The sequence below is a fragment of the Cololabis saira genome, chromosome 1 (assembly GCF_033807715.1).
Source record: "Cololabis saira isolate AMF1-May2022 chromosome 1, fColSai1.1, whole genome shotgun sequence".
Classification (NCBI taxonomy): domain Eukaryota; kingdom Metazoa; phylum Chordata; class Actinopteri; order Beloniformes; family Belonidae; genus Cololabis; species Cololabis saira.
Window position 1 is genome coordinate 33,737,365 of NC_084587.1, and position 72,089 is coordinate 33,809,453.

General features: G+C 42.8%; 2 protein-coding genes across 4 annotated transcripts in view; both read left to right on the top strand.

The window, feature by feature from the left end:
* dennd1c (DENN domain containing 1C) overlaps positions 1–2,959 on the top strand; it is an 11,454-nt gene extending 8,495 nt beyond the window's left edge. For 2 of the 3 annotated variants that reach the window (XM_061720805.1, XM_061720823.1), the window contains 4 exons: positions 1–72; positions 252–325; positions 1,122–1,335; positions 1,408–2,959. The exon at positions 1–72 is cut by the window's left edge and continues 36 nt beyond it. In XM_061720805.1, the coding sequence (XP_061576789.1) occupies positions 1–72; positions 252–325; positions 1,122–1,335; positions 1,408–2,337 (1,290 nt within the window). In that variant the 3' untranslated portion in view covers positions 2,338–2,959. The remainder of the gene's footprint in view (positions 73–251; positions 326–1,121; positions 1,336–1,407) is intronic. The other variant, XM_061720814.1, reaches the window with a different exon arrangement.
* A 17,430-nt stretch (positions 2,960–20,389) lies between these two features.
* On the top strand, positions 20,390–48,641 carry LOC133443746 (complement C3-like). The gene is made up of 43 exons (XM_061720942.1): positions 20,390–20,496; positions 27,912–28,107; positions 28,225–28,387; positions 28,575–28,669; positions 29,001–29,089; positions 29,961–30,043; positions 30,145–30,232; positions 30,355–30,457; positions 30,559–30,679; positions 33,807–33,922; positions 34,083–34,229; positions 34,554–34,653; positions 34,775–34,869; positions 34,976–35,167; positions 35,254–35,409; positions 36,308–36,437; positions 36,713–36,784; positions 36,946–37,143; positions 37,235–37,352; positions 37,464–37,552; positions 37,693–37,832; positions 39,400–39,612; positions 40,873–40,936; positions 41,021–41,110; positions 41,311–41,517; positions 41,717–41,792; positions 41,917–42,076; positions 42,222–42,317; positions 42,660–42,810; positions 43,144–43,229; positions 44,347–44,424; positions 44,554–44,709; positions 44,800–44,862; positions 45,193–45,274; positions 45,388–45,436; positions 45,577–45,667; positions 45,781–45,870; positions 45,965–46,067; positions 46,319–46,408; positions 46,511–46,603; positions 46,688–46,771; positions 48,091–48,235; positions 48,365–48,641. Exons 1-43 carry the CDS (start codon positions 20,426–20,428, stop codon positions 48,504–48,506), a joined length of 4,971 nt encoding a protein of 1,656 aa, XP_061576926.1. The 5' UTR covers positions 20,390–20,425; the 3' UTR covers positions 48,507–48,641.
* The last annotated feature ends 23,448 nt before the right edge of the window (positions 48,642–72,089 follow it).

A 72,089-nucleotide genomic window follows, 5' to 3' on the forward strand; every position in this document is an offset into this window, starting at 1 on the left:
TCGGTATCACACCGCCGCGCCCGGTCTGACTGCCTGCAGAACCGTCTGCCAATCACACAACACTTTGGAGTAGTGAGACTTTGATCTTCATGCCTAAAATGCAAATCCCATTCATATCAAAAGTCTTATCTGAACATACAGTGTACTTTACATTGCACAGTGCTCTAACTTTCTATTTGAAGATGTATTTCTTTGTTCAAATTTTCACTTTTTTTTTCTCAACCTATTTTGCGGTTTCTTCCCCTCGTCAGTCACGACCCCGTCGGCCAGTTCAGAATCTCGGAGACCAGGAAAACGCGAGGGACACTGCAGATGGATGGGACAGGTGAGATGATACACATACCTCATAACTTAACTCGAATACTACCGTAGTACTCCCTGAGATGCTTCAACATTGCTTCAGTATTTTAGTGTCTCCGTGTACCTTTCCACCACCAGAGGCAAATAAAGAGCTCAGTAATTTACAAACATGACATGAAAATGTGTCTCCTGCATACATTTTATGTTTAAGTATTAATCCTTAAAATGCCTTTCTTAAAAAAAAAAAAAAAAAAAAAAAAAGATTTTACACATTTTAAACCTGTAATATCAAAGAATAACCGTGTAAAAGCTTGTGTTAATGCTTTGCACCTCAGTTTATTTCTTGATTAGGAATCCACTTCTGGCATATTAAATGGATTTGGCATAGTTTCAAGAGGTACTGTGTGGAGAGGAAGGACAGAGAGATGACAAAGAAAGTGACAATGAGAAGCTTCCGAAGGGCGTTGCGTTGTTGAGAGAACCCGTCTGACAAGCCGCTATCTGAGCAGCTCTAAAGGAATGCCACTATGAAATTCACTAGAGCCTATTGAGTTTGACAGGAAAGCATTTCGTTACGACATCCCGACCACCTGTACCACATCAATTAATGATCTGACGTCTGTAGAGATGGGGGTTTCTTTTCATAATTTAGGTTCTTTGTTTTTTTGTATTTTCAGTATTTGTCAATAAGTACCCTGACACTTTTATTAAAAATACAGGAATTTAACATAACTGTTATCACCTCAGTAATATGACTTAGTGTTCCACTATTGCATGTGAAAACGATGTTATTTAACCTGTCATCTCTCGTTTGGCATCAGAGCTGTGTCCGAGTCTGTGGCGAAGCCTGATTCTGAGCTACAGAAGGATGAAGAGGAAGGGGACGACTCGCCACTGTGCGACCCGGAGGAGATGGATCTCCTTGGGGAGATCTTTGACACGCTCAGCTCACGCAGCTCCCATGAACGTGGCCTTTTGTACGCCACTCGCAGCCTGGATCTGTTTGGAGCGGACAGCCATGACTATATCATGAAGGTTAGACAGTAAGGAAGTGTTGCAGACTCCCAAATTAAGTGCAGATTTTGAATTATGTCTGTTGCTTTGCAGCGTGGACCTGAAAACCCCAGCCAGGAGAGCCTATTTATGTCCATCAGCGGCAGCGGCAGCCTGCACAGCTGGAATCTGGAAACCACAGAGGAGCTGTCACACCTGACAGAGGACTCTGATCCGCTGGACACCAGCCTGCCAGAGGAGCAGGGGACAGACAGCCTGGAAGCAGCATGTGACGTAAAGGACCAAGAAAAACAACACGAGGACATTGAGAAACACAAGGAAATAAATATGGCAATAAACGGGGAGCAGGAAGAAGAAGAAAAATATATCAAGAATAGCGTTAACGAAGTGAAGTTGGAAGGAGAGAGAATGAAAGATCAGGAAAATAACACGGTTTTAGATGAAGACCCTTCAAAACAAATATGTGAGACGAGAGAGGATGACAAGTTGACAGACAAAAGTGGAGATGACAGAAGTGAATGTGAGGAGGTAGCTCTAGGACAAGAAACTGAAGGAAAAACAAATGAAATGGAGGACAGTGTGACAAGAGAAGAGATCCAAGATGAGAAAAAAGAAATGGTTAAAACAGATTTAAACAAATGTATAAAACTGAATTCCCATCACCCCAACTCTGTAGAGGAACAGCAAAGTCAAGGAGAGACTCCATCCAACCCTGGGCCTCAGGATCCTGCTGAAGACCTGAAATATCCAGCAGAAAAGGATGAAATAAGTGAAAAAGCAGCAGAGAACAAAGAGCAAGAGAAACGACAGGCCTTCTCTCCTCCAAAAGTGCAGTCTGCTGCAGCACGCTTCCAGCCGAGACCCACGCCCAAGCTTTCGGTTGATTCTGTACTTCTACAAAAGGGGAACGCACAAACTCACTCACCAAGTGTCTCAGACATAAACGAGAGTTCAGACACTCCTGAAGAACAAGACTGCACTCCAGTTAAAGTGTCTGAACTCAAGAAAAGGTTTGAAACTTAGATGACGCTGGTCAGATTCCTGATCACGTTACCCCGAACAAATGCTCTCTTAGTCATTTTCTATGGCCACCTCTGGTTCCTGACCTCGAAGCCATTCGTTGCTCTTGAAGATTTGATCAAACTGGTGACAAATTGTTACGATTTTAAAGACAGTTCAGTTTCTCCCAAAGACTTATTGTAGAGTTTTATAAAAATGTAACTCAAATACCAGCAAAACAGTACATCTCTTGCCAAATAGTTTGAGTTTCAGGTTTGGGTTACAGCTTCACGGCAGCAGGATGAGGCGTCGGTCGTGACTGAAATGGAGCAACGGATCATAGCAACGCTCACAGTGGGCTTTTAATAATTCATTTTGAACAAAAAGGTTGGTGTGAAATGTGTGGACTAGATGAAATGGCAAATTGCACTTTTAGATAAAACCAGTGAGTATCATGTCTAAAATAACTTGTAGAATGAAGATTGCATTTGTGAAAAGCCTATTAAGAATCCAAAAACATCTACAGTTTATTTGTGGGTGATATACTGTGCTCCAGTTTCTTCCCTTCAAAAACTGACATACTGAAGGATAAATACACTTCTGTAATTTGCTCTCACAAATCTGAATAAAGAACTTCAATATTAAACTATATTTGTCCACCTCCAAGAGGTCTTAGATGGGAGAAAGAAGGTGCAGCAGCACTTAGTGTGCACATTAGTTTAATAATCACATTGTGTATCAAATATACACTTACGTTTTCTGAGAAATGCCCCTCAGAATTTGATTTATATAAAGTGCACAAGTGTTTAGGCAGTGTTTATATGAAAAGTTTGAAAAATATTTAATATATATAAATATACAATACGAAAAAAAAAAAAATACAATTCCACTGTTGTTCCTCCTGTGATAAAGGGAGTGACTTGTTACAGCTAGATGGGCCAAACTTCCTCAGTGAAGGGCTGCTTTCTTCTCACAGTAAAACAATTGATACAAATTAATCTGATCACTCTACAGCAGCACAAACAGCATGTAAAGTGTCTGAGGTTTTAGTCCACGATCACAGTGAACGCCAGTACAGAAACATGAGATAAGTTAGCGATGCACAGCTTTACAAAGTGAGAAAGCCCACGTTGATCATATGAGTCGTTCTTCTTTGGGCAACGGCAGAGGCAGCCCTGGCTTATCAGGTCTTGCCCTTCCCGTCTGCTTCCTCTCCTCTGCGCTGGGCCTGTAAGTTCCTTCCATCTTTCTTTTCTTTCGAAAGACACAGAGCAGCAGCAGCAGCACCAACGTGAGCAGGGACACTGCGGTCGAGACAAACGCTGACACCGTAGGTGGGATTGACACCCAGATCAACATGGTGACAGACAGCTGGGGAGAGAAATCCCACATAAATCATAGGGGCTGATAAATATGACTTAATGAGTTAACCATTCAGTTTTATCATTACGGATCTCCGAACCACATTTTCACAGAGCGCTTTCTACCTTGTTGAATAGTGAACCCCCATTCAACCACTTAGACAACATCCTTTTGTCCATTTTAACTTTTGAGCACATTTAATTTCTGTTACACACGTGCTGCTTACCCACCCGAGAACTGCTGGGTATAAGGACTGAAATCAGAAATTAAATTATTCTAGTCCAGAACATAAATCATTTATTGAAAAACACAATATGGAATTTAAGCGTCACAACAGCAAGTTTCCTCTTAGGTTTGCGTTATTTGTCTAACAAGTACTATAATTAAATACTTACATCATAAAAAGTAAAAATTATTTTTTGCTAAAGGCAGTGTTGTCTCTTACTGGGACTCAAAACTGAGTAGATAAATTTGTCTCTGGCAAAGCCAACTGTACATCTAATGATTGAACATAGTTTTGAAATGGTGCTTTATTTTGAAGAAGTTCAAATGTTTGTTAATTTATGTTTTAAATGCATCATTCATCATTTGTGGAAATGAAAACTTTCTGAAATTACTTTTTAAATAAATAAATAAATAAATAAATCACTTATGTGATGAGGGCGAGCCTACCTCTGGAGAGCAGGCAGTACAGCACTATGTTCTTACATTTGGACCAAAACAGGTTCAGGAAAAACAAAAACAGCGGTGCATCTGAAAAACAAAAAAACAATTATCAATTCAGTCATCATTTCTGAAGAACCTAGGCTTCGTGTGACTACCGACATTCATCAGAGGTAAAACAGGATGATTCTCCCCAATAACTCACTGGTCACACCAGTCATTGGCACAAACTGGGATACAATTTACCAAAAACAATGTGTTAGTGAAGCCTATGAATATTTCAGCCAATATGATAAAAAATTAAGAATTAAGGAATTGAGAATAAAAAGTAGTTATACCCCATCCCCCTGGACCACAAGGAGGCTACAAAATGCCTCTAAGAAAAATACTATTTACAAGTACTTCTTAAAAACAGACAACTAAGGAGAACAAAAAAAACAAACAGAATAAGTTAACCCATATTTTAAGTACATGCAAGAGAGAATATTATCATAAACTATTGGATAAAAATAAATGCAGTGTCAAAAAAAATATGGAGCATAATAAATACTATTATAAGACAAGGTGCTAGGAATAGTCATCCTAAATACTTCATTAATAATGAAAGGAAAATTATCAAATGGAGGGATGTGCCTGAAAGCTTTCATCAGATCTTTCAACAGATGTTGGACCTGAATTAGCAAAAAAAAAACCTGATCCAGGACCAACTGAAAACCATTTATGGCACTTTTCCACTAGTACCTACTCAGCCCGGCTCTGCTCCACTCGGTTTGGCGCTTTCCCACTAGGGGTCTAACGTGCCGAGTAGATACTTTTTCTGTAACTACTCTGCCGAGGTTCTAAGAGGGCTGGGTCGGGCTGAATCTGACGTCATCACACTACATGCCACCGATTAGTCAGGGGATTGGGAGTCAGACTTCTGAGTCAGGATCAGAAGCTATTTGAGTAGCAGGAAGCAAATGGGAGTTGTTTGTTCAGTGTTTTGACATTGCTTGTGGTGTTCCCCAGGGGTCAGTGTTTGCCCCTAAATTATTTATCTTGTATATAAATAATATATGTAAAGTATCAGATGTACTTAAACTAGTTCTATCTGCAAACAATACAAATATTATCTGTGATGGCGAGGACTTAAAAGCTGTTGGAAGATGAAACTAAAGTAGTAAATTAAAAATATGGTTTGATATAAATAATCATTGAATTCCAGTAAAACCAAAAAATGTTTGGCAACTTTAAAAGAAATATGTACATGTACAAATTGATGGGGTAAAACTTGAAAGAATACATCAAAACAAAGTCCCTGATGTTGTAATTGATGACTAAATTAATTTGGAAATAAAAATATGTACAATGTAAACTGTCTTTATCAGTAATAAAAGGAGCAAAATGCATTCTAAATCACAAATCACTTCACCTTCAATACTGTTCCCTGGTTTTCCCACATTTAAAATTATTGTGTGGAGGTTTGGGGAAATAATTATAAAACTTCAACACTGCAAAAGAGAGAAATACAACTCAAAATTGAAGTAGGTTACCTGATCATACACGTGCATTATTCCTACAGTCAAAAGGACTCAAACGTGCGGATCTGGTAGAGTTTCACACCCCACAAATAATGTTTAAAGCCAGAAATAACATGTTACCAGCAAACGTATACAAATTATTAAAAGAAAGAGGGGGTACAATTTGAGAGGAAAACATTTTTTACATAAACAAAAGCACACAGATAGAAAATGTTTGTGTTTCCATATGTGGAGGAACAGTAGCTGAATTTAAGCACTATCCAAACATAAAACCGCTGCCACCCTGCTGTAGTCTGAGTGGACGTACATTTCTCCCAAAGATCTTGAACATTGATACATCTGACCAAAGTAAACAGTCCTTAGACATAAACAAATGTTTTTAAGTGAATATCACTTAAGAAAAATACAATATGGCTGTGCAGAGATAAGGATGTGCAATTAGTCAGATGTGCACTTTTTTTAAGTGAGTCAGTAATTTAAACAAGTATAAACAACAGAACAGTATCCGCATTTGCAGTGCTGTTTTCTTTTTTAGCTGCGTTCTTGTAACGCAATCATTCTTTGGGCATGGAGGGTAGCATCAGTGTCTGTTTTCACAAGGCCTACAGCTGATGAGACCAAGGACGTCCACTTCGGAACTAGGAGAGAAAATTGCAAAATCTCTTTCCATTTGTCTTTGTATTGTTCCCAAACTTCAACGATTTTTCTCAATGCCTTTGTGTACAGACAGCAGAGGGTCTACCCAATCCTTCCTTCTCAAAGACTCAACTTTTCATGAATGCTGCTTAACTAAATCATTAGGATTGCATGCTGATGTCACCTGCTTAAAATAAACATTGTTTTGTGTGTGTGTTTTGCCCTTAACAAATAAATTATATCATTACATTCAGATACTCAAATGTGAGAATTCGTGAAAGATTACAAAATGAATGAATGAAGTTTATTCAGTCATTGCAACACAAAAAACAACACCAAAAAAAACATTGTACACAGCATTAACATTTCATACCAAAACCAAAAAAATGTGTTGAACAATAACTGAAAAGGCATAGGCTCAAGCAAAATGCTTATAAAAGCCTATCCTATAGTACCAACTTTCTATTTTTGGCTACCGACCTCCAGAAAACCAAAAAGAGAATAGAAAAGCAAAGAAACAACAAAAGGCAAAGAAACAATAGAAAAGCAAATAAACATTTACAGATGGTCAATTACACTTATAAGCTTCAAAAATAGCTTTACAAACCGTTTTCTTAAATACAACAAAAGAATTACATGTTTTTAAATTTATGTTGGCATCATTCCAGAATTTAACTACTTGGATTTAACTAAAATCAAACGATAATAACTCCCCAGTAAAAAGAAGCAGTAAAAATACAATTTTGTCTCCATCACTCTACACAGAATCAGTATTCTTGTGACCTTAAAACTTGAAATTTGTTGTTTTGTCCGTAACTTTTAAAGCTGCCATTTCTGGCCAGGTCTCCCTTAAAAAAGAGATCCTCGATCTCAATGGGACTAACTAAAGAACTAAAGAAAGTGCTCCAAGTATGTTGAACCAGATACTCTGAACCAAGTAATTAAGGCTCTAGTGTTGTCCCATCTGGACTATTGCCCAATTATTTGGTCATCTGCAGGCACAAAAGATATTAATAAACTTCAAATTGCACAGAACAAAGCAGCTAGGATTGCTTTAAATTGTTCACTGCATGCAAATATCTTAAAAATGCATCAGCATTTATCATGGCTGTTGGTTGTAGACAGATTAAAATTAAGTCTCCTTACTTTCATGAAGAAGTTGATTAATAGTAAAAAACCACAATATTTCGCAGATCAGATAGTGCTCACTAGAAACGTCAATAAATATCCAACCAGACAATCATGTTATGATCATTTACTGGCACCTAAGCCAAGAACAAACTTTTTAAAACACACTGTTTTATACAGAGCTATCACAGGATGGAACACATTACCTTATAACATCAAAAATATTACATCAAAATACAGTTTTAAAAAGGTAGCTAAAGACTTTTTACATAAAATTCAATGAGTAACAAATATATCACATGCTATAATTTATTACAAAAATGTATTTGTGGGTTATACTTCGTGGTATTGGAATGACTGTATGATTCCTTTTTTTTTTTTTTTTCACCACTAATGTATTTTAGACTTAAAGTTTGCTGTTAGTGTGTATTATGACTCGGTGTTACGGTGATCCGTAACTGCGATATATGTGTGTATGTATGGACTATGTATGTTCTTTTAAAATTGCATTCGGGACCCCAGGAAGAAAAGCTGATGTTGCTACATCAGCTTATGGGGATCCTATAAATAAACAAATAAACAAATAACCTAGTAAAATAAAAGGTAAAATAAAAAAACTGTATGTGGTAGCTAATCTTCTTAAACAAGAGATGATGAAAAACAATGCCTGGTCAAAGCAAAAAAAAGGGAAAGAGATGCATACAAGGAAGCCAAGAGTAAAAAAAATGTGATATAAAGACGACTGGAAAGAAAATGTCATGAACTCACCATAAATATATCGACATGGTACAAATGTCTCCCTTGTCTCAAGAAACTCTTTACGTCAACTCAGAATTGAAAACGAAATCCCGAACTTTTGAGTTGAATCCAATCCAATCAACTAATTCCACGGCCGATCATATTCCCGGACCTGCTTGATTTTTCCACAGGCGGATGTGTCTCCACACACAGGCTGGAATGTCACATCCTGCTCCACCTGTCTAACAGGAGTGTTTTCCGCTCGGGTGGGTTTCACCTGACAGGTGAAACCGCTCACCGACAAACACGAGGTCACGAAGGTCGTCTCGAACCCACGGCCACGCTCGGGAACAGGTTAAGCCTGATTTATGGTCCGCGTTAAGGGTACGCGACGACGCGCACCCTACGCCGTAGGCTCTGCGTTGGTGTAACGCGGGACCATAAATCCGCCTTTAGATATCAACTGTGTTGCGTATGTCCGTACTCACCTGTCGGTCGGTGAACATCCAGGTGAGATGGCTGCCGTCGTGGTGAAGCTTGCTTTAAAGTCAAACCGAAAACCAACAGGACTCATAATAATAATCCAGGAGCTGAGTGGCACATGTTTGTTCTGCATTCCTAGAAACTGTTTTCCTCCCACGCTCACCTGGCCGTCATTTGGATATGAGCGTGGTCACGTGTCCAGCCCGGGCCAATCAGAGGCTTCCTTATTTATTATTTTTAACCTTCTCATCAAAATGTAGAAAAATGCCGCCACCCCCCCCCCCCCCCCCCGAATTTAGTTACATTTTTCTTCTTTTAGCACAAGTCGCCGATCTCACAAAACCTCAACCCCCACTCCCACCCCATCCCGATAACACTAGGCTAAGGTTTAATAATTAGAGCGAAAACACTGCCTTCTTTATCCTGCTCAGGGCAGCCTGCCCTCTGACATACTTTCACTATTACTGTGTAAACAAACGTTGTTCTTATTCAAATAATGGGGAACTTATTATTCAACACAAAGACTGGGACTAAAAAAAAAAAATGTTAAAGGCAAATACACATTTTGTCACGATGTAATAAATATAAATTATCTATCTTCTCAGAAGTTTGTTATTTAGCATTTTCCTGTGACCATAAATATAAAAAAGACAAAAATTATAAGGGATTGTTTCTTTTTCACAGTTTAGAAAATAATTTGCCATTTTTCACATCACGTTCCACATGGATACCTTGCAAGTGAAACAACACACTCAAGACAAGGTCACTTAAAGGGGACCTATTATGAAAAACACGTTTTTTCTTGCTTTAACATTTATAAAGTGGTCTCTCCTCACCCTGCCAACTCAGAGAAGGAGGAAAGCAACAAAATTCTGCAGTGTCTGTACAGCCGCCCGGAGGATCCTTCCAGTGTCATGTGTACGAGCCGTTCAGATTCTGCTCCCGTCGTGAGTCACGACGGGAGCGATTTCCATAGGTCGGCCTCCGCTGCTGAAACCACGCCCACAACTAACTCCGCCGGCCAGAGCTTCCGCCATTGTTTCGAAGCGTGTAAAGGCTGAAATATGTTTCTGCGTCACACCAACGCAGAGCACACGCCGCAGCCGTGACGCCGTCGTGAATCCTTCGGACTTCTCCGTCTCTCCATTTGGTCGCGGTGCAGTACCCCCCGCGGCCACTAGTTAGCGATCTTTTTCTGAATGGTTTATCCGACTTTTTCCGGTCACAGTAAATCAAAGAAATAAGGACAACTAATGTGCAAAAAACAAAAACAAAAAAAATCACACATAAACGAAGAAAAGAGCCCTGGAAGTTCACTACTGATTCAAACCGTAAACCGGAAATGCGTTGCTCCCAAGCGAACCAATCACAGCCCTCTCTGTCTGCGTGTGGTCTGCGTCTCCTCGACGCGTAGTTACAATTTTCGGGAGGTGCACGTCAGTGACGGCGTCAGTGACGGCGTCAGTGCGTCAGTGACGGCGTCAGTGACGGCGTGTCTTCTGCATCGATCCAAACCACACGCCGTAGGCACGGCGCCATTTTGACGCAGAAGCATAATTCAGCCTTTAGTGCATCGTGTGGCTGTTTCAACATTGAGGGACAGTAAAAATTAGGTTTTGCATCGACACTTACCCTCATAAAACGATCAGTACCAACAGTACGGACCCGTCAACTGCACATGAGTCAGCGGTAAGTGACGTTAATTTTTTATGTTATTTATATTTGTCTATGGGTAACACCGGAGCTCCGGTGAGTAGCTCCGGTGGCTCCAGTGCAGTGGCGCCGGAAGTGGGGGGGCCAGGGGGCGTATGGTGTATATAAACAGTCTGTGGTGTATATAATGTGTACAAATGTTATTTTATTTTTTTTAACAATAAAGTTGCCATTTGTGAACATTCAGTGTTGTGATTTCTTTACAGTTAACATGATTCATTTGTCTTGTAACATAAGAAATTAAATGATGAGGACTCGGAGTAAAGAACTGGTGTACCTGTTTAGAATTCAATTAAAGCTTCCTGTGTGAATTAGTGTGAAGACGATGTGACACGTTCCCCCCTTCAGGTAACTAAAGGCTGATTTATGGTTCTGCGTGAAGCCTGAATTATGGTTCTGCGTTAAATCGACGCAGAGCCTACACCGTAGGGTACGGCGTAGCCTGCGGTGTACGGTGCGTGTCGCCGCGTACCCTAAGCTGTAGGCTCTGCGTTGGTGTAACGCGGAACCATAAATCAGCCTTTACACCAACGCAGAGTCTACAGCGTAGGGTACGCGTTGATTTAACGCAGAACCGTAATTCAGGCTTTAAGATCCCAGGGAGTCGTTTATACCGTGTCATAACTGCATGCGAGCAGAGCCGGATTAAATAAATGGACTACACTAGGCAAACTGTGATTTTTGGGCCCCCCTCCATCAATGTTATTTATGAATTGAAATCTTAAACTTACCAAAGTTACTAATAAAAGTTAATTCACATTTTACATAGTCATAGTCAAGTTGGTTCTTTGTATTCCAAAATAAGTCATGTGTTGTATATTAAACAGTCTATCAGACTATTTTTTGATTTTTATTTTGCCCCTCGGGGACAAATAAAGTGTTTTGAATTGAATTGAATTATTATTTATACATTATTACACCGCTCTATTAAATGCTATTAAATTATCCTTATCGATTGCGAGTGTCATTGTTAAGGTATTAGTACCAGTAAATCACCAATAGGTGTCAGCATTGCTATGTAAACAGAGCAAATCAGATAAATGTTTTAAGCTATTGCATTTTGCAGAAAATCTTAATTAAATGTGTTGATTAAATTGAATAGTTAAATAAGAAGTCAAATATACAAAGACCAATAAAATTGGCAGTAAGACAAAGTGTGCTGTAGTGGTAAAGATGTTTATTTTCATGGACAAGGACTATCAGCTTCTGGACTGTTCAGCAGTTCTCTCCACTGGTCTGGATGTTTCTCTGGACGGTGTTCTTTACTAGACTGCATTCTAAAAGCAGATTTAATCACAGAAACATCGTAGAAAAATTAGCAATCATTAAATAACTTGATCCATACCTTATGTTTGAACCAAGAACATGAACAAGAAGACAAACATGAACCCTTCACATTTATCAAGACCATTTAGAAACTGTCCAACAATAAATAATAATAAATAAAACCAGCAGCACTTACTGAGGAAACCATTTAGCATATTCCACTCAGGGATAATCTTCAGCCTTTCAGCATCGCAGGCATGATGGGATCATCACGATCTTGTGGAGAAATAATAAAATGTATACATAAGATGAAAGACAGCTGTTTGAGATTTGAATATACTTGGTTTGTTCCTCATATTTCATTTAATTATAGTAGAAAGTATAGCCCTATATTATACATTTAATGTATATGCATTTTACATTTGATTTTAATATTTACTTATTCAGATTTAGATTTTTTAATGGAAAACTTACATTTACAGATGCTTTCTCCTGAGTTTTGATGAGGCGAAGTCCTCGATAATATCTTCAAAATCCAGGGAGGTTGTAAATCCATTCTCAATTGCCAACAGGGCAAAGGCATTCAGTTTTGTTTCTGTTACTGTTGCTCTCTGGTATGTTTTTACTCGTTTCAACAACGAAAATTATCTTTCTCCTGAACAGTTTGCAATCGGTAATGTCAGATACATGCGAAGGCAAATGTCCACATTAGAGAAAGCATCCCTCAAGCCTAGATCCAGGAGCTTCTTGTACATGGCCATGACTGATTTTTCATCTTTTACCATTGAGATGAACTGGCAAAACTCTGCTGTAAAGTCCTCCTCAAGATCCTGAGGGTATATTTTCTTCAGCTTTTCTGTGGCTGCATGGATTTGTTCAGTGTCCATTGATTTTGTTTTAGTAAGGAAACCAAATTTATCCTCCACATTTTTGTATGCATCTTTGCGTCGATTCAATTCTTGTGACAGGCAGTCACAGATGACATAATGTGCGTCAATCAGAAATGCTTCACGGCCTGAGCGCCGCACCTCTGGACCTGCAGACTCACCGAACATAACTTTCTTCACTCGTCTTCTTTGGCTATCTGCTTTGTATCCCTCTGTTGCTGTGAGAGTTTTGGCCTCTGCTTCATAGACATCCAAATAATTTCTGGCCTGTCCTATGAACTCAATGAGTGAACTGTACAGAATATGAACAGTACATACATCAATTTGTACCTGCTGCAATGCTTTGCTGGTTACATTGATTCTGAAACTACAGTTTCAAGGGTGTCCATCACTGTTATTAATTGACATGCCTCATATTGAGCAGCTCTGGGGATTCCATTGCACCAACCAAATTAGGAGAATGTGCAGAACATGGTATGAAGTCAGCATTAGGATTTTTTATCTTTTATTCTTGCCTGCAGTCCAGAATATTTCCCTGCCATATTACTTGCATTGTCGTAGCTCTGTCCACGACAGTCCATCAAATCAATGCCCAGTTTTTTTTAACTCAGATGTGAGTGTTTCCTCCATGTGTTCTGCAGTATGACCATGTAGTGGTATGAACTCCAAAAATCTCTCGACAGGCTCCCCACTTTTCTTCAGGACATAGCGAATTATCAGAGTGAGCTGATCAACATGTGTGACGTCAGGCGTTGAGTCCACAATAATGGAGAAATTCTTGCCATCTTTAACTTCTTTTACAATGGCACGCAGAACCTTCTCAGCCATCAACTGAATAAACTCATCACAAACTGTAGAGGACAAGTAACTGGTATTTCCCCTGCCCTTGTTTCCGTATCTGGTTAGATGTTCTGACAGTAGTGGATCAAAGCGACTAATTAACTCCAAGCAGCCCAAACAGTTCCCATTGTGGGGTGATCCTAATAATTCATCGTCCCCACGGAAGGGCAGTCCTCGTGAAGAAAGAAACTGAATAGTTGCCACTATACGCTTCAAAATGTTGAGCCAGTATGCTCTCTCAGACTCCTGTTGCTGTACTATGTTTGAATCTATGCGTGCATTTTTATTTCCGAGTGATGATAGACTCAGCACAGCAGTGCAATGATCCATAGCATTCTCATGTTCATGCAAGCGTTTAGCACAGTTTTTCCAGTCATTAAATCCAGTGACAAATTGATTGTCTCTTATACTGAACAACTTGCAGCAGTAACAGAATACAGTGCCAGTAGACGGTGAGTACACTAACCATTTTCTTGACAGGGTTTCTCCATTTAGCTTTTTTCTAAAGAAATGTTCCTTAGTTAAGCTTCGGTTAATGTCTCCATATTTCCTCTGTGATGCAGAGAAATCTCCAATATTTTGACAGGGATGGTTTAGTGCAAAGTACTCACGCATCCTGTCATCAATTTGGAGCCACGTTGCAGGATCAGATGGATAGCTTGACAATACCCTTTCTGGGTCTAGAGGCTCGGTCAAAACTATATTGGGCTGGCTTATGTTCGGTTGCTGTTCTTCCATCATTTTGTCCTGTGAGTCACTGGCAACTGGCTGTGGCGCCGATGTTGACGGTGCCACAGCGTCTTCCGCCGCATCTTCGGGCCGCGTCTCGGGGCCTGGCTCGGCCTCCGGCTCGGCCTCCGGCTCTGCTGACACGAGCAGGTTCACAGTCGGACGGCTGCCCGACAGAAACTTCTGTAGAGCCCCCGCCTGTCTCTTCTTTTGTTCCTCTTCATTTTTTTTCTTTTTACATTTTGCCGCACCTGAAAGCATCTTCAATGTATTTTACTCCAAAAACGACCTAGCTGCCTGCTACCTTAATTGTTCCGCTTGACCGCCGACCTCCCCTCGGACTGGCTGAGGGCGGACTGGCTTTAATGTAACGTAACGTTAAAGTAAACAACGTCATTATCTTTAGTTAATTAATAAATATTGATATATTAACACTGAAATAAATTGTAGATAGGACATTTGAATATTTTAATTTAATTTTATTTATTTATTTATTTATTTATTTTATTTATTTATTTATTTTTTTGGCCCTCTGTCTGGGCCCCTCCCCTGTCAATCGGGCCCTAGGCACATGCCTAGTTTGCCTTTGCGTTAATCCGGCTCTGCATGCGAGCGTCCAACTATCGCATCAATCTGCGTGACATCGGACGCTCTCTGTCCACACTGAAACCGTTAAACTCGCGGCCAGTTAGGACAATCCAATACAAAAAAAAAAAAAGCAATGTAATTGATTTTGTCGCTGATGCTTGCTCGCATGGGACACGCTTTAATAGTGTAAGGAGCCGCTGCTCTTCTAGCCCAGAGCGAGGCTTTGTGTCCTCCCCTGCTCCACGTCATTCAGGCAGCCAATCAGCACAGAGCCTCATTATCATAGCCTCCCCTCCCCTCAGAATCCCTCATAGAAAAGGAGGTTAGAAGCGGTAAAAATAACGACATGGCCCAGAGGCTGAATTTCTCATTTATGTAGAAAAAACAAGCTTTTGATTGTTTTTAAGACATTCAAGGCCTGTTTAAAGTATACATTAAATGCCATAATAGGTCCCCTGTAAGGAAACAGAATAGCACCTTGAACTTTGCAACAGCAGGCCAAAGAGCCGAGTACAGTGGTCTTCATTCCCAGTCCTCAAGAGCCACTGTCCTGCACGTTTTAGATGTTTTCAACACACCTGATTCAAATTAGTGGTCGTCACCAACTTGTCATCAAGTTCTACACAACTCTATTGGTGATGGTCGTTTGTATCAGGGTTGTGTTAAGGAAAAATCTAAAACATGCAGGACAGTGGCTCTCGAGGAACTGGACTGAAGACCACTGGCCTAGGGCTTATGTTTCAGTATTGACAGTAGTCACGTGTTACTACCAATAGTTTGGATCGGCAGAATAGTCCATACCAATATTTAAGCAAACTTACTTGCACAACTTCTGAGTGAATGTACATTTTTCCATATGTGCTATCATGCCCTCAAAAACATGAGTTTAGGGCTCACCAGGATTTGAAGCCATCCACACAGGATATGATTGGTGTTGTGTTCTGGTCTGTCTTTGTTTCTATGCAGCAGAAAGTTTAGCGGGATGAAGATGCACATGCTTTTCCTCTACTGTTGCAACTATTATACAGGACTGTCTCAGAAAATTAGAATATTGTGATAAAGTTCTTTATTTTCTCTAATGCAATTAAAAAAACAAGAATGTCATTCTGGATTCATTACAAATCAACGGAAATATTGCAAGCCTTTTATTATTTTAATGTTGCTGATTATGGCTTACAGCTTAAGAAAACTCAAATATCCTATCTCAAAATATTAGAATATTTACTCAGACCAATTAAAAAAAAAGATTTATAACAGCAAAACAAAATCAAACATTTGAAAATGTTATTGCACAATTAATGCACTCAGTACTTGGTTGGGAATCCTTTTGCACGGATTACTGCATCAATGCAGCGTGGCATGGAGGCAATCAGCCTGTGGCATTGCTGAGGTGTTATGGATACGCAGGATGCTTCAATAGCGGCCTTTAGCTCATTTGTATTGTTGGGTGTGGTGTCTTTCAGCTTCTTCTTCACAATACCCCACAAATTCTCTATGGGGTTCAGGTCAGGGGAATTGGCAGGCCAATCGAGGACAGTAATGCCATGGTCAGTACACCATTTACTGGTGGTTTTGGCACTGTGGGCAGGTGCCAGATCATGCTGGAAAATGAAATCATCATCTCCATAGAGCTTTTCAGCAGACGGAAGCATGTAGTGCTCTAAAATCTCTTGGTACACAGCTGCATTTACTCTGGACTTGATGAAACACAGTGGACCAACACCAGCAGCTGACATGGCTCCCCAAACCATCGCTGACTGTGGGAACTTCACATTGGATTTCAAGCAACTTGGATTTTGCTCTCCTCCAGCCTTTCTCCAGACTCTGGCGCCTTGACTTCCAAATGAAATACAAAACTTGCATTCGTCTGAAAAGAGGACTTTGGACCACTCTGCAACTGTCCAGTGCTTATTTTCCATGGCCCAAGTCAGACGCTTCTTCCGTTGTCTTGAGTTCAGAAGTGGCTTGACCATGGGAATACGGCTATTGTAGCCCATTTCCCAGACATGTCTGTGAACAGTGGCTTTTTTTACCTGGACTCCAGCTTCAGTCCACTGTCTTTGAAGCTCCCCCAAATTCTGGAAGCGACTCTTCTTCACAATACTGTTAAGGCTGTGGTCATCTCTCTTGGTTGTGCAGCGTTTCCTGCCACATTTCCCCCTTCCAACAGACTTTTTGTGGATGTGCTATTAAATTGCACTCTGTGAACAGCTTGCTCTTTGAGAAATGTCTTTTTGTGTCTTACCCTCCTGATGGAGGGTGTCAGTGATGGTCCTCTGGACAGCAGTCACATCAGCAGTTGTCCCAATACTTGTGATTTAGTTTACTGAACCAAGCTGAGTGTTTTTCAAGGCTGAGGAGTTAATTAGACGATTCAAGTGATTAGTTGAATACCCTACTAGTATACTTTTTCCTGATATTCTAATATTTTGAGATAGGATATTTGAGTTTTCTTAAGCTGCAAGCCATAATCAGCAATATTAACATAATAAAAGGCTTGCAATATTTCAGTTGATTTGTAATGAATCCAGAATGAGATTTTAGTTTTTTTAATTGCATTACAGAAAATAAAGAACTTCACAATCACAATATTCAAATTTTCTGAGACAGTCCTGTATACACTGGTTTATTCATATACAGGGCCACAGGGATCTGCTGGTGCCAGCCTCAGAGCTATTTGCAGAGGTACATGCTGGACATGTTAGCAGTCCATCACAGAACCACATGTAGACAAGCTACAAAGCACACTCCTGTGGCCAATTTAAAATCACACCAGATTTTATTAATGGTCCTAATTAGCTTGTCATCAAGGTCTGCACAATTCTGTTGATGACACAGCCACTTGTATCACGGTGTGCTGAAGCAGGGTAACATCTAAAACATGCAGGACAGTGTGCCTCCAGGACCAGGGTTGGGAAACACTGGTCTATTTATTGCACAAGTCCTCCATCTCAGTGTTTCCCAACCCTGGTCCTCAAGCCCCCCCTGTCCTGCATGTTTTAGATGTTTCCCTGCACCAACACACCTGATTATAATTAATGGTCCTCATTAGCATGTCATCCAGGTCTGCACAACTCTGTTGATGACACAGATACTTGTATCACGGTGTGCCGAAGCAGGGTAGCATCTAAAACATGCAGGACAGGGGGTGCTCGAGGACCAGGGTTGGGAAACACTGCTCCATCTCATATACTCAAATAGTACGATCCACCGGTTGCAGCAGGCTTGATCTGACTTTCCTCCCCACATACTGTAAATACTACTGAGGACTTGTGGGTCATGATTAAACATGTGATTTACAGTAAAGAAAGGCATGCTATCAGGGCTCGGTTGAGTAGGACTAAGATGCAGGAGACAGAGATGGCAGGCGTTCAAAAAAAAAAAAAATTCCAACAATAGGCACTGCTGAGCAGGATTCAAGACAAAAGCCTAAACTTGACCAAAAAACATGGTGATAACAGTACGGATCAGCGGGGAACTATGGAAAGAAAGGACAAGATATACACAAAGGACTTGACTAGACACAGGTGCACACGATCAGAGCAGATGGAAACAAAGGAAGTCAACACAGAACTTAAACACAAGGACATGGGGTTTCAAAATTAAATAGGAACATAAATCCAAAAACTGTGAAGAGGGTGATTGTCAGTTCCGATGACATCTCCTTTTTTTGCTGGTACCTAGCTTTTGGGTCTGCCACAAGCAAGGCCATTCCCCAGAAGCGAGACTCCTCCTTCATCCAATGCAGAATTGTCTTTGACACCTCACGGAGAAGTACTCAAACAGAGTAATGGTGTTTCATGCTGGGTCTATGCTGGCTGATCCGTTCTGTCAGGCTTCGGGTGAGTTCTTATCGTCATGTTGCCCGTCATGTTTTTTTTTTGGTCAAGTTAAGGCTCTCGGTTTGAATCCTGCTCAGCAGTGTCTTTTACAGGACACACAACCCAGACGGCCGACCATCGGCAAAAAAGCAGTCAGACTGAAAGTCGGCTCCCGTCTGCCCGAGTCGATCAAAGAAAATACACCCGAACACACCAAACTGACGTCGACTGGAGCGTACGTTCTGTGCGTGCGCATGGCGTAATATGTTCCCTATAACTGCAGGCAGTGCTAATCTGTGATGTCACCCAGAAAGAAAAGGAAAGAACAACCGGAAATGACGGATCATTCTAATCTACAGTTGGCCGATTGTGTGCCCTGGCATTAAGACCCAGATGCAGGAGACAGAGGCAGCAGGAGTTAAAAAAAAAGAAAAAGAGGTTTATTACAACAAAAGGCCTTGCTGAGCAAGATTCAAACTGACAGCCTTAACTTGACCAAAAAAATACATGACGGGCAACATGATGATAAGAACAGTATGGAGCAGGGGAAAGACAACAAAAAGATATACACAGAGAACTCGACGTGACACAGGTGCACACGATCAGGGCAGACGGGAACAAGGGAAGTAAAGACAAAACTTAAACACAAGGACATGGGGTTTCAAAATAAAATAGGAACATAATTCCGAAAACTGTGAGCAAACCAGAAAAACCGTGACACATGCAACCTCTATCAAGCGTTAACACAGTGGTTGCTGCTGAACGGAAAGATTATCAGGATGAACAGATCAATAAATTGACAGACTTCATTATAGAGGCCTCGTGTCTCTAACTGGAAAAAACTGGTGCTCATAATGATCACTTCAGTACATGCTTTATAAAGGACAAGCATTACTCAAAAACTGATGAACATTTTGGGAAAAATGACAAAAATTGGTGATTGAGGTCTCTATATTGTATCTAAAGAAGTAAATAAAGGACATAGTGTAAAAAAGGTATACTATATGGTCTTTCAATTCTGGCTTCATATGTTTGTTTTGAAAATAGTATATTTAAATCATAGATAAATAAATCTAATGTCCAAATTTTATTTTGCTCTTACAAATTATTTTTACTTTCATTTGGACTGGGGATGTAAAAGAAAAAAAAGATGTATTCATATAAATGTGATCTTGGGGATTTAAACTCTTTCTATTCAAAATTCACTTCTGTCGTAATTTCAAACTTTCCCAACTAGGACCTCACTTACAGATGACTCAATCTGACTTTTGCCACATTGGAGGTTTGTATGTGCATGTTCAACATGTCTGATTAAACATATGATTACAGATTCAGGAAAGGCTGACCAATCATTTGAAGTCATTTTTATACGTATACATATATTTATATATCTGTGTATATTAAGTTTTTGTAGTCACTAATTACTTAGCAAAACATGCAAACAAGTTATTGATTTTTCTGCTGTTTGATCTTTCCCTGTGATGACAGATAACATGTATCTAGGGTGCACAATTTCCCAAGCGCTGCTGGGAAATGTTGAGCAAGTGTGTTTTTGTTTACATATCTGTATCAATACAGTTTGAGGGCAAATGAGATGGCAGTGAAGTGAAGTTGGACTCGGGGGGCGGGACGGGGGTGGGTGGGTGCTGGGGGTTAGATAAAGAGAGAGGTTCATGTATAAAAGAAGGATACTGAAGAGTCTTGGTACACTGACAGCAGTTTGGAATCGGGTCTGAGGATGAGGAGGACTCTCCTGCTGCTGCTGGCCTCTCTGGCCTCCCTGATTGTTCTTGCTGATGCTGATGACCTGTAAGTACTGAATCTCTACACAGCTACTCTACACACAACTCCCACCTTCCCTCGCCCATTCCTCTGTGGTCAGTTGCCCTTCTTCAAGCTCAGGTCCTCTATTAGAGGCCTGGGTGTTTGAATTCTTCGCAGTATTTTTTGCTGTTCCTAGGACTTTGCTCTTCTGGAGCGAGATCTCTGATGTATTTTCTGGGACCTGCTGGAACTCAGAGGACACAGACAGCTCCAAGTGCTCCACATAATATCTGCAATAGTATAGTTAGTACGTTAGGTTTTTTTTTTTTATATATATTTTTATCCCAGATTTTTTCCCATTTTTACCACCCCGTGCTCCTACCTAAGTCAGTCCTGGACATTGCCATCCTCTACCAACCCCGGGAGGGCCCCGCACTGAGCTCAGGTCTCCTCCTTAACCTGAGGAGTGAGCAAGCCGCATCTTTTCACCAGACAGGGTGGGGCTTCTCCGGCCGGACGTAGCGCGTGGAAGGATCACGTTATTCCGACCAGATCCTCCCCTACCCATCTGGCGCCCCGGCTAGCCAGAGGGGGCAGTGTAAAGTCCAGGACTGTGTGCATGTTTTTGTGAGCTCACATTAGCTACCCAAGGGAACACGGGGAGAACACACAGAAAGGCCCTTTATAACCCCACCAGGGTGTGGGTACTGAAGTCATTGGGAAATTGAACATGCATTCAGCACCAACAGAGCCGTCTGGGAGATTTGCGAGGCCCTGTGCGAAATGGCCGGGGGGGCGCGCAAAATTTTTTGGTTTTTCGGGTCGGATCGGGTGTCTATATGCACAATTTTAACTCTCCAATTAGCAAAATACTGGACACCTTCCCCTGCCTCATCATCATTTGGCTTGCCTCGACGCGGGGCCCCACGGCTGCTTGAGACCCGGTCGGATCGGTGATTTTTGTAACAAATTTATCAAAAGAGCCTTTCAGAGAGGAATTAAACTCTTCCATTTTCTTTTGTTTTTTTCTTTTTTCAACCCGTGATGGAAATTTCCTGAATCTGTCTCGTTCTCTCGACATTATGTGACAGTTTGTTCCAACTCCACCCGTCTGGATAAGAGCAGCTTGTGTCTGCGCTTGGTCTGACGCAGTTGTGTTGAACAACAGACACGCGCATCATTGCACATATATTTATTGATATGCACAGACTAGTACACATTTAGGTCTGTAATGGAACGTGACTGTTGATATTTATAAGGGAAAAAACGGAGAAAAAAAAACGGCCCATAGCGCGAGGCCCCTTGGGGCGCGAGGCCCCGTGCGGTCATATGGTTCGCGGCGGCCCTGCACACAGCGTCCCGGCGGGAATTGAACCCAGGACCTTCTTGCTGTGAGATGGCTGCACTACCAGCTGTGCCACCGTGCAGAGTAGCTCTCATTAGCTACCAAGGGAACACGGGAAGAATGTGCAAACTCCACACAGAAAGGCCCTTTCGCCAACCCCACCCAGGGTGTGGGCGCCACCATGCCCCAGTACGTTAGGTTTTAAATGCTGTCACTGTTTGTATCTGGGTCAGAACAAGCAACAGTCACATAGCTTGGCTAAAGAATCCCATGAACCCCAGAATGCCATGCCAGCCTGAACGTTGCACGGATTAGAGAAAATTGCAGAGAAAATGATCGGCTCCCCGGTGCCACCACTGGTGGAAACTGCTTCTGCACGTTACCTCAAAAGAGCCAGAAACATCACTAAAGACTCTTCCCGCCCTGGCCATCACTTGTTTGATCTGTTGCCCTCTGGCAGGCGCTACAGATCAGTGAAAACACGCACCACCAGATTCAGAGACACCTTCTTTCCCAGGGCTATCTGTGCTCTTAATACTGTAATGCACTAATTAAGCTGATGCTGCTATGTTGCCACTCTTGCACTTTAACAATGCACTTTAACCTGGTACAAGCCAGCTGTTTATTATTTATTATTAGGGCCCGAGCACTGAAAGTGCGAGGACCCTATTGTATCTGTGATGTTTATTATTATTATTATTATTATTATTATTATTATTATTATTATTATTCTCGCCGTAAATAAATTGCCTTTTTGGAGGCCTTAAAATGCTCCAAAACTCACCAAATTTTGCACACGCTTCCAGAGTCGCGTAAAATTACGTATTTTATGGGCGACAGGCATGGGTCAAAAAGGATTAGGCTCTATAGCGCCACCTATTTTATGTTTTTGAAGAGCCCCATAATATGGTTTGACTTACAGCAATGTCCTTTATGTGTCTATTATATCAGACAAAGCCCTACAAAAAAGTCTCTTGGACCCATGCTCTAAGTTACACAGGAAGTCCGTCATTTTGAACAGAAAATGTCATTTTTCATGAATTATGGTCATTTCTAGGCCTCGTACTTTAACGAACTCCTCCTAGAGATTTTATCAGATTGGTTCACAACTTGGTTTGTACAATCTAGACACATGGCCGACGCTAAATTGCGAAGCTTTTAAGTTTCTGCCAGAGGGCTTGACCGTAGTGATCCACCGAAGTTTGAGGTCATTTTTAAGCCTCGCCATCAAACATCAATTGGCTGTAATTCAGCAATACATGATTTGATGTTGTTGAAAACGTATGTGCATGATTGTAGACTGAGCCTGAAGACATCTGTGGTGGAATATTCAGGATCGGTTGTAGCGCCACCTGTTGGCACCAGGAATTGTCATGTCTTGTAGTATGCATCTGTGCTCCAAGCGAGATGAGTGTATTGATCTCAAAGTTGGTCAGATAATAGGTAAGACATTGACGATGACTGACAGAGAAAACTGTACGTTCTTATCGAAGGGCGTCGCTGTCAGAGGTTGTCAAATTTCGGTGTCTCACCATGAACATAAAAGTTGTTTTAACTTTCAAATATTTGGTCCAAATTGACCCAAAATCCGTACATTTAATCAGGCTTCCATTCTGAACAAGTGGATATGACAATCTTGGATGAACTCACTCACTTTTTTCAAAATATGAACTAATCTCCAAATAAATTATAATTTTGTCATGCAATGTCCAGTCAACTTCCAACTTTGCAAATATGTTATTTATTGTGATATAAAAACAATGTCGATTTGAGCAGTTTAGATCAAACAGGCGATTTTTACTGATTTTTTCTGGTTTGAATTGAAAGCTGAGTTTTCATCCCTGTGAGAAGTGCAGCTCTCACACTGGAGAGGGAGGCGGGGCTGAGTTTTCCCTGCAGTCGGCTCTGACTTTTTTTCTAAATTAGAGAGTCGGGCCAGGCCAATCAGAGGCCACTTAGGCCAGCAGCTTGTGAGTAGGGCAAGATGATTGGTTTGTTCCGATTAACACCCGCCCCAACAGCCCGTATCAACCAGCGTGGAGGAAGGTGTGTACGTCTGTGCGTGTGTGCGTGTGTGTATGTGTTTAGCAGAGAGGAGACGCGCTCGACATGAAGCTGAGCTCGTTCCAAAGATAAAGTAAGTTAGCTTGAAATTAAAATAAGGATTTAGATTTTAAAGTGACTGATTTACAAGACACTTCATTATAATTATTATTTACTGATTTTGAAAGTTATTCTTGCAACAAATGGGATATATAATCAGTAGGACTACTCGAGTTGAGGGGGGGTGAGGGGGGATGGCCTCCCCCCTGAAATAAAAACGGTCCAAATCATCCCCCCAGTAAAACTGTCATCCCCTCTTTCCATCCCTTATGTCATTTCATCAATGAATGTGGTTTTACTGCTATTTCAACAGTCCGGACGCCGTCCTCCGCGGACCCAGGCACTTCTATTTTAACCAGCGCAGCGTTACTTTATGGCATTTGTTCAGCAGACCTTACAGACCAATTGCATACGAGTTAAGCCATCCCACGTGATGCTGCTCAGCCAATCAGATCTGTGTAAACAGCGTGACTGGGTCAATGACGTGACGCCTATATTTTCTGAAAAAAACTTTTTTTTTTCGATTCAAAAAAGGTTTAAATGGATATAAAAATATCATATATATGAACTACCTGTCCCACATATGGACTCACTTGAATTTTACAAAATATACTAGTTACTTGGGATTTTGTTGTTGTTTTAAGCGTCAAAATGTCATGTGGTGCGACCGTCCGACCAGGACTCTGGTTTTGAAAACTTTTTTTGAGATCACTAATGTATTTAAATCAATCTTCTGCTCAATCTGGCATGGCATCTGGCGCGACCATTAAAAAAACAACAATTTTTGTAAAATACTGAAAACTTGTACAAAAAAAAGATGTCAAGATGTTAAGGAAATTAATTTATTTTAATATGAATCATGGTTGTACCACATTACCCTTTTTAAGGCTAGTGCCAATTCATCTTGACAAAAAACTCAATTAGAACTTTTTTATATGAATTTATGTGTACACAATATTCTTAATGTTTGAACTACTGCAATAGATTTTTTATTTATTTATTATGATGTATTATGATGTTCTGGACCTCCGCTTAAGTACATTTTCTCTGACTGGACCTAAAGTTTTAGTTGAATAGCCCTGATTTAGAGTCATCACCAGAAAAATAACACCAGAAAAATAACTTATTTGACAATTTTCACCTGTTTCAAGTAAATTTTAACTTGAAATAAGTAAAAAAAAATCTGCCAGTGGGACAAGATTTATCTTCTCATTATTAGCAAAAAAAATGTTGTGGGATAATACCAGATTCAAGTGACAAAGAAAAAGTACACATTAAAGGAACAATAATTGATCAATAATTGATCAACTTTTTTGATCAGATAGGCTGTAATATCATCATGGCCAGCAGAAGAAGTTTTAAGGTTCTTAATATCAAGTACCTCCAAAGGCTTTATTGGTTCAAAATGATTTAAAGAGGGATAACCTTGATTTATAGAGCTTGTTTTTCCTTATAGCGAATTTCCTAAGTTCTATATGGTTTGTTAAGGTTTTCAGAGCTTCTTTTATCTTTATAAATAAGATAAAGGTTGTGTTTAGAATTGCACTGTGTGGCACGGAGCTTTCATCCATCCAGTGTGCTGTTAAACTTAAAAGTAAAAACGTTTTACTACCTCCTCGAAACACTGACTTTGCAAGTATTGCAAGTTGCAGTCGCATGTGCTGGCTGAGGTAATGTGACAAAATTCTATATCGCAGATCCTTTAGCTCGCTCCATTTTGAAAAGTGTAGACTTCCGCACGGCGTGCTGACATTACGTGACTAGCGTGTGACAACACTCACAGAGCACACATAGAATTAGAATTGAATAGATCTGCTCCTATGGATTGGCCCATTGTTACCGATACCCGATCTAGAGTTGTTTTTAATATCGATCCCGAAACAAAAATACAAATATCGGATCGGTGCATCCCTAATAGTGATGTTTATTTTTCCATATGAAATTAAAATGTATTCTATTCATTTCTTTTATAATCTTTGGTGGGATTACAAGAGAGTATGCTGGATAGATTAACCTGGATAATGATTCAATTTTGGTTAACAATTTTTTTCAGAGGTTTTCAGAGCTTCCTTTATCTTCCTTTATCGGTACACACCTGTATCATGTAACAACTTAAAGAAAAGTCTCTTGGCGCCATGGCCGAAACCCAACAGGATGTCGGCCATTTTGAACATTTTGAATTAATCGTGTAATTTTGGCGCAATTTATGCCATTTCTTCGGTCATTAATGCGGCCCGAACCATAACGTGCACCCAGGTGTGTTATACATCAAAACGTGCGTCTCCATCCTCCGACACCACGCATTACTTTTCTCTTTCAAAAGTGTTACCGTGGCGACGCTAGACGGCAAAAAGCGCGCCCACCCTTCATCTGATTGGTTCAGACAGAAAAAACTTTGCGCCTCAAGCCCCATAATACGGTTTGACGTACATGAACGAAAATCGGTACACACCTGTATCATGTCGCAACTTAAAGAAAAGCCAGGCCTGTCGATACATTTGATATTTCATGGTTTGCATTAATGAGCGTGGCCTAACGGCTCAACAGCGCCCACTAGAATACTTTTCTCTGCCATAACTTTTGAAAGGTTTGACATAAAGAGTCGTGGGTGGTGTCATGGGACTAGGTATTGAGTCCTTGACCATAATTGGCGAAAATGAGCCCCGCCCCTTCTTCTGATTGGTTGTCCCTATTTCCTGCTATAACATTTGAATGTTTTGACATAGAGAGTCGTGGGTGGTGTCATGGGATTCTGTAATGAGTCCTTGAGCTTCTTTGACCTTAATTAGCCCCGCCCTTTCTTCTGATTGATTGTCCCGATTTTCTGCTATAACTTTTGAATGGTTTGACATAGAGAGTCGTGGGTGGCGTCATCAGATTCTGTATGGAGTCCTTGACCTTCATTGGCCTCAATTAGCCCCGCCCCTTCTTCTGATTGGTTGTCCCTTTTTTCTGCTATAACTTTTGAATGGTTTGACATAGGAAGTCGTGGGTGGTGTCATTTCTGATACTTATGGGGGGCGGTGGCCGTGAGTGCGAGGGCCCGTTCATCGCTGCTTGCAGCTTTAATTTATTATTTATTATTATACATGCTTAGTAGCAGATCTTAGTTGATACATGCTTTTTATTATTTAATTGTCCTATGTTTTTTATATTGTTGTAACACCACAGAGTTGCTATCTAATTTCGTTGTTCGCACTGCTTATAATGACAATAAAGGAATTGAATTGATTGAATTGAATTAACATGGTCTGTATCAATCGTTTAAGGACCAGGGAATACTGATGTGAAATAGGCTACTGAAACAAGACATAATATGGACGAGAGGACAATATAGGATATATATATATATATATATATATATATATATATATATATATATATATATATATATATATATATATATATATATATATATATATATATATATATATATATATATATATAATAAACATGACTAATCCTATTGTATAACTACTGTTGGTTTAGACAAGCATTTAGTTGACAAGATGAGGAGATGGTGTTCACTGTGCATTTTGTGTCCCATAATTTAAGGTAATAGCTTTTTTCAAGTGATGCCAACAAGTTGGCCAGAATTTCACTTTGTATTTGCGTGTGGATGTATTTCATAAGGTGCAGCAAAATTAGTCCATAGTCATGATGAAAGCTTTATTGATCCAGTGCTGGATCTTAATCAAAATAATCAATGGATCACTGATTGAATATAAAGTCCAGAGAACAGTTTAAAACTTTCAATTATCTTTACGTAAACAAACAGGCAGTAAGAATGAAGATCTTAGTCTGCAGTTGAAGATTCTCAAAAGGGTTCAAAGACACAAATAAACTAAAAGGACATGTTGGGGTTATAGCTTATATAAGTGTTGTATGCTATCCTGCTTAAAGTGGACATAAAGAAAATTGCTTGATCACAACTTGATTACAGATTTTGTTGTTTTCTTTTTCCTTTTTGTTTCCCAAAATAACATCATAAACTTTGTAATCTCCTTTGCAGGAAAGTATTGTCTTCCCCCAACTTATTGCGGGTGGGAACAGCTGAAAACATCTTTGTGGAGTGTCAAGACTGCTCCGGAGGAAACATTAATGTCAACATCTTTGTGAAAAACCACCCAACAAGAGATAAAACCCTGGCATCGAAAACAGTGACCCTTACTAGTGCAGAACACTTCCAGGGCTTTGGAGAAATTACCGTAAATATAATACATTTCTCATTGCTGTATTGATAATATGACCTATAAAATATTTAGAAATCTTCTTAATGTTAATCTACTCCGAACACTGCATGTACCTCTTCATGCTGGTTTCAGATCCCGGCTGCAGACTTCAGTAAGGATCCCAACTTGAAGCAGTATGTGTACTTGCAAGCTGAGTTCCCTGGCCGAGTGCTGGAGAAAACAGTATTGGTGTCTTTCCAGTCTGGTTACATCTTTATACAGACAGACAAGACGCTCTACACCCCCGGCAGCAAAGGTGAATACTATGCTCCTTCAAAGCTGCAATGCATTACACCTGTCCTTGTTAAAGTTAATTCACTAACATTCCTTCTCACTTTTACCTATATTAATCTTTACAACCATTCAACAGTTAAATGAGTGTAAACTCAATAGCTATACCTAACTATCCTTAAATGAAATAAACTCTTTTCTCCCCTTTTCAGTTTATTACAGGATCTTTGCAATGACGCCAGGGATGAAGCCTGTGGAAAGAGATGCTCAAGCCATTGCTGATACTTCTGTTTCCATTGAGATTGTGGTATTGTGTTTTATTCTCTAAAGGCCAAGAATTGTAATTAATATTGTGAATGACAGGTCAAAACAATCACAAACTTGACAAAAAAGCTTATACTCTGTAAGAAGTGTGTCATTGTTCGATTTAGTATTCAAATATGTGTCTAGCGTTAAACCCTTTTGGCCGGCCTGATTTCAGGCTTATGTTCTTATATGGCATTTACCCCCTGTACCGGGGGCTCCAGGGTAGGATGAGTTTTAAGGGGAAGACAGAATATTTCAGCTAAGTGAAAGCTTATGGGGATAAAAAATGCATGGCTCAATGTTTAAATCTGTTAAATATTATATATTTTCAGACACCTCAGGACATTATCCTACCACTTGATCTAGTCTCGCTCAACTCAGGTGTTTACTCAGGAGACTACCAACTCGGTGAGATTGTAAGGTGAGTATGCTGCTTTTTGTAATTGTCCTTTTTCTATTTAGCTCTTTTTAGGTTGCTTAAAAGTTCAGTTTTAACCCTTTTTACCATGGATAACAACAAGCAGTAGGTCAGCTGTAAGCAAAGCTACAGACGCTGGAACCAGTCTGGTTGGCCAAACCCATTCAGTATGTCAAATTTCTCACAAATTTGAAGTTCCATTTGAGGCAATTTCCACTATTAAAGAACATACCAAACCAATCAAAAAGGAGCGAGGATGAGCTTTATGTGTCAACTCGTATAAAACCTCCATAGATATTTGTCTTTATATATGGCCCTGTGATAGACTGGCTACCTGTCAAGGGTGTAACCCTGCCTGTCACCTGTAATGAGCTGGGACAGGCTCTCGCAGGCCCCCTGGACCTTGGACAGGATTAATCGGTATAGATAAGGGATGGCGTTGAAAGTGATTTCATGTCCATGCCCATTGGAAGGCCATTTTAGTGTTCCCTTGTGCTGCCTTAAGGTGGCATACTTTTTACTGCAAAGGCAGTATATTGTATGTGCTTTCAAAAACAGCATTTAAAGTGTCAATGACACTACAAACATATTTGTGCATATACTGCTCTCAACTAGTGTTGCATCTGGACAAAGGACCAGGGCACAGATTTCAGACATTTTTTCGGGTCAAAAAAGTGAGAAGATTTATTCCAAAGACGGGTTAACAATGATGAAAAGAAAGAGAAGAAGTAATTTAATCATGGCAGAATAAAACCCTGAAAAATTCAACCAAAAATATAGGTAAAAGATATTGATAACACTACTCCAGTGAAAACTTGTTGTTGTAATTGTCACGTTAATATGTAAAATGTTGGCTTTATGTGTGTTTTTCTAGTCCTGGACTGTGGAAGTTGGTGGCAAAGTTCCACAGCAACCCGCAGGAGAGTTTCTCAGCAGAATTCGAAGTCAAAGAATATGGTAACTCTCTTACTGATGTTCTGATCCTAACTTGTACCACATTTATTTTTTTGTTTACCAAATGAACACAAACAACTAAACCAAAATGTCTAATTTCCCAGTGCTTCCTAGTTTTGAGGTGAAACTGATTCCTGTGAGCTCCTTCTACTATGTGGATGATGAAGAGCTTAACATTAACATCGAAGTTGCGTAAGTGCAGTGGACGACAGTTTTGGGTTTGAATATGTTTTTGCTGCCATCAAATCTTGATTTGATTTGGTTTTTTTTAGTTCATTGTGGGACTTAAACATGTTTGTCTCTTCCTATTGCAGGTATCTGTTTGGAAAACAAGTGGATGGCACCGCCTATGTCGTATTTGGTATCATGGACAAAGATGTGAAGAGGGGCCTCCCACACTCTCTTACAAGAGTGCCGGTAAGCATGAGCATTATTTGCATTTGTCTCGTTTGAATATAGTCAACATTTATGATGTTCTCATGAACTTAGACTGACGTATCTATATCATATAACATTAGGTCCAGAGTGGAAAGGGAACAGTCACACTGAAGAGGGACCAGATCATACGGACCCACCCAGACATCAACCAGCTTGTGGGGAAATCGATTTATGTGTCTGTCAGTGTGTTGACAGTGAGCGGTGAGGAACAGAACACACACTGGTGCCTGTTCAGTGCCACAGATCTTGTTTCACTCACTCACTCACTCATCTTCTCCCGCTTTATCCGTTACCGGGTCGCGGGGGCAGCAGCCTCAGCAGGGATGCCCAGACTTCCCTCACCCCAGACACTTCCTCCAGCTCTTCCGGGGGGAGTCCGAGGCGTTCCCAGGCCAGCCGAGAGACATAGTCTCTCCAGCGTGTCCTGGGTCTTCCCCGGGGTCTCCTCCCGGTGGGACATGCCTGGAACACCTCCCTAGGGAGGCGTCCAGGAGGCATCCGGTACAGATGCCCAAGCCACCTCAGCTGACTCCTCTCAATGTGGAGGAGTAGCGGCTCGACTCCGAGCCCCTCCCGGGTGACCGAACTCCTCACCCTATCTCTAAGGGAGCGTCCAGCCACCCTGCGGAGGAAACTCATCTCGGCCGCTTGTATCCGCGATCTTGTCCTTTCGGTCACTACCCAAAGTTCATGACCATAGGTGAGGGTAGGGGCGTAGATTGACCGGTAAATCGAGAGCTTCGCCTTTCGACTCAGCTCCCTCTTTACCACGACGGTCCAGTACATCGACCGCATTACTGCGGACGCTGCACCGATCCGCCTGTCAATCTCACGCTCCATTGTTCCCTCACTCGTGAACAAGATCCCGAGATACTTGAACTCCTCCACCTGAGGCAGGACTTCTCCACCCACCCGGAGAAGGCATGCCACCCTTTTCCGGTCGAGAACCATGGCCTCGGTCTTGGAGGTGCTGATTCTCATCCCTGCCGCGTCGCACTCGGCCGCAAACCGCCCCAGCACATGCTGGAGGTCCCGGTCTGATGAAGCCAACAGGACAACATCATCTGCAAAAAGCAGAGATGAAATCCTGAGGTTCCCAAACCGGATCCCCTCCGGCCCCTGGCTGCGCCTAGAAATCCTGTCCATAAAAATTATGAACAGGACCGGTGACAAAGGGCAGCCCTGCCGGAGTCCAACATGCACCGGGAACAAGTCTGACTTACTGCCGGCAATGCGAACCAGACTCCTGCTTCGATCATACAGAGACCGGACAGCCCTTAGTAGAGGGCCCCGGACTCCATACTCACTCAGCACCCCCCACAGAATGGCACGAGGGACACGGTCAAATGCCTTCTCCAGATCCACAAAACACATGTAGACTGGTTGGGCAAATTCCCATGAACCCTCGAGCACCCTGCGGAGGGTATAGAGCTGGTCCAGTGTTCCACGACCGGGACGAAAACCGCATTGTTCCTCCTGAATCCGAGGTTCGACTATCGGCCGTAATCTCCTCTCCAGTACCCTGGTGTAGACTTTCCCCGGGAGGCTGAGAAGTGTGATCCCCCTGTAGTTGGAACACACTCTCCGGTCCCCCTTTTTAAACAGAGGGACCACCACCCCGGTTTGCCACCCCAGCGGTACTGTCCCCTTCCTCCATGCAATGTCGCAGAGGCGTGTCAGCCACGACAGCCCTACGACATCCAGAGACTTGAGGTACTCAGGGCGAATCTCATCCACCGAACCACCTCGGTGACCTCGGCTTGGGTGATGGATGAGCACGCCTCCGAGCCCCAACCCTCTGCTTCCTCAGTGGAAGGCATGTCAGTCGGGTTAAGGAGATCCTCAAAGTATTCCTTCCACCGTCCGACAATGTCCCCAGTCGAGGTCAACAGCTCCCCACCAGCACCATAAATGGTGCCGGCAGAGTACTGCTTCCCCCTTCTGAGGCGCCGAACGGTCCTCCAGAATTTCCTCGAGGCCGACCGAAAGTCCTCCTCCATGGCCTCCCCGAACTCCTCCCAGACCCGAGTTTTTGCCTCCAAGACTGCCCGAGCCGCGGCCCGCTTGGCCTGCCGGTACCTATCTACTGCGTCAGGAGTCCCACCGGCCAACATAGCCCGGTAGGACTCCTTCTTCAGTCTGACGGCATCCTGTACTTCCGGTGTCCACCACCGGGTTCTAGGATTGCCGCCACGACAGGCACCGGAGACCTTGCGTCCGCAGCTTCGAGCCGCCGCGTTGACAATGGAGGCGGAGAACATGGTCCACTCGGACTCGATGTCCCCCGCCTCCCCCGGGATCCGAGAGAAGCTCTCCCGGAGGTGGGAGTTGAAGATGTCCCTGACAGAGGGCTCAGCCAGACGTTCCCAACAGACCCTCACAATCCGTTTGGGTCTGCCCGGTCTGTCCAACCTCCTCCTCCGCCAGCGCATCCAACTCACCACCAGGTGGTGATCAGTTGACAGCTCAGCCCCTCTCTTCACCCGAGTGTCCAAGACATGCGGCCGAAGGTCAGATGAAACGACAACAAAGTCGATCATTGACCTCCGGCCTAGGGTGTCCTGGTGCCACGTGCACTGATGGACACCCTTATGCCTGAACATGGTGTTCGTGATGGACAAACTGCGACTCGCACAGAAGTCCAACAACAAAACACCACTCGGGTTCAGATCGGGGAGGCCGTTCCTCCCAATCACGCCTCTCCAGGTATCACTGTCATTGCCCACGTGAGCGTTGAAGTCCCCCAGTAGAACAATGGAGTCCCCAGTTGGAGCACTATCAAGTACTCCTCCCAGGGACTCCAAGAAGGCCGGGTACTCCCCACTGCTGTTCGGCCCGTAGGCACAAACAACAGTGAGAGACCTATCCCCGACCCGAAGGCGCAGGGAAGCGACCCTCTCGTTCACCGGGGTGAACTCCAACACATGGCGGCTGAGCTGGGGGGCTATAACCAAGCCCACACCAGCCCGCCGCCTCTCACCCTGGGCAACTCCAGAGTAGTGGAGGGTCCAGCCCCCTTCAAGGAGCTGGGTTCCAGAGCCCAAGCTATGTGTGGAGGTGAGCCCGACTATCTCTAGCCGGTATCTCTCAACCTCACGCACAAGCTCCGGCTCCTTCCCCCCCAGCGAGGTGACATCTTGTTTCAATCACAGTTATTTAATGTTCCAAATAGATCAAGACCGATATCAGAATTGCTGGCGGTCAAAAATGATGAATATATGAAGAAAAAAGAACAAATACCATTCTAGCTTTTGCATGGTGAAAGAGCAGGCGCTGTCCTGTTCTACTGAAGGTACTCAGAGTACATGTACTTGTGTTTCTGTTACAGGTAGTGAGATGGTGGAGGCAGAGCTGAGAGGGATTCAAATCGTCACATCGCCCTACAGCATCTCTTTCAAAAGAACGCCCAAATATTTCAAACCAGGAATGTCATTTGATGTGGCGGTAAAGTACCAAGTCATATTTCCATTGTCTGATTACAAAATATAGCTATATTTTAACTTTGATTTTAGTCTCCCCTTGTGTCCCTGTGTTTTAAATCCACCCATTCATTGGGTTCAGGGTGATTGGTAGATGAAGTCTACTAATTTTTCGTTAATGGCAGGTTGAAGTCCTCAATCCTGATAAGAGTCCAGCAGAAGGTATTCCAGTGGTGGTTGAACCTGGAAATGTGAGGGGCTTCACTGCAGCCAACGGCATGGCAAGACTCACCATCAATACAGCAGGAACGCAGAACAAACTTCCAATCACTGTAAGCTAACTTAGAACATAAGATGAGCATTAATGAGCATTTATGAGCTGACTTATAAAAAAAGGGAGGGGGGTAAGGGGTACTCTTTGAATGGGTATAAAGCAGAAAAAATAATTATCATTTAATAATTAAGTATTTTGGAATTGAATTGACAAATATAAGTAAAATGTTTTCAAAAATGTAAGAATTATACAAAACCCTACTTGATTTAAAAGCTTGAATCAAAAGAACATGCCCATGTTAACACATGTTTGCTGAATTTTAATGAATGAATTGAACGTAATTGTATTGTGTACATTTACAAATGTATGAATTTTGTTGCAGGCAAAAACAGAGGATTCTAGGATTTCAGATAATAGACAAGCAAACGCCACTATGGAAGCTGTCCCGTACAAAACAGTCAGCAAAAGTTACATTCACATCGGTAAGTGACGTCCTGAAACAGAGAAGCACCTACTGTGGTGGCAGCAGTCAAAGGCATATCATTCAATTATTCAATTATTGAATGATTAACAAAATTTTACAACTTGGCTTCACGTTTGCAGGTGTGGATACAGCTGAGCTGAAATTAGGAGACAACCTGAAAATCAACCTCAACCTCAACAAGCAGCCAAATAAACCCAAAGACATCACATATCTGGTGAGAGCACCCGTGCGAGCATTCATACACATAACTATGTTTATTGTCCTCTTTGGCCTCTGCCATTACATTTGGTAAGTAACAATGTGCAAATCTGTGTCCCTAGATCTCAAGTAGAGGTCAGCTGGTGAAATTTGGACGATACAAAACACAAGGCCAAGTTCTGATTTCCCTGATAGTTCCCATCACCAAAGAGATGCTGCCATCATTCCGCATCATAGCCTACTATCACCCAACTTCTAATGAAGTGGTTTCAGACTCCGTTTGGGTGGATGTCAAAGATACCTGCATGGGCACGGTGAGACACATTACAATATTGTAGCAGTCCAGGTGCAGAGATATTATTCACATCCGTGACATTACTAACCTTTACTTCAAATGCAGCTGACGCTGGAACCAACGAGAAACGTTCCATCTTATGAGCCTCGTAGGATGTTTGGTCTTAGAGTCAAAGGAAATCCACTTTCCTCAGTGGGACTGGTGGCTGTTGACAAAGGAGTCTATGTCCTGAACAACAAGCACCGCCTCACACAGAAAAAGGTGAGTTAGTGATCTGTATCAAATGTGCATCTGCACTTTTAAGTATTTAGAACAATGAAACATAAACAAATAATAAAACTACATATTCAAACATTAATCAAATACTCAACTTGATACATTTAATATGACAAAGGACGCACACACTAAATACCGGGTTCTTACTAGGTCTTAAACTTGGATAAATACAACCCGAAAGACAAATTTACAAGAATTGAATTGAAAATTCCTGAGAAAAACTGGAGATGTTTGGCCATAACGCACAGTAGACCATCTGGAGACAAACTAACAAAACTCGGCACAAATACCTCATACTAATTGTCGAGCATAGTGACATAGCGGTGATGATTTAGGCTTGTGGCTTTGTGGCCATGGAGCCTTGGGCGCCTTGTCATATGACAGGAAAATGTCCGCAAGCACACCACCAAATCTAAATCAGAATAGCTGGAAAAGATCGGAATCAGGGTGTCACCATGGCCAAGTCAAAGTCCAGACCTCCACCTGATTGAGAGGAGATGTACATTAAAGAATGTCCAAAAATCTCAATGAACCATAAAGACAAGGGCCGACATTCATCCACAATGATGCTAGGGACCGATGCTGCCTTATAGGGTATATAATGCTGGTGATTTTACAATATCTTGAATTATAATACATTTTACACACACTGCTTCTTAATGTTTGCCAGGTTTTGTTAAATAGATAATAAAACGTGGCCGGTGACTACAAGTCGTGTTATCGTTCAACTGGGTTTGTATTTACTCAGTTTCATGACTAGATCATTTTTTAGTGACTTATCACCTAAAATATAGTCCCCTTTCACACAACTCTAAATAAATTAGTCAGTTTGACTTAAAAACTGTAACCAAAAGCTCTACCTGTTTGTTATTCCACCCTGCAGGTGTGGGACATTGTGGAGCGATACGACACAGGCTGCACACCTGGTGGAGGGGAGAACAGTATGAGTGTTTTCAAGGATGCTGGGCTCGTATTTGAGACCAGCACAGCTTTAGGAACTACTTACAGACAAGGTGACAATGTTATGATGATGTTATAGTTTCTGTTGTCTATATAACAGTCTAATTCCACCAACAGCTCAAGGATGAAATAAATTAACAAGGTCCCTGCTATTGGCTTTGTTACTTTCCATTTTCATATTGGCTCCTTGATCCTGGATTTGATCTCTTATCTTTTAGGGCTCTTAAACATTTGGTTGCACTCTTAAAAATGTACCCTAATTGTTTTGCAACTCTAGATAAAAACAAATTAACTGGTTTTAAAGACGTGATCTGTGTCTCCTTTTCAGAACTGAAATGTGAGCAGCCGCCTCCCAGGTCAAAACGAGGTACAACCATAATGGATGTAAGAACCACATTAGGTAAGAGGCACTGCTGCCTGAGCCACTCAATAACCAAAGACCTGCTGATTATCACCGTTTTTCCCTCCATCTAACTGGAAACTCAGTTTCTCTTGTGATATTACTATAATTAATTTTACTCTATTAAGACATTCTACTTTAATCATCCCCTTCCTTTCCAGTGAGTAACTATACAGACGAACTTGAACGTGAATGTTGTTTGGACGGCATGAAGGATATCCCGGTTTCCTACACCTGTGAACAGCGCAGCGAGTACATTGTGGATGGAAAAAAATGTGCAGAGGCCTTCCTGCACTGCTGCAAGGAGATGGAGACCCAGATAAGAGAGAAGAAAGACGAAAACCTCCAACTGGCTCGAAGTATGACACAGAAAGGAGGGCTGGAGACTGTTCAAAGGCATATTGGTTGTAATAAAAATAAGTAATAATACCATATTTAATTACTTTTTAGGCGAGTCTGATGACAGTTACATGGACAGCAATGAAATCAATTCTCGAACCCAGTTCCCTGAAAGCTGGCTGTGGTCAGACGTCACCCTGCCTCCCTGCCCCCGACAAGACCCCAACTGGTAAATTAAACTTTGTGCACATTTGAAACAAAAAAAGAAGACACATTCCAAACAGTAAGACGTTAACATCTAAAGCTGCTCTCAAACAGTTTATGCATTACTTTTTTTCAGTGAGATCACATCATGGCAGAAAAATGTTCCTTTGCAAGACTCAATCACAACCTGGCAGTTCACGGGAATCAGTCTCTCTAGAACTCATGGTGAGGAATCGTTGAGTTAATTTCGTTCAGTTCATGACAGTACGAAGGCCCTATTGTATTTTGGTTTTGTTATTCCTTGTTGCTGTCTTTAAGAATTTAATCACTTTTTTTGTTTTGTTTTCCTGTATTTCATATTTAAGGAATTTGTGTTAGTGAGCCTCTGGAGGTTATTGTCCAGAAGGAATTCTTCATTGATCTCAGGTTGCCTTATTCTGCGGTCCGTGGAGAGCAACTGGAAATTAAAGCAGTCCTTCACAACTACAGACCTGAAATGATCACTGTAAGTCAAACTCAACAGAATATATTTTACTAAAACCTACAGAGTAACAAAGTGTACCAGGGCGAGTGCTACTGGGGCCGACCGAAGGATGGAGAGACACGGAGTTTCGTGCAGACCCTTTTATTCAGAACACCCAGACCACCCACACACAGTGCACAAGCACCTCTGCATGACAGCAGCTCCTCCGACCTCTTTGCTGCTGTCCAGCTCCGCCTTATAAGGCAGGCAGGGTGGAGAGAACCAGCCACTCAGGCGAATGGGACACAGGTGCGTGTCCCATCAACTTCTCCACCCTGCCACACACCCCCAACGCCAACCTCGAGCCGGGGTCTGTCCGTCCGGCCGAGCCTACTCCCCCCCCCCGCCCCCTCGGAGCGGGAGAGGAAGCCCAGAACCCTCCGGGCCTTCCTGGTCGGGGGGTCGTCCCCGGCGTCGGCCCACCCGCCGTGGAAGACGCTCTCGGGACCGGGCCCATGGTGGCCCCGGGCCAAACGGAGCGTCCAGGACCACCTCCCTCACGGCGCAGCCCCGTTCTGCAGCTGGTGCGTCCCGGACCACGCCCTCCTTGGTGACGCAGCCCTGCGCGGGCTGCTGGTCCGCCTCCGGACCGCCTCTTCCCCCACACTCTGCTCTGGCTGCAGGTCCGGCCCCCGCCTCCGCAGCCGCCTCCGCAGCCGCCTCCGCAGCCGCCTCCCCAGCCAACTCCGCCTCCCTCTCCCCCTCCGTCTCCGTCGCCGACTCCGTCCCAGGAGCCGTAGCCTGGCGGCCCGCAGCTTCTGCCTCCCGGCCTCTAAGCTGCGGCCCCACCAGCGCTGCCGCGGCGAATCTCAGACGGGGTGCAGGGATGGGTCGCTCCGTTGGCCCCGCCGTCTCGGGAGCCGTCGCCTGGCGGCCCGCAGCTCCTGCCTCACGGCCCCTGAGCTGCGGCGCCGCCAGCTCCTCCCCCGCTGCTGGCGCAGGGCTGGGTCGCCCCGCGGCCACGAGCGCCTCCATTGCGGCGAGCTGCCGCTCGCCCTGGTCGCGGAACACGGCCGTCATGCCCGCCATGGCCTGGGCGAGCGCGTCCAGGGCCCGCTCCATGCCTCTCTCCTCCATCCTTTGCGCCCCACGTTGGGTGCCAGATGTAGCAGGGCGAGTGCTATCGGGGCCGACCGAAGGATGGAGAGACACGGAACTTCGTGCGGACCCGTTTATTTAGACCAGTTTCACCAACACACACACGTGCAGAAGCACATCAGCATGACAGCAGCTCCTCCGACCTCTTTGCTGCTGTCCAGCTCCGCCTTATAAGGCAGGCAGGGTGGAGAGAACCAGCCACTCAGGCGGATGGGACACAGGTGCGTGTCCCATCAACTTCTCCACCCTGCAACACAAAGAAATTCTGATCTTTACATACTGGCTTGGATCACGGCGTGATATACGTGCTCTGTAGCTGAGCATTCTCATGCTCAAACAGATTTTAAAAATTGCAAACGGATTAATATGATTCTTGAAATTATTTGAATGTGATTTATACTTGATAAACTGCACTTATAGTTTCTTTCTCCATCACTGTCTTGCCTTCAAGGTTCGTGTGGATCTGACCGAGGAAGAGGATGTATGCAGTGCAGCTTCCAAACGTGGCAGGTACAGTCAGGTGGTCAGAGTCGGGCCCACGGGTACGCGAGCTGTATCCTTCATCGTTATTCCCATGAAGGAGGGACTGCGCAGGATTGAAGTCAAAGGGGCTGTTAAAGACTCATCCCTCACTGATGGAGTTATGAAGATGCTGAAGGTGGTGGTGAGTAATGCAGACTCTGAGCAAATCAATCTCATGAAGGGGAGTGTCAGTGCAGTCCAGACTCGAGCTCCATCCCCTGGTCGTCCACAGAGTTTTAAAAAATTCCTCTCTTGTGTCCTCTTAGTGAAAACCTTCAGGTTGTCATCCTGATGAGATGCAATCATTCACTTGTGCCAGAAATCCTGAGCACTTAAGAAAAATGTCTCATGTAGGATGTTTTTTCTTGTGAACTGGTAGCCTGTATTGAAAGTGAAAAGAGACACAGGAAATGTGAATGGCATGCGGCAAAAGCTTCACAGACTGGGAGTCAAAGCTGAACCAGCGCCAATGAAGATGCATAGCCTCTCTGTAGATGTGTTAAGAAATGGTGGATTAGTATCCAGACCAGGGGGCAGGAGTTCCCAAAAATAGTGATTTATTGTACTTAAATCAAAGAAAAGCGCTGCTTAGCAGGAATGAAAAACGTGGAGGGAGAAAACAGTACGGACCAGCAGGGAGCAAGGGAAAGACAAGACCAGATATACACAAGGCTTAACGAGACACAGGTGCAGACGATCGGGGCAGATGGGAAAACAGGAAACACAAAGACAGGGGCTTCAAAATAAAACAGGAACTATCACAACCATAACAGATGGGGCACCTCATCCCACTAACCTCTCTAGAACCTACGGTATTTAACACTCAAATAAAATAAGCGTCTATCCTGGAATGTCTCACAGTTCTTGTCACATTTCCAGGGAATTATGAGGCTATCTGAGTTTAACCATTGGATTGGTATTCATGAGTTGATGTTAGAGCCTGTTTTACACCACATGCACTGTCAAGAACACACACTAAAGTCTTTGATTCATTAGATCAGAGGATTTTGCGTCTCAAATGTGAGTCATTAACGTGCAGCTGAATAGTGTTAAACCATTGATTTCGCAGGTCTACTGACACTTATGTCAAACCCATGGCTTGGTTTTCACTCTTACATCCATAACCAACTATAAAGCCTTTAGCAGCCTTTTCTTTATGTGTCCAGTTAAGAGTGGTGGACTGCAGTCAAGAAATGAAAGCACCTAAAGGACCAGTGGTAGTAATAGCATGCAAAAGAGCTCTTGGTGTAGCTATATGATAGAATAAATAGCCATCACTTTCAAATGGAAAAAAAAAGAAACTAAAAATGTACAGTTGATAATTCAGATGAAACTCTCTGCCATACTGGATAATGATCATTTGATTTGTGTATAATAGTTGTCCTAACTTTTCTTTTTCTAGCCTGAAGGTGTGCTGCATAAAACTATTAAGAGTGTAACACTTAATCCAACTATTAAGGGCAATAGTAAGTATTAGCATCCTGTAGTTTTAACTAATTACATGTTTGTTTCAATTACCATCTAATTTCTCACTATTTTTTTTCCCTTAGATGGTGAACAAGTAGAAATTCTGAATAGTAAAATTCCCAAGAAAGATATGATTCCAAACGCACCTTCTACCACTCAGGTATCTGTAACAGGTGAGAAGCGAGTTAATGATACCCACCTTCCTTACAATGACCTTTGTATGCTTGTTTAGTGGCCTTCCTTACGCTTTCTAACATTCTTGTGTGTGTGTGTGTGTGTGTGTGTGTGTGTGTGTGTGTGTGTGTGTGTGTGTGTGTGTGTGTGTGTGTGTGTGCGTGTGTGTGTGCGTGTGTGTGTGTGTGTGTGTGTGCAGGGCGAGAACAAGTATCTGGACTGGTGGAGAATGCCATTAGTGGGAAATCAATGGGTACACTGATCTACCAGCCTTCGGGTTGTGGAGAGCAGAACATGATCCACATGACCCTGCCTGTCATTGCAACCACATATTTGGACAAAACCAAACAGTGGGAGGCTGTGGGCTTTAAGAAACGTGATGAAGCGCTCCAGCATATTAAGACTGGTAAGTCCAACCGGACTTCATGAATGACCTATGCTCCCCAAAGAGCCAAAGGGTTTAAGTAAGTCAAGTCCAACCGGAGGAAAACATGCCTCTTTTGACCTCAATTTAAAGAACTCCTCCAGATGATTTTGAGTGGATAGAAAGAGAGCAAAGAAATGGCATTTTCCAACAAAGCTGTGGGTTGTTTTTATTTGTCCAGGTTATAACAACCAGCTGGCTTATCGCAAACCAGATGGCTCTTTTGCTGTCTGGGCTAAACATGCAAGTAGTACCTGGTGAGGCACCCAAACGTTTGTGGATTCATACTAACTGTTATATTTTGTGCATATTCTATTTACTGGTATATTTTCATGCAAACTCTTAGCAAATAACTTTTCTTATTTTCTTTCTCTCCACAAGGCTTACAGCTTATGTTGTCAAGGTGTTTTCCATGGCCCACACTCTGATAGCAGTGCAACAGGCACATATCTGTGACGGTGTCAAGTTTTTGATCCTCAACGCTCAGCAGCCTGATGGCTTGTTTAAGGAGGTTGGAACAGTTTCCCATGGGGAGATGATTGTGAGTGCAAAATCATTCACAAACACAGCACAAGGATGATGATCTGCTTCAAATAAATTATGTGCGTTTGTTTTTTTTACATCTTAATGACAATGGAAAAAACTGCCACACTGATATGTGTGTTTGTGTATGTGTGCAAATGTAGGGTAATGTTCGGGGCACAGACGGAGATGCCTCCATGACCGCCTTCTGTCTTATTGCAATGCAAGAGTCACGCACAATATGTGCTGCGAGCGTTAATGTGAGTATCATACTTCTTCCTTTAATTCCTCATTTACTTGATTTGCAGTAATCACTCTGTTTTTACAAGCATATATGTATGTAGAATGTCTAACTGAACTATAAATTAGGAGAATTATCATTTCGATAGGGTAAAAGCTCTAACAAAAAACTGTTTGTAGATATATTACACTGAACCATTCCGGTTTGTGTTTCTTCTGTCATCAGCAATTAAGAAAGGCTGAGTGTGGCTCACAATTCAAAGAAGAGAAAATGTTTTGTTTTTAATTGCCACTGTCATTTATTTTAACCAGTCAAACTCCTACCCTCCTTCTTCCTTCTTTTTCCTTTCCCACCTATACAGAGTTTGCAAGGCAGTATTGATAAAGCGGTTGGCTACCTGGAAAAACGCCTGCCCTTCCTAACCAACCCTTATGCTGTTGCCATGACATCATACGCCCTGGCCAATGAAGAGAAACTGAACCGGGACATCCTCTACAAATTTGCCTCAACAGGTACCATCAAAAAAGATATTAACACTCTAAAAAAAAAAAAAAATGTAAATTACATATGAATTCAATGTTTATATTTAACACTTATTTAGAAAAATTTTAGATACACATACAAAAATATCACATGAATCTAATAAATTATCTTGTCAATGATCTTGTTTTATGTATTTGAGAATATACATTCCTATGGGATTAAATATCATGAACCTCCCCTAAAAGTATCCATGATTGGGGGGATTTCTATTGCATTAAGCTTGTTGGGGGGATTTCTATTGCATTAAGCTTGTTGGACATGTTTGATAGCATTAAAAGAACCAATCTGTCTGTATCTTCCAGATTTAGCCCACTGGCCCGTGCCTGGAAAACGCATGTTCACACAGGAAGCGACAGCGTATGCGCTCTTGGCTTTGGTCAAGTCCAAGGTGGGTATTTTCCACCCAGGCGTGTGTTTTACAAGCAGGGGGACCACATCCTATGCTGTCAGATCGGACTCACAGAAAAGCTGTAGGATCTGTAAAGTAAATTTAAATCTAATAGTGGTAGATTTCTTGGTGAACCACGTACACGTCACCTCTCTGAAAGACCAAAGTCAGAACACTTAGTGAGGTCGTGATATTAACTTAGCTGCAGGAGTCAGTCTTCAACCCTCTTATCCAGAACATAAAAAACAGAATAACAGGAGCGCTGCTGGTGTCCCCACAACCACCGGGGCTCTTGCAATGGGTGCAACAGTGAACTCAAAAGAAAAAATGCAGGCACTCTGGTGGCTTGAAAAAAGTTAAAAAACCTTTATCTGGACTGGGTTACATTCTAAAAAACACCAATGCGTGTCGGCTTACGCCTTCCTCATGGTGTATGGAGTCTCCATTTTTGCCTGCATTTGCCTGCATTTTTTCTTTTGAGTTTCCCTCTTATCCAGAGGTTTGCAGACTCACCTCAGACCATCTGGGTCCACAGAGCCAGGGCAGATTCATCGTCACTGTTTCTACATGATTGCCTTCAATTCTTATAATTGTGCTTGTGCACTCCTTATGTATTGTCATATAGCACTATCATGGATACAAATGATGTCCCTCCACACATTGAAAGGTTTTATATAAAAATAAGATGAATGCTGACATCTAACTGTTGATATTTTTGACAACAAAAATGAGGCTGTCTTTATATTTCCCAAATAATTTCAAGGATCTGAAAGGACTCAAATCCCTTGAAGAATCCTTTTTTTTTTTCTTTTTTTTTTTACATCAATTGAACTCATCCACAACACAAAAGCATTCATAAATGTTTACCACTCTTATGTTACCATTTTGTGTAAATGCTAAAAAAACAGTCTGCTGCTCAACAATCAGTCCCAAACCTTTGCTGTTTTGTTATCCTACATAAGAAAAAAGAAACTAATAAAGAATCCTAATACTCATGTGTAAACGTTGAAAACTGGCCAGTAGTAATATTGCACTACAGCAGAACTTTTTTTCTGAAACATAATTTCAGAGTCAGGCACTGTGACTTCAATTCTTCTTTCTCCTTCTGTCAATGAAGGCCTTAGAAGATGCACGACCTGTTGTGAGGTGGTTCAACCAGCAGCAGTTTGTAGGTGGAGGTTATGGATCAACTCAGGTAACCCAAAAACCTTCTATTCATCCGGACCACTCGTCCATTCTAAGTGAAATTTCACATCTTCTATAGTTCATTTGGTGTCATAACCTTATCTTATTTCCTGTTTCTGACTTTTTTTTTTCGGTCTAGGCTACAATAATAGTGTACCAGGCTGTGTCAGAGTACTGGACCAATGCTCAAGAACCACCCTACAATCTTGATGTGGACATCTTGTTGCCAGGCAGATCGAAGCCCGACAAGTACACCTTCACTAGAGACAACCACTATGCCACAAGAACATCTAAAGTGAGATATTCCCCTTCTCACATGCAATTCGCCGTGTTTGGTACTACTGTTTGTTTACCTCTGTGCGTGCGTGGTTGTGCACCCCAACAGATAAATGAAATAAACCAGGACGTGAAAGTGAAGGCCACGGGATCAGGAGAGGCAACGGTGAAAGTAAGAAAGCAGTTTTGTGTTCATTTGTTTTCAAACCTATGAATCCAAGTGCACTTTTATCAATCTGTAAACAATAAGTGAGCTTGAGGAAGTTCTTGACAGGGGAAATAAGGGGGAGGAACTAACTCTTTGTCTTTTGCTGAAGTTTTGTTTAAAATTTTAACACATGTGATGTCATGCACAAACTTCTTTACCTTCAATGCAATGTAGGTAAAGCGTAATAAAAGATGTTTCCAAGCAACATCTGCTTCAGAACAGTTGATGAATGGAGAATACAGATCTCTATTTGTGGAAAACAACACAAAAACAACTACTTTATTTACCTAACAGATGGTGTCGCTGTATTACGCTCTGCCTAGTGAAAAGGAAAGTGACTGTGAGAATTTTAATGTGTCAGTGCAACTACAAGCAGGTAATTTGATGGAGTCTATTTGGTTTCCTTTTCTATTTCGTTTAGTCCGTCTGTCTTAATTTACTCATCGTCTCTGTTTAAATAACCTCATGCACAACCTTTGTTTTGTTCAGAGAAACTGGATGAAGACGAGAAGGTTTATATGCTTACTGTCGAGGTTTTGTAAGTACAATGCATTACACCGCTGCTTCTAGAAAATAATATTGTAAATATTTAATATTTAAGATTGATCCAGAGTTTTTGGTTTAGTGTTCTTCCCCTACATGTTGTCATTTTCATGATTTCTTCAATTCCGTGTGCAGGTTTAAGAACAAGACACGTGATGCTACCATGTCAATCATTGATATTGGCTTGTTAACTGGCTTCACTGTTGACAACAAAGACTTGAAAGCAGTAAGAATTTTTGATGACCAGAGATTATGATTAAAATGAATAACAAATTGGATGTATAGGATGTTTTTATGGTTTAAGATATGTCTCATGACACATGCATTACATGTGTCTAGCTGTCAGAAGGTCGCGCGCGGATCGTTTCAAAGTACGAGATGAACACAGTTCTGTCAGAGAAAGGTTCACTCATCCTCTACCTGGACAAGGTGACCTATCAGCCTTCTTTCTCTTGATCTGTTTTTCCTCCTTACTTTTTCTTTGTGCTTGTTTATCTGATATTTGTCCTTCATCTCTCTAAAGGTTTCTCACACACGACCAGAGCTGATCAGTTTTAGAATCCATCAGACCATGAAAGTGGGCGTTTTACAGCCAGCAGCCGTGTCTGTCTATGAATACTATGACCGTACGTCTCTAAAGCACATGCAAACTTTATGTACCTCTTGTCAATTGACTTCACTGTCTTACTGTATAGAAAAGTGGACTGAAAGTTCATTATGTGGAATATGTGTGATTTTAGATGCAGTTGAGTAAGCAAACATATATATATAGTAATGACCAAAAGTTTGGACACACTTTCCCAATTTGAATGAGAAGATGTGTCCAAACTATATATATGTATATGTATAATTCAAATTCCTTGCTTTCCCATTTCAGAAACACCTTGTGTGAAGTTCTATCATCCAGAGAGGAGAGGTGGACAACTATTGCAGCTTTGTAGGGATGATGAATGCACCTGTGCAGAAGGTAAGACGAAGAAGACTAGGATGGCGTCCCACACTAATACAAACTTTTTAACGTTACTTCATTAGTACTCACTCCATTTTATCATGATTTTTTTTTTTTCAGAGAACTGCAGTATGCAGAAAAAGGACGAAGTTAGTAATGATGACCGCACAGCTAAAATTTGCGAAAGCACAGAAAGCAGCAAAATAGAGTTTGGTAAGAAATCAATTAGGTTTCTTCCCAAGATATTGTGTCTTCTAATCTTCTGATCTAAGGGAAAACTACTGTATCTTTCTACAGCATACAAAGTTGTGGTGGAAGAGACTGAATGGGACTTATCTACAGACAGTTACAAAATGCGATTACTTGACGTCATCAAAGAAGGTGGGTTTTTATCTCATTTACAGCTGCAGTTGATATACACTGGCATAGTAACACCAACATGATTATTTGATTCAAATTATGTATGTCATGTTTGGTATTTTTATTATAATGAGATAGTATGTAATGTGAAAATCATTGCTGGACAATTAATAATATCTCTGGCTGCACTGTTAGGCAACTTGTAAGTACTCCAAGATGTGCAGGTGTCTATCAAGAAGTGATCTCCTGCTTAACAACATACAAAAAAGGCATATTTTAATTTAATGACCTGAAGAACCTTGTAAATATTATTCTCCCCTTGATGGTGGTTAAGACCCGTTTTGATGTTGGGACGTTGTACAACAATCCTCAACTAAGAGATTCAAGATAGAAATGATATTTCTCATCAAATAAGTAAGAATCAGAATCAGAATCAGAATCATCTTTATTGGCCAGGTTCGAACATTGTCCAACAAGGAATTTGACTCCGGTAATTTCGCTCTTAGGTAGTAAAATTAACAATAAACAATACACAAATGTGGTATTTCTATGTACAGAATAAACATTTAAAGATACAGCAGTTTGTGGTAGAGAAAAGGACAGTTCTAAATAAAAATAAAAATAACCTATTTACAATTTTACAAGACAAATTATACAAAAAATACAAAATATACAAAAAATACAAAAAAAATATACAAAAGAAATACAAAAGTGAGAGGTGCAGCAGACATGATTATTAAAGAAGGTGCTAGAGATTTTTTATTGCACGTGTTTGGTTACTCTGAGACTGTTATTTGTGGGAGTTCTTCAGAGCAACCGCTTGCGGGAAAAAACTGTCTCTGTGTCTTGAGGTTCTAGTGCACAGTGCTCTGTAGCGCCGTCCAGAGGGGAGGAGTTGGAACAGTCTGTGTCCTGGGTGTGAGGGGTCTGCAGAGATGCTACCTGCCCGTTTCCTGCTCCTGGACCGGTACAGGTCATCGATAGATGGGAGATTAGTCCCAACTATCCTCTCTGCAGACCTGATTGTCCGTTGCAAGAGATTACAATATCAAACCTTTTGTGTTTAGTGCAAAGATCAGGCAACATTTTATCCACCGTGTGTAGATAAAAGGCAGATAAAAGTAAGAAGCTGTCAGAAAAAAGTAAGGTAAAGATACCTGTATATTCTACATAGGTACAAATTTAATCCCAACTTCTTATCACAAGGAAAACGATCTGGGTTCATAGACATTCTTTTTTCCCCCTTAAATATAAACCAGTGTGGACACCCAGTGGTTGATATTGATGATGTGTTTGATCCTTAACAGCTATTTGTCTCTTTCTCTTCTGTGTTTTAACAGGAAGCACTGACGTTGGTCCTCAGGGTAAACTACGTACATTCCTCAGTTACCAGCACTGCCGAGCAGCTTTAGATCTGAAAAAGGGCAAAACATACCTTATCATGGGCTCATCCAGAGATATACACATAGATGACCAAAAGCAAACGTAAGTCTGTTATTGTGTTCAATTTTAGTTATCAGTTATCATAAATTTAAATAATCTCATGTTCACATACCTTATTGTGCTCAGCAAACTCTGGCGATCTACTCAGATTTGTCTCCTTGCTGTCCTCAGATATCAATATGTACTTGGTGAGAGAACCTGGATTGAATACTGGCCAACAGCAGCAGAGTGTCAACAGGAGGAACACGGGGCTACCTGTATGGGCTTGGAGGAGATGGTGGATCAATACAAAAACTTTGCATGTCAGCAGTAGTGGAACTCCAGGAAACATTTTGCTCTTTTCAAATTTTTATTTTGCATTGTATTTGTAAAAGATCAAGAGCCATGACATTAAGATGAATAAAAAAAAAGTTATATTGTGCTTATTAAAAAGCAATGATCAATGTCATTTGAGTGCATTTGATTTCTGGGGACACGTCACAGCTTCAAGCCACTTTATTCAAATAGTTGTCTAATGGAGCTCATCAATACTGCGATACAAATAATCATTAGCGCTATAACAGTGAAGTTTTAGTGCTATAGCAGTGAATCATTAGTTCTATAGCAGTGAATCATTAGTGCTATAGCAGTGAATCATTTGTGCTATAGCAGTACTACTACTACTACTACTACTACTGTCATTTAGCAGACGCTTTTATCCAAAGCGACTTACATGAGAGAACAACACAAGCACAAGCAGTGAATCATTAGTGCTATAGCAGTGAACAATTAGTGCTAAAACAGTGAATTATCAGTCCAGGGGGCGGGGGGGGGACTACTTTTATAAAAACATTTATGACAACAGGAACAGTAATGAACATCTCACACATCTCATGTGAGAACAGCCTGTCATTGTGTTCTTGATGCAACATCTCAGCAGTGTTTAACAAAAGCATACAAACTAGATGAATTCTAACATCACAATACACTCATGCAGACAACAGAAAGAAGGCGTACTTACAAGGTACAATGTGGACGGTTAAGATCAGAATTATTAGCCCCCTTTTAGGAAATTAATCACAGAAAACACAACCCAAATTGTCCATAGTTTATTTGGTTTCAAAATAACAAATTCAAGTCTCTATTAAGTTAAATACAGTCATAATGTTTGGTAGACCGACAGTTAAAGTTATTCTATGCAACTTCCTAGAGCTAGCAAGATTTGAAAGTGGCGCTTCCTCTAAGCCCCGTCCCCCCCGCCCCCACCCACGAGCGCTCCATCCAAAGCCACGCCCCCACAAACACAAACGCGCATACGATTATTAAACATTTTGGACAGCACATTTACAGCAAAACTACCCCATGTCTCATTCACCTGTAAGCGAGGCCGGTTTTAGGGGGGGAAAGGGGGGGCTGTGCCCACCCAAACGTGCATCCTGCCCACCGGCTTCTCCATCCCGGAGAGCGCCGGTGCGGGTGGCGGAGCGCTGCGGTGCCGTGCAGGCTCTAAAGCCACGGCTACGCCGTAGCCTACGGCGTACCCTACGGCGTACCCTACGGCGTACCCTACGGCGTACCCTACGGCGTAGCTGTGGCAACAGAGCCTGCACGGCACCGCAGCGCTCCGCCAGCCGCGCTGCCGTGCCGTGCACCGGCGCTCTCCGCTCTCGCCGTGATGGAGACGCCTACATCCCCACGGACCCCATACAGCTTCCGAGCCGGAGCTGCGAGGAGGGAAGGGGGATACACTGGGACACTGTGAGCCCAGGAGGACCCGTGGGAAGTGGACACGGGGGGGGGGGGGTCGGCTGGAAACGAGTGCGCGCATGGGACAGGGCGGGGGGGGCGTGGTTTAAAATGAAGGCATCTGATTGGTTCTTTCCCTTCCTGGACCTGGACCAATCCGTTTCATTCGGACCGAATGGGCGGGGCTGAGAGGTACCTCTTTCAAAATTCTTGCTAGCTGTTCCAGATCAAGGAGAATACCTTTAAACAGCAATTATTGCCTTTAGTTTAGCATCCAGGTGAACTTTGCAGAAAATCAGTCCAAAGAGATTGGAGACAGCATTAACTGCAGGATGGCTCTAGTCATAAGAAATGAAAACAAAAGGAAAGTGAAAGATCAAATGACGGAAAATGAAGAAGGATGCTATCTGAACTTTAGGGAGGAGGTGGCATTAGACGCATTTCCACTAGCAGGAGTTCCGGGTAAATTGTTAGTGCGTGTTTCCATTAACAGGAACAGCCCTGTAATGTGGCCTTCAGGAACATTTATGGGGCCCAACAAATTTTTTCACTAGCACAAATTCGGGGTAAATCATCTGCACAGGAACCTTTAACAGGGCTGACCGTCTCCTCTGCCCCTTCAGCCGGCGTGTTTCCACTAAATTGTAGCGCCTTTGACTGAAAAATAGCGCCACCGACCACTATGCAAGGTAATGCAATTTGTTTTGCATTTCGCAAACGGCCAGCAGAAGAATGAAGAGAAGAAGAAACATTTAAACAACGGACACTACTTGCTTTGTTTTTTTTTCTAAACATACACCGCTGTAGTAGTGGACGGGATGCTGGCACTGAGGGAGAAAGACGCGTTTCCCTGTTGCTCCTGAGAATGTGACTTAATTTCACAATCTCCTGCACGTTTTTTGGTCACTTATAGCTGGAAAACAAAGAACACGCACCTAAGATTCTTTATATGTAACTTTTATAAGACAAAACGACCAAAATATCTTCCGCTGGAAAAAAATCCGAACTATCGAGAGGAGGCCGCAGTAAAGCCTCGACTATTCCTGACCCGGCTACTCAGCAGGTGGATGAGGCTAATGCTGATAGCACGCTCAATACAAAACTCGTGCAAACTATGATTGACTCCCTGAAAGACGACATCTTTGGGAAAATTGACTCTTTGTCTTCCAGTCTCCGCTCCGACATTTCCTCTGTCCGAAAGGAGCCAAAAGAGTCGATAGAACCGCTGCAAGAAAAGGTCAAGAAATATGGGCAAACTATGCAAGAACTTGAGCTGGCTGCTACAGATCACAGTGTCCGCATTACGGAGTTAGAGGCTACAGTTAACAAAGTGACAGCTCGAGTCAAACACCTGGATGACCGATGCGAGGACCTAGAGGGGCGATCCAGGAGAAATAATATTCGGCTGGTGGGTCTACCGGAGGGATTGGAGGGGCCCCACACCACAGAGTTTATTGCCCAATCGCTGAAGCAAATACTTCGCCTGGACGAGAGGCCTCTGTTGGATCGAGCCCACCGCACGCTCCGGAACAAACCTTAGGAGGGAGAGGCGCCCCGACCACTCGTCGTAAGAGTTCATTACTTTCACATTTGCAACGACACTCTGCGTCGGGCCGGGGAACCTTCTCCTCTCCTCTACCAGGGTAAGAGGATTTCCATCTTTGCTGACTACACCTCCACTGTCGCCAAGAAGCGAGCTGCTATTGGTGTTATTAAGCGTCAGCTCCACTCATGCTTGGGGATCAAGTATGGACTGCTGTACCCGGCGGTACTTAGGATTACCCTGCAGAGAGGAGACACACACTGGTTCAAGGACCCTGTTAATACAGCAAGACAATAGTGGGATAAAATTTTGTAGCTGGAATTGTAGAGGTCTTAATAATCCCATCAAGCGCAGCAAAATCCTGCACCATCTTCAACATTTGGGTGCCCAGATAATTTATTTACAGGAAACTGACCTTAGAGCCTCTGATCAGACCAGATTAAAAAGTAGCTGGATTGGTCATGTCTATCATTCCTCATTTCAGGGTAGATCCAGAGGAGTAGCTATAATGCACAAGTCAATTCCTTTTGTGTGTTCAAATGTAATCGGAGATCCAAACGAGAGGTATTTAATCGTTAGTAAGTAAAATCTACAACACTCTAGTACTTCTTGTTAATATATATGGCCCAAACTGGGATAATCATTTATTTTTTGTCCTCACACCTACTTATTTTAGGAGGGGATTTCAATTGCTGGCTGGATCCTAAGCTGGACCGCTTTTCAACTCGTGACTGTATTCCCTCTAGTTCTGCAAGGGTGATTCAGTCATTTAAAGAACAATTTGCTGCCATATCCATAAGTGTACTTACGGGCACTAACAGTGCCCATAAGTACACTGACAGTAGAAGCAACATTAAAAAATAAATGAGTAAATAAGTAATAAAATGAATAAGTAATTAATAAAAGCTTTAAGAGGAACTTAAGAGGAATAAAATGACATAGAGGAAAACATTAATAAGTAGTGCTAAACAAGTAAAAGGAGATTCAGTTAAAAGCTAATTTAAAAAGGTGAGTCTTGAGCCGACCTTTAAAAGCATCGACAGTCTCTACGGCCCTGAATTCCTCCGGCAGGCTGTTCCACAGGCGTGGGCCATAAAAATGAAATGAAGCTTCACCAAAGGTTTTGGTTCTCACTTTGGGAACAGATAAAAGACCGGTACCGGAGGATCTCAGGGTCCGCGAGGGCCGATATGGTAAAAGCAGGTCTGAAAGATAAGAAGGGTCAAGGCCGTTAAGACACTTAAAAACAAGTAAAAGAACCTTAAAATCGGTTTTAGCAGTGTTTTATTGAGGTTTTCAGACTCCTAGCTAAAAGTGTTAGTGAACTATGCAAAAGAAGACACAAAATAGGCCCCATTCCATTAGTCAGGAGGCTCTGAGACCTATACGTTTCTACACCCTCCTAACCAGCCAGGACGTTTTGGAGGAAACACTGTTGCAGAAGTCATAGAAGTCAGTTTTTTTATATTTTGTTTGGGGGCATCCCCTGAACAGACAGACGTTAGTTTGGTGCAGATCGGACCTGTACTTTTCGATGGGCGGGGCTTTGAAACTTCACCTTTTCCAACATTCGAACGGACGCCGTTGGCAGAAAATTTTACCAAACCAAGTAAAACTTGACCTGTGGCCACCATATGGGGCCTTTATTGGGCTTGCCAAGTCTCAACTCTGTGAAACCTCTGCAACGCCAACTAGCTCTGTGGAAGTCGTACAGCCACGGGACCAAAAGATCCTAGAAAAGGGCCTTCTGCATTGCAACATAGTCAAAAATCAGCCTCCCAGCTCAAAGCGTTAGTGAATTATTCAAAAAACAACAACAAAAAAGGCCCAAAAAAGTCACCACACACGGTGACCTTTGGGACTTCCGAAGGTCGCACGGGTCTGGACCTCGGCACAGTGGATGAGAGTCACCTCCTAATACAGAATCTAGAATTTCAGCCTCCTAGCTCAAAGCGTTAGTGAACTATGCAAAAAAAGACACGAAATAGGCTTTGCAGGGCCGAAACGCAACACACGCGGTGACCTTTGACACTTCCGAAGGTCACACAGATCTGAAACTCGGCACAGTTGATGAGAGTCACCTACTGATACAGAGTCTAGAATTGCAGTCTCCTAGCTCAAAGCGTTATTGAACTGTGCAAAAAAAGACACAAAATAGGCTTTGCAGGGCCGAAACGCAACACATGCAGTGACCTTTGACACTTCCGAAGGTCACACAGATCTGAAACTTGGCACAGTGGATGAGAGTCACCTCCTGATACAGAGTCTAGAATGTCAGCTTCCTAGCTCAAAGCGTTAGTGAACTGTGCAAAAAAAGACACAAAATAGGCCTCAGACCTATAAGTTTCTACACCCTGAGCATTAATAACTTGTCATAATCGAAGGAGAACTAATTAAAACGGATGTCCTTAACATGAACCTATATCCGTGTATATATCACGACCACGCCTCCCATTGACTTTGCATAGTACTATATCTGTGGTGCTCCGATTAAAACCTCAATAAAACACTGCTAAAACAGCGGTAAAAACATGCTTTTACAAACTGACAGTAACAAACAGTACCTTGCGCGACAAAAACCCATAATTTAGCCACTATAATAAAGAATAATATATAAATAATAATAATGTCATAATCCGTGTATATATCACGACCACGCCTCCCATTGACTTCGCATAGTGCTATATCCGTGGTGCTCCCATTAAAACCTCATTAAAACACTGCTAAAACAGCGTTAAAAACGTGCTTTTACAAACGGACAGTAAAAAACAGTACCTTGCGCGACAAAAACCCATAATTTAGCCACTATAACAAAGAATAATATATAAATAATAATAATGTCATAATCCGTGTATATATCACGACCACGCCTCCCATTGACTTCGCATAGTGCTATATCCGTGGTGATCCCATTAAAACCTCATTAAAACACTGCTAAAACAGCGTTAAAAACGTGCTTTTACAAACGGACAGTAAAAAACAGTACCTTGCGCGACAAAAACGCATAATTTAGCCACTATAACAAAGAATAATATATAAATAATAATAATGTCATAATCCGTGTACATATCACGACCACGGATCCCCTTGACTTTGCATGGTACAATATCCGTGGTGCCCACACGGAATTATACCACTTTCCGTGTTGGTACCACGGAAAATAGTGGTGAGAGGTCGTGGGCATTTCACAGATTTTTGTGAGATCAGGTTGAGACGAAAGCACAATACGCTGAATCTGATAAAGAAAATACGCTGATGTCTTCTTCTTCTTCTTCTTCTTGTAGATACGCTGATGTTGTTTGTCGTGTTGTTTTTACCGCCAACCCAAACGTTATCATGAGTCATTCATTACGTAGTTTCCGTATCCGGGCTAGAACGGATACGGAAATGGCATCAGCAGCTTCGATCCGGGTTGCCATAGCGACAGAAACAACAAGATAATAATTTGTTTCTTTCATCTATTTAATTGTACTGTAACCGTTTGCAAAAAATAAAATAAAATAAAATAAAATAACATCTTTCAATTCAAAGTCTGCTCAGAGGATTTAAGCCCATATAAGCTTATTGGCTTGAGGTCCATATTAACTACATAAAATATTTAGGTCTTCTATTTAGAAAAAACAATGTCAAATTCTTGCTGGAAATGTTAAGAAAATGCATTTAATTTCCGCAAAAAAGTTTTAACTGTCGAAACTTTGTTAAAAGTATTAATAAATCATAAAGAATACAATCATAATGTCGGCCATGTTTGGACCTATGACCGGTCACGTGACAGCAAATACAATAACATTATGTCAGCCTTAAAAATGGGTGATATCAATCTACCGAACATACTGGTAGGCCAGTAGGGACATACTGGCCTAAAGATATGGCATGATATCATTGATAATGCGCCTATTCAATGGAATGACAACGTGGGTATCGGGTGCAAAAGAGTATCAGCAGGCTGCTGGCTCTGATGGCATCACCTCCAGGCTGCTGAGGGACTGTGCAGACCAGCTCTGTGCTGTGCTCCTGCACATCTTCAACCTGAGCCTCAGTCTGGAGAGAGTTCCACTCCTGTGGAAGACCTCCTGTGTGGTTCCGGTTCCGAAGACTAAACAACCCAGGGAGCTCAACCACCAGGGGCGGATCTAGGATGTCAGGAGATCCGGGGCTTAGCTCCCGGGGGGGGGGCAGGGGCGTCAATATGGCAGCCGCCACACCTTGGCTTCAGGGGGAAATGTAAATGTTTGTTTTTTAAATAAATGTATGGAATTACTCTGTGTCTATTTGTATTGACTATTCTATTATTTAAGACATATAAAATAACTACAAATGCAAATCAGAACAACATGATGGATTTCACTAGGTATTATCTTTCCCAACACTTGTACCCCCCCCCCCCCCCCCCCCTCATATCTTGAAATGTGATGTCCCAGCGTCCATGACGACAGTGGTCGCTATCAATCTCGTTTTTAGCGCGCTCTGCAGTGTTACTAACTTAAAAAATATATAAAGGAAGCAGGCAACCCCGCAATTTTTTTTTTCAAAAAAAGAAGGCAAGTGATGGGTCTAATGTTGCCCCAGTCAGGATATTAACAAGGCTGTTAGCCACTGATGGATTAATTATGCACGTTCATCTTAAGGTAAGATATCATTTCGCTCTACCCTCATATAAATCTGGGAAATATTTGACTTTTTTACTCTCTTTCTCTCTTCTGCTCCCTCCCTCTCCTTTTTGCATTTGGACATTAACTGTTTTAAGTTACACTGGGAGATTTCTGCTCTCTAACTCTAACTCTGCTGTCCATAGTGCAGAAAACGGATGTGTATTGCGTAATTAACACGTTGTTAAAGTGTAGTGTTCGTAGTTATGTTAGCAGGATGTGAGTGAGACTGCATTTGAAAAAGTTCAAATATTCTTGACCACACAGATAAGCTACATAGCAGACTTCTGTGATGAGTATTTGCTGGGCATGTTGGTTGATACTGTAGTTAAGTTCTGGGACTCGTAACCTTGCCATCTGTAGCGGAGCCAGAGGGGGGGCAAGGGGGCGGTCGCCACGGGGCCCACAACCTCATAGGGCCCCGTTTTGTGTGATATGGAATATGGAATGCTCCGGCCCCTCTGTACTGAGACCCACGCTCCGCAACTGCTTGCCATACCTTAGCTTTGACTCAATTGACGCTACTGGGGGGGGGGTAGCACCTACACAATGAATGGGAAAGCCGGTGTTCTGTCGATCCATGCTACCCGTGCATACATGAATTGCATTACACTTTGTGAACATTATACGATAAAGAGAAGAAAAAAACAATTCTATCGCTTTATTTGATATTCATTCAGTCATTGGCCTTTATTTAACCAGGCAGGTCATTAAGAACACATTCTTATTTACAATGACGGCCTGGCAATAGACAAGCACCACTTGGGGGGAAAGGAAGTGGTTTAGGGAGTAAAACACAGTAAAATTGTAGCTCTACAAAGGTAGAACACCATTAGGTAGCATTTTTTGATAGAGTAGCAAAAATCGACAGATAGACGCTATTGGTTTATGCGGCGGTAGCATTTTTCGACGAAGCAGCAGAAATCGACAGAACCCCGGCTCGGTCTGCGCATGCGCCCAGAGCGACCGCTTCCCCACCGGCCTCGCCGGCGCGAGATGAGACAGCACCTGCCGCGGTGTTTGAGCCGCGCCGCGCCTGCGCCCGAATTGAACATTTGGACTAGACAAATTATTTTTGTTTTGTTTTGTTTTTTCAGATCCGGGGCTTTTGGAAAAAACATTCCGGGCTTAAGCCCAAGTAGCCACCCCCTAGATCCACCTCTGCCAGCCACTTCAGACCAGTAGCCTTAACATCTCACCTGATGAAGACTATGGAGAGGATTCTACTCGGCCACCTGAGACAGCAGGTGGTTGACATGATGGACCCCTGCAGTTCGCGTACCGGCCTGGCATCGGTGTGGATGATGCTGTCATCTACCTGATGCACAGATCACTCACGCTAGCAGCACTGTGAGAGTCATGTTCTTCGACTTCTCCAGTGCTTTTAACACCATCCAGCCATCGCTGCTCAGGGGGAAGCTGGAGGAAGCAGGAGTTGACTGTCACGGACCATGGACCACCTCACCAACAAGCCGCAGTACGTGAGGCTCCGCAACTGTGTGTCTGATGTGGTGGTCTGCAGCACGGCGGCCCCGCAGGGCACAGTGCTCGCTCCGTTCCTCTTCACACTCTACACCTCAGATTTCCACCACAACACGGACTCCTGTCATCTCCAGAAGTTCTCCGATGACTCCGCCATCATGGGACCTGTGTCCAGGGGGGACGATCTGGAGTACAGGGGGGTCATTGCCGACTTCGTCAACATGGTGCGAACGGAACCATCTACACATCAACACCAGCAAGACGAAGGAGGTGGTGATCGACTTCGGCAGGAACCCTCTGCCTCTTGCACCGGTGAACATCCAGGGGCTGGACATTGAGACGGTGGAGGAGTACAAGTACCTGGGTGTTCACCTCAATAACAAACTGGACTGGTCTCACAACACTGACGCCCTGTACAAGAAGGGCCAGAGTCGACTCCACCTGCTGAGGAGACTGAGGTCCTTCGGCATTTGCAGTGAGCTCTTCAGGACTTTTTATGACTCTGTGGTAGCGTCTGCTATCTTCTATGCAGTGGTCTGCTGGAGCTGCGGGAGCTCGGAGAGAGAGAGGAAGAGACTGAACCGACTGGTCAGGAGGGCTGGCTCGGTTCTTGGTTATGCTCTGGACTCTGCTGAGGAGGTGGGTGAGAGGAGGATGCTGGTCAAGCTGAACTCTATCATGAACACACCTCCAACCCCCTACATGACACCGTGGGAGCCCTCAGCAGCTCCTTCAGCCAAAGACTGCTCCACCCGCGCTGCAAGAAGGAACACTACCGCAGCTCCTTCATCCCAACAGCAATCAGACTCTACAATAACCAACTCTAGTCACTCGAGTGCAATAACCTGTTTTTCTGAAAGTGCAATAACCTTCTCCCTCTAAATACTTCACTGGTATTTTTGCACATGTATATATTATTCGTTTTTCGGGTTTAGTATTTCTTTTGTACATTGTTCATTTTTATATTGCTCTTTTTTCATTATTTAGCTATTTATTAGGGCCCGAGCACCTTCAGTGCGAAGGCCCTATTGTATCTGTAGGAATTATTTGTATTTTTTTTATTAGGGCCCGAGCACTTGCAGTGCGAAGGCCCTATTGTATTTGCAGGAATTTTTATTATTATTAGGGCCCGAGCACCTTCAGTGCGAAGGCCCTATTGTATTTGCAGGAATTTTTATTATTATTATTATTAGGGCCCGAGCACCTTCAGTGCGAAGGCCCTATTGTATCTGTAGGAATTCTTCGCGTTATTATTAGGGCCCGAGCACCTTCAGTGCGAAGGCCCTATTGTATCTGTAGGAATTTTTTTTCTTTCTTTCTTTTTTCTTCTGACGAAAGGAGGGCCTTTTTGCCCCCCTAAACGTGCCCAAAAAGTCACCAAATTTTGCATGCAAGTCAGGCCTGGCGAAAAATTTGATATTTAATGGTTTACATTAATGGGCGTGGCAAAATGGCTCAACAGCGCCCCCCGGAAAACTTTGTGCCTCAAGCCCCACAATACGGTTTGACGTACATGCACGAAAATCGCTACACACCTGTATCATGGCACAACTTAAAGAAAAGTCTCTTGGCGACATGGCCGAAACCGAACAGGAAGTCAGCCATTTTGAATTAATCGTGTCACTTTGGCGCAATTTATGCCATTCCTTCGGCAGTTAATACGGCCCGAACCGTAACGTGCCCCCAAGTGTGTTATACATCAAAATGTGCGTCTCCATCCTCTGACACCACGCATTACTTTTCTCTTTCAAAAGCGTTACCGTGGCGACGCTAGACGACAAAAAGCGTGCCCACCCTTCATCTGGTTGGTTCAGACAGAAAAAACTTTGCGCCTCAAGCCCCATAATACGGTTTGACGTACATGAACGAAAATCGGTACACACCTGTATCATGTCACAACTTAAAGAAAAGTCTCTTGGCGCCATGGCCGAAACCGAACAGGAAGTCAGCCATTTTAAACATTCTGAATTAATCGCGTAATTTTGGAGCAATATGAGCCATTCCTTCGAGAATGAATACGGCCCGAACCGTATCGTAAACCCAGATGTGTTATACATCAAAATGTGCGTCTCTATCCTGCGACTACGCGCATTACTTTTCTCTTTCAAAAGTGTTACCGTGGCGACGCTAGACGCCAAAAAGCGCGCCCCCCTTCATCTGATTGGTCCATATTTGATAGTTCCCCAAAAGGCACCAAATTTGGCATGCAAGCCAGGCCTGGCGATAAATTTGATATTTCATGGTTTGCATTAATGGGCGTGGCAAAATGGCTCAACAGCGCCACCTGGAAAACTTTGTGCCTCAAGCCCCACAATACGGTTTGACGTACATGCACGAAAATCGCTACACACCTGTATCATGTCGCAACTTAAAGAAAAGTCTCTTGGCGCCATGGCCAAAACCGAACAGGAAGTCGGCCATTTTGAATTAATTGTGTAATTTTGGCGCAATTTATGCCATTCTTTCGGCAATTAATACGGCCCGAACCGTAACGTGCACCCAGGTGTGTTATACATCAAAATGTGCGTCTTCATCTTGCGACTACGCGCATTACTTTTCTCTTTCAAAAGTGTTACCGTGGTGACGCTAGACGCCAAAAAGCGTGCCCCCCTTCATCTGATTGGTCCATATTTGATAGTTCTCCAAAAGTCACCAAATTTTGCATGCAAGCCAGGCCTGGCGATAAATGTGATATTTCATGGTTTGCATTAATGGGCGTGGCCTAACGGCTCAACAGCGCCCCCTAGAATACTTTTCTCTGCCATAACTTTTGAAAGGTTTGACATAAAGAGTCGTGGGTGGTGTCATGGGACTCGGTATTGAGTCCTTGACCATAATTGGTGAAAATTAGCCCCGCCCCTTATTCTGATTGGTTGTCCCTTTTTTCTGCTATAACTTTTGAATGGTTTGACATAGAGAGTCGTGGGTGGTGTCATTTCTGATATGCTTATGGGGGGCGGTGGACGTGAGTGCGAGGGCCCGTTCATCGCTGCTTGCAGCTTTAATTATTATTATTATTATTTTTCTGACGAAAGGAGGGCCTTTTTGCCCCCCTAAACGTGCCCAAAAAGTCACCAAATTTTGCATGCAAGGCAGGCCTGGCGAAAAATTTGATATTTAATGGTTTGCATTAATGGGCGTGGCAAAATGGCTCAACAGCGCCCCCTTGAAAACTTTGTGCCTCAAGCCCCACGATACGGTTTGACGTACATGCACGAAAATCGCTACACACCTGTATCATGGCACAACTTCAAGAAAAGTCTCTTGGAGCCATGCCCGAAACCGAACAGGAAGTCGGCCATTTTGAATTAATTGTGTAATTTTGGCGCAATTTATGCCATTCCTTCGGCAATTAATACGGCCCGAACCGTAATGTGCACCCAGGTGTGTTATACATCAAAATGTGCGTCTCCATCCTGGGACCACACGCATTACTTTTCTCTTTCAAAAGTGTTACCGTGGCGACGCTAGACGCCAAAAGGCGCGCCCACCCTTCATCTGATTGGTTCAGACCGAAAAAACTTTGCGCCTCAAGCCCCATAATACGCTTTGACGTACATGAACGAAAATCGGTACACACCTGTATCATGTCGCAACTTAAAGAAAAGTCTCTTGGCGCCATGGCCGAAACCGAACAGGAAGTCGGCCATTTTGAACATTCTGAATTAATCGCGTAATTTTGGAGCAATATATGCCATTCCTTCGAGAATTAATACGGCCCGAACCGTATCGTGCACCCAGATGTGTTATACATCAAAATGTGCGTCTCCATCCTGCAACTACACGCATTACTTTTCTCTTTCAAAAGTGTTACCGTGGCGACGCTAGACGCCAACAAGCGCACCCCCCCTTCATCTGATTGGTCCATATATGATAGTTCCCCAAAAGGCACCAAATTTGGCATGCAAGCCAGGCCTGGCGGTAAATTTGATATTTTATGGTTTACATTAATGGGCGTGGCAAAATGGCTCAACAGCGCCCCCCCGGAAAACTTTGTGCCTCAAGCCCCACGATACGGTTTGACGTACATGCACGAAAATCGCTACACACCTGTATCATGGCACAACTTCAAGAAAAGTCTCTTGGAGCCATGGCCGAAACCGAACAGGAAGTCGGCCATTTTGAATTAATTGTGTAATTTTGGCGCAATTTATGCCATTCCTTCGGCAATTAATACAGCCCGAACCGTAATGTGCACCCAGGTGTGTTATACATCAAAATGTGCGTCTCCATCCTGGGACCACACGCATTACTTTTCTCTTTCAAAAGTGTTACCGTGGCGACGCTAGACGCCAAAAGGCGCGCCCCCCCTTCATCTGATTGGTCCATATTTGATAGTTCTCCAAAAGTAATCAAATTTTGCATGCAAGTCAGACTTGGCGATACATTTGATATTTCATGGTTTGCATTAATGGGCGTGGCCTAACGGCTCAACGGCGCCCCCTAGAATACTTTTATCTGCCATAACTTTTGAATGGTTTGACATAGGAAGTCGTGGGTGGTGTCATGGGACTCAGTAATGAGTCCTTAAGCTTCGTTGGCCTTAATTAGCCCCGCCCCTTCTTCTGATTGGTTGTCCCTTTTTTCTGCTATAACTTTTTAATGGTTTGACTCCCGCTTCCTGATTCAAACGTCTGCCGGCCCCGCCCCCCGACCAATCAGTGGTGAGTAGGGTGATGACGGCCCCGCCCCCCGACCAATCAGTGGCGAGTAAGGTGATGACGGCCCCGCCCCCCGACCAATCAGCTGTTGTAATGTGGTGACGTTAGAAATAGTCCCGTGCTCAGCCCGGTTAGAGCCGCGGTAGAATGGTTAGAGAAAAAGTAATAATAAAATAGTAGTGTTTTACTAATATTTATACCTTACAAATATTTAAAAAATTAGGAAAAAAAAGTTCCAGACATTATATCGCTATCTTGGTCTCTCCTAATCCAGTAAGTCAGTGTAAGGTATCAGCTGAGATATAGCTCAACCAGATCATTGCGATCTTTGGTGCCGGTGGTTGGGAGTTCGAGCCTGGCAGGATGCTGCAATTTTTGTAAGCAAATTTTGTGTTTTTTTTACATCAAGATGTGCGTCTCTTTCCTGCGACGACGCACATTATTTTTCTCTTTCAAAAGTGTTACCGTGGCGACGCTAGACGTGAAAAAGCGCTCGTGCCCTTCATCTGATTGGTCCATATTTGATAGTTCTCCAAAAGTCACCAAATTTTGCATGCAAGCCAGGCCTGGTGATACATTTGATATTTAATGGTTTGCATTAATGGGCGTGGCCTAACGGCTCAACAGCGCCCCCTAGAATACTTTTCTCTGCCATAACTTTTGAATGGTTTGACATAGGAAGTTGTGGGTGGTGTCATGGGACTCTGTAATGAGTCCTTGACCTTCATTGGCCTGAATTAGCCCCGCCCCTTCCTCTGATTGGTTGTTCCTTTTTTCTGCTATAACTTTTGAATGGGTTGACATAGAGAGTCGTGGGTGGTGTCATTTCTGATATGCTTATGGGGGGCGGTGGACGTGAGTGCGAGGGCCCGTTCATCGCTGCTTGCAGCTTTAATTATTATTATTATTTTTCTTCTGACAAAGTGATGGCCTTTTTGCCCCCCTTAACATGCCCAAAAAGTCACCAAATTTTGCACCCAAGGCAGGCCTGGCGAAAAATTTGATATTTAATGGTTTGCATTAATGGGCGTGGTAAAATGGCTCAACAGCGCCCCTAGAAAACTTTGTGCCTCAAGCCCCACGATACGGTTTGACGTACATGCACGAAAATCGGTACACACCTGTATCATGGGGCAACTTAAAGAAAAGTCTCTTGGCGTCATGCCCGAAACCGAACAGGAAGTCGGCCATTTTGAATTAGTCGTGTCATTCTGGCGAAATTTATGCCATTCCTTCGAAAGTTAATTCAGCCCGAACCGTAACGTGCCCCCAAGTGTGTTATACATCAAAATGTGCGTCTCCATCCTGCGACAACACGCATTACTTTTCTCTTTGAAAAGCGTTACCGTGGCGGCGCTAGACGCCAAAAAGCGCGCCCACCCTTCATCTGATTGCTTCGACAGAAAAAACTTTGTGCCTCAAGCCCCATAATACGGTTTGACGTACATGAACGAAAATCGGTACACTCCTGTATCATGTCGCAACTAAAAGTAAAGTCTCTTGGCGCCATGGCCGAAACCGAACAGGAAGTCGGCCATTTTGAACATTCTGAATTAATTGCGTAATTTTGGAGCAATATAGGCCATTCCTTCGAGAGTTAATTCTGCCCGAACCGTATCGTGAACCCAGATGTGTTATACATCAAAATGTGCGTCTCCATCCTGCGACTACATGCATTACTTTTCTCTTTGAAAAGTGTTACCGTGGCGACGCTAGACGCCAACAAGCGCACCCCCCCTTCATCTGATTGGTCTATATTTGATAGTTCCCCAAAAGGCACCAAATTTGGCATGCAAGCCAGGCCTGGAGATAAATTTGATATTTCATGGTTTCTATTAATGGGCGTGGCAAAATGGCTCAACAGCGCCCCCCGGAAAACTTTGTGCCTCAAGCCCCACAATACGGTTTGACGTACATGCACGAAAATCGCTACACACCTGTATCATGGCACAACTTAAAGAAAAGTCTCTTGGAGCCATGGCCGAAACCGAACAGGATGTCGGCCATTTTGAATAAATTGTGTCATTTTGGCGAAATTTATGCCATTCCTTCAGCAGTTAATTCAGCCCGAACCGTAACGTGCACCCAAGTGTGTTATACATCAAAATGTGCGTGTACATCCTGCGACACCACGCATTACTTTCCTCTTTCAAAAGTGTTACCGTGGCGACGCTAAACACCAAAAGGCGCGCCCCCCCTTCATGTGATTGGTCCATATTTGATAGTTCTCCAAAAGTCACCAAATTTTGCATGCAAGCCAGACTTGGCGATAAATTTGATATTTCATGGTTTGCATTAATGGGCGTGGCCTAACGGCTCAACAGCGCCCCCTAGAATACTTTTATCTGCCATAACTTTTGAATGGTTTGACATAGGAAGACGTGGGTGGTGTCATGGGACTCTGTAATGAGTGCTTAAGCTTCGTTGGCCTTAATTAGCCCCGCCCCTTCTTCTGATTGGTTGTCCCGATTTTCTGCTATAACTTTGGAACGGTTTTACATAGAGAGTCGTTGGTGGTGTCATCAGATTCTGTATGGAGTCCTTGACCTTCATTGGCCTGAATTAGCCCCGCCCCTTCTTCTGATTGGTTGTCCCTTTTTTCTGCTATAACTTTTCAATGGTTTGACATAGGAAGTCGTGGGTGGTGTCTTTTCTGATATGCTTATGGGGGGCGGTGGCCGTGAGTGCGAGGGCCCGTTCATCGCTGCTTGCAGCTTTAATTATTATTATTTTTTTTTTTCTTCTGACAAAGTGATGGCCTTTTTGCCCCCCTTAACATGCCCAAAAAGTCACCAAATTTTGCACCCAAGTCAGGCCTGGCGAAAAATTTGATATTTAATGGTTTGCATTAATGGGCGTGGTAAAATGGCTCAACAGCGCCCCCTTGAAATCTTTGTGCCTCAAGCCCCACGATACGGTTTGACGTACATGCACGAAAATCGGTACACACGTGTATCATGGGACAACTTAAAGAAAAGTCTCTTGGCGTCATGCCTGAAACCGAACAGGAAGTCGGCCATTTTGAATTAATCGTGTCACTTTGGCGCAATTTATGCCATTCCTTCGAGAGTTAATTCAGCCCGAACCGTATCGTGAACCCAGGTGTGTTATACATCAAAATGTGCGTCTCCATCCTGCGACTACACGCATTACTTTTCTCTTTCAAAAGTGTTACCGTGGCGACGCTAGACGCCAACAAGCGCACCCCCCCTTCATCTGATTGGTCCATATTTGATAGTTCCCCAAAAGGCACCAAATTTGGCATGCATGCCAGGCCTGGCGATAAATTTGATATTTCATGGTTTGCATTAATGTGCGTGGCAAAATGGCTCAACAGCGCCCCCCGGAAAACTTTGTGCCTCAAGCCCCACAATACGGTTTGACGTACATGCACGAAAATCGCTACACACCTGTATCATGGCACAACTTAAAGAAAAGTCTCTTGGAGCCATGGCCGAAACCGAACAGGATGTCGGCCATTTTGAATAAATTGTGTCATTTTGGCGAAATTTATGCCATTCCTTCGGCAGTTAATTCAGCCCGAACCGTAACGTGCACCCAGGTGTGTTATACATCAAAATGTGCGTCTACATCCTGCGACACCACGCATTACTTTTCTCTTTCAGAAGTGTTACCGTGGCGACGCTAGACGCCAAAAGGCGCGCCCGCCCTTCATGTGATTGGTCCATATTTGATAGTTCTCCAAAAGTCACCAAATTTTGCACGCAAGCCAGACTTGGCGATAAATTTGATATTTCATGGTTTGCATTAATGGGCGTGGCCTAACGGCTCAACAGTGCCCCCTAGAATACTTTTATCTGCCATAACTTTTGAATGGTTTGACATAGAGAGTCGTGGGTGGTGTCATGGGACTCTGTAATGAGTTCTTAAGCTTCGTTGGCCTTAATTAGCCCCGCCCCTTCTTCTGATTGGTTGTCCCGATTTTCTGCTATAACTTTGGAATGGTTTGACATAGGGAGTCGTGGGTGGGGTCATCAGATTCTTTATGGAGTCCTTGACCTTCATTGGCCTAAATTAGCCCCGCCCCTTCTTCTGATTGGTTGTCCCTTTTTTCTGCTATAACTTTTGAATAGTTTGACATAGGAAGTCTTGGGTGGTGTCATGGGACTCTGTAATGAGTTCTTAAGCTTCGTTGGCCTTAATTAGCCCCGCCCCTTCTTCTGATTGGTTGTCCCGATTTTCTGCTATAACTTTGGAATGGTTTGACATAGAGAGTCGTGGGTGGTGTCATCAGATTCTGTATGGAGTCCTTGACCTTCATTGGCCTGAATTAGCCCCGCCCCTTCTTCTGATTGGTTGTCCCTTTTTTCTGCTATAACTTTTGAATGGTTTGACATAGGAAGTCGTGGGTGGTGTCTTTTCTGATATGCTTATGGGGGGCGGTGGCCGTGAGTGCGAGGGCCCGTTCATCGCTGCTTGCAGCTTTAATTAGGGCCCGAGCACCTTCAGTGCGAAGGCCCTATTGTATCTGTAGGAATTCTTCGCGTTATTATTATTATTAGGGCCCGAGCACCTTCAGTGCGAAGGCCCTATTGTATCTGTAGGAATTCTTCGCGTTATTATTATGGGCATGCCAAGTAATGGCATGACCATATTGCAATCGTCCAGAATGGCCCAAAGTGCAATGCTGCTAACAAGCTAAAGTCGCAAAAGTCCCACGTCACACCAGCGGGTGTACAGCATGACCCCGCTCGGATGTGGAAAAAAAAAATCCCCAAAAAATAAAACACGCCCGAAAAAATGAGGAAAAACATGAAAATGAAGGCGATATATTAGTATCTAGAAAAGGTTTCCCTTTTTTTATTATTATGGGCATGCCAAGTAATGGCATGACCATATTGCAATCGTCCAGAATGGCCCAAAGGGCAATGTTGCTAGCATTTTGCTAACAAGCTAAAGTCGCAAAAGTCCCACGTCACACCAGCGGGTGTACAGCATGACCCCGCACTGATGTGGAAAAAAAAAATCCCCAAAAACTAAAACACGTCCGAAAAAATGAGGAAAAACATGAAAATGAAGGCGATATATTGGTATACAGAAAAGTTTCCCTTTTCTTATTATGGGCATGCCAAGTAGTGGCATGACCATATTGCAATCGTCCAGAATGGCCCAAAGGGCAATGCTGCTAGCATGCTAAAGTCGCAAAAGTCCCACTGCACACCAGCGGGTGTACAGCATGACCCCGCACTGATGTGGAAAAAAAAAATCCCCAAAAAGTAAAACACGGCCGAAAAAATGAGGAAAAACATGAAAATGAAGGCGATATATTAGTATCTAGAAAAGGTTTCCCTTTTCTTATTATGGGCATGCCAAGTAGTGGCATGACCATATTGCAATCGTCCAGAATGGCCCAAAGGGCAATGCTGCTAGCATGCTAAAGTCGCAAAAGTCCCACTGCACACCAGCGGGTGTACAGCATGACCCCGCACTGATGTGGAAAAAAAAAATCCCCAAAAAGTAAAACACGGCCGAAAAAATGAGGAAAAACATGAAAATGAAGGCGATATATTAGTATCTAGAAAAGGTTTCCCTTTTCTTATTATTATGGGCATGCCAAGTAATGGCATGACCATATTGCAATCGTCCAGAATGGCCCAAAGGGCAATGTTGCTAACAAGCTAAAGTCGCAAAAGTCCCACGTCACACCAGCGGGTGTACAGCATGACCCCGCACTGATGTGGAAAAAAAAAATCCCCAAAAAGTAAAACACGGCCGAAAAAATGAGGAAAAACATGAAAATGAAGGCGTAAATTAGTACCCAGAAAAGGTTTCCCTTTTCTTATTTTTATTATTATTATTATTATTATTCTTATTCCGCACTTTTTTTCGTCCGTTAATACGGCCCGAACCGCAACGTGCACCCATGCATGGCATACATCGTTGGATGCGTCTCCATCGTGATTCGATGGGCATTACTTTTCTCCGTAATAGGGGTTACCGTGGCAACGCTAGTTGCCAAAAAGCAAAAAAAAAGGCGAAAATTCCCACGCTTATTGCTCGGCCGAACTTTATCGTAGAGACATCGTTCAAACTTTCAAACACTCGGCCCGATAGTCACTAAAGGACCATAAAACTTCATCATGCTACTTATTACTGTTTTTGCGATATTTAACTTTCAATTAAAAAGAAAAATCACTTTTATTTTGGACGCTTGTTGCTAGGCAACGGTTTATCGTACAGACATCATTACAACATTGACAAACCCGGGACGCTTTGTACTGCAACATATTTTAGTCTCGTCATGCTTGCTATTATGGTTTTTGAGATATTCCACATTGTTCATTTTGATGCTAACGGAACTTCGGATGCTTGTTGCGCGGCAACGCGGTTTCGTAGAGACTTGGTTCCAACGTTAAAAGACTCAGCTTGATGTGGACTACAACATACTGAGGTCTCATTACGCTGTCGTTTACAGCTTTTGAGATATTGAAGCCAAATTGTCCCATTCTATCCTATGGGGCTTGTTACCATGGCAACAAAAACCAATGCATTTGTATGGGGGACCATGTGAATAAACAATCTGTTAATGCTGCCCGAACCGGAACGTGCACCCATGCATGGCATATATCGTTGGATGCGTCTCCATCGTGCCTTAATGTGCATTACTTTTTTCAGTCAAAAGTGTTACCGTGGCAACGCTAGATGCCAAAAAGCAAAAAAAAAGGCGAAAATTCAGACGCTTATTGCTCGGCCGGACTTTATCGTAGAGACATCGTTCAAACTTTCAAACACTCGGCCTGATTGGCACATACGGATCCTAGAACCTCATTATGCCAATTTTTTAAGTTTTTGCGATATTGACCTTTCTTTTTTTTTTTTAATTTCCATTTGACTTTGGACGCTTGTTGCTAGGTAACAGGTTATCGTAGAGACATCGTACAAATGTTTCCCCACTCGGCACGCTGTGGACTTCAACATACTCAAATTTCATGAAGCTGGGATTTAAGGAAATTTTATGTCAAAATCCAGGCCAAAGGGCCCCATTCATTCGGATGGGATTTTGTACCATGGTGAAAAAAAAAACCTATCCGTTAACGTAGCCTGAACCGGAACATGCACCCATGCACGGCGTACATCGTTAGATGCGTCTCCATCTTGCCTCGATGGGCATTACTATTCTCAGTCAAAAGCGTTACCGTGGCAACGCTAGATGCCAAAAAGCGCGCCCCATTAATAACTATTGGGAGCACAGGAATGAATGAAATACAAGCGTAAAAACACCTCAAACTGACATAGAACCCCCCCGAACACAAACACTACAGCCCCAAACCAAAGCAGCGAGAGGGGACGAATGGGCGGTAGGGCATGCCCATATCAAAATTTCCAGAAATTTTCTAGTTATTATTCTTATTATTCCGCACTTTTTTTCGTCCGTTAATACGGCCCGAACCGCAACGTGCACCCATGCATGGCATACATCGTTGGATGCGTCTCCATCGTGATTCGATGGGTATTACTTTTCTCAGTAATAGGGGTTACCATGGCAACGCTAGTTGGTAAAAAGCAAAAAAAAAGGCGAAAATTCCCGCGCTTATTGCTCGGCCGAACTTTATCGTAGAGACATCGTTCAAACTTTGAAACACTCGGCCCGATAGTCTTTAAAGGACCATACAACTTCATCATGCTAGTTATTACGGTTTTTGCGATATTTAACTTTCAATTTAAAAAAAAAATCACTTTTATTTTGGACGCTTGTTGCTAGGCAACGGTTTATCGTACAGACATCATTACAACATTGACCAACCCGGGACGCTTTGTACTGCAACATATTTTAGTCTCGTCATGCTTGCTATTACGGTTTTTGAGATATTCCACATTGTTCATTTTGATGCTAACGGAACTTCGGATGCTTGTTGCGCGGCAACGCAGTATCGTAGAGACTTGGTTCCAACGTTAAAAGACTCAGGTTGATGTGGACTACAACATACTGAGGTCTCATTACGCTGTCGTTTACAGCTTTTGAGATATTGAAGCCAAATTGTCCCATTCTATCCTATGGGGCTTGTTACCATGGCAACAAAAACCAATGCATTTGTATGGAAGACCATGTGAATAAACAATCTGTTAATGCTGCCCGAACCGGAACGTGCACCCATGCATGGCATATATCGTTGGATGCGTCTCCATCGTGCCTTAATGTGCATTACTTTTTTCAGTCAAAAGTGTTACCGTGGCAACGCTAGATGCCAAAAAGCAAAAAAAAAGGCGAAAATTCAGACGCTTATTGCTCGGCCGGACTTTATCGTAGAGACATCGTTCAAACTTTCAAACACTCGGCCTGATTGGCACATACGGACCCTACAACCTCATTATGCCAATTTTTAAAGTTTTTGCGATATTGACCTTTCTTTTTTTTTTTTAATTTCCGTTTGAATTTGGACGCTTGTTGCTAGGCAACAGGTTATCGTAGAGACATCGTAAAAATGTTTCCCGACTCGGCACGCTGTGGACTTCAACATACTCAAATTTTATGAAGCTGGGATTTAAGGAAATTTTATGTCAAAATCCAGGCCAAAAGGCCCCATTCATTCGGATGGGATTTTGTACCATGGTGAAAAAAAAAACCTATCCGTTAACGTAGCTTGAACCGGAACATGCACCCATGCACGGCGTACATCGTTAGATGCGTCTCCATCTTGCCTCGATGGGCATTACTATTCTCAGTCAAAAGCGTTACCGTGGCAACGCTAGATGCCAAAAAGCGCGCCCCATTAATAACTATTGGGAGCACAGGAATGAATGAAATACAAGCGTAAAAACACCTCAAACTGACATAGAACCCCACCCGAACACAAACACTACAGCCCCAAACCAAAGCAGCGAGAGGGGACGAATGGGCGGTAGGGCATGCCCATATCAAAATTTCCAGAAATTTTCTAGTTATTATTATTCTTATTATTCCGCACTTTTTTTCGTCCGTTAATACGGCCCGAACCGCAACGTGCACCCATGCATGGCATACATCGTTGGATGCGTCTCCATCGTGATTCGATGGGTATTACTTTTCTCAGTAATAGGGGTTACCATGGCAACGCTAGTTGGTAAAAAGCAAAAAAAAAGGCGAAAATTCCCGCGCTTATTGCTCGGCCGAACTTTATCGTAGAGACATCGTTCAAACTTTGAAACACTCGGCCCGATAGTCTTTAAAGGACCATACAACTTCATCATGCTAGTTATTACGGTTTTTGCGATATTTAACTTTCAATTTAAAAAAAAAATCACTTTTATTTTGGACGCTTGTTGCTAGGCAACGGTTTATCGTACAGACATCATTACAACATTGACCAACCCGGGACGCTTTGTACTGCAACATATTTTAGTCTCGTCATGCTTGCTATTACGGTTTTTGAGATATTCCACATTGTTCATTTTGATGCTAACGGAACTTCGGATGCTTGTTGCGCGGCAACGCAGTATCGTAGAGACTTGGTTCCAACGTTAAAAGACTCAGGTTGATGTGGACTACAACATACTGAGGTCTCATTACGCTGTCGTTTACAGCTTTTGAGATATTGAAGCCAAATTGTCCCATTCTATCCTATGGGGCTTGTTACCATGGCAACAAAAACCAATGCATTTGTATGGAAGACCATGTGAATAAACAATCTGTTAATGCTGCCCGAACCGGAACGTGCACCCATGCATGGCATATATCGTTGGATGCGTCTCCATCGTGCCTTAATGTGCATTACTTTTTTCAGTCAAAAGTGTTACCGTGGCAACGCTAGATGCCAAAAAGCAAAAAAAAAGGCGAAAATTCAGACGCTTATTGCTCGGCCGGACTTTATCGTAGAGACATCGTTCAAACTTTCAAA

Coding starts and splice junctions, on each gene's coding strand:
- LOC133443746 (XM_061720942.1), top strand. CDS start 20,426: ATGAGGAGGACTCTCCTGCTGCTGCTGGCCTCTCTGGCCTCCCTGATT. Junction 28,108..28,224: donor AGGGCTTTGGAGAAATTACC/GTAAATATAATA, acceptor TGCTGGTTTCAG/ATCCCGGCTGCAGACTTCAG. Junction 34,870..34,975: donor CCAAAGACATCACATATCTG/GTGAGAGCACCC, acceptor CTGTGTCCCTAG/ATCTCAAGTAGAGGTCAGCT.